General features: G+C 44.4%; 2 protein-coding genes across 2 annotated transcripts in view; both read left to right on the top strand.

Moving 5' to 3' along the window:
• Positions 1 to 14,868: 14,868 nt before the first annotated feature.
• On the top strand, positions 14,869 to 40,966 carry slc39a8 (solute carrier family 39 member 8). Its single transcript, XM_067985101.1, is given in 9 exon segments — positions 14,869 to 14,912; positions 19,341 to 19,509; positions 21,529 to 21,716; positions 28,877 to 28,999; positions 32,300 to 32,461; positions 34,088 to 34,292; positions 36,511 to 36,695; positions 39,477 to 39,571; positions 40,909 to 40,966. Coding segments are annotated over 9 exon segments (1,203 nt in total). The 5' UTR covers positions 14,869 to 14,894.
• A 21,774-nt stretch (positions 40,967 to 62,740) lies between these two features.
• Positions 62,741 to 72,089, top strand: part of LOC137331165 (NACHT, LRR and PYD domains-containing protein 3-like) — a 15,163-nt gene continuing 5,814 nt past the window's right edge. The window contains exons 1-4 of the mRNA XM_067994768.1: positions 62,741 to 62,909; positions 65,935 to 66,203; positions 67,707 to 69,399; positions 71,399 to 71,485. Coding sequence (XP_067850869.1) covers positions 62,833 to 62,909; positions 65,935 to 66,203; positions 67,707 to 69,399; positions 71,399 to 71,485 — 2,126 coding nt within the window. The 5' untranslated portion in view covers positions 62,741 to 62,832. The remainder of the gene's footprint in view (positions 62,910 to 65,934; positions 66,204 to 67,706; positions 69,400 to 71,398; positions 71,486 to 72,089) is intronic.

The following is a 72,089-nucleotide window of genomic DNA, read 5'->3' as shown; positions in this document are numbered from 1 at the left end:
AATCACTGAATCATAGAATCACTGAATCATAGAATCACTGAATCACTGAATCATAGAATCACTGAATCATAGAATCACTGAATCATAGAATCACTGAATCATAGAATCACTGAATCACTGAATCATAGAATCACTGAATCATAGAATCACTGAATCAGAGAATCACTGAATCATAGAATCATTAAATCATAGAATCATTGAATCACCGAATCATAGAATCATGGAATTATAGAATCACTGAATCATAGAATCACTGAATCATAGAATCATAGAATCACTGAATCATAGAATCATTAAATCATAGAATCATTGAATCACTGAATCATAGAATCATGGAATTAAAGAATCACTGCATCATAGAATCACTGAATCATAGACTCATAGAATCACTGAATCATTGAATCATTAAATCATAGAATCATTGAATCACTGAATCATAGAATCATGGAATTATAGAATCACTGAATCATAGAATCACTGAATCATAGAATCATTAAATCATAGAATCATTGAATCACTGAATCACAGAATCACTGAATCATAGAATCATTAAATCACTGAATCATAGAATCACTGAATCATAGAATCATTGAATCACTGAATCATAGAATCACTGAATCATAGAATCATTGAATCACTGAATCATAGAATCGTGGAATTATAGAATCACTGAATCATAGAATCACTGAATCATTGAATCACTGAATCATAGAATCATAGAATCACTGAATCATAGAATCATTAAATCATAGAATCACTGAATCATAGAATCACTGAATCATAGAATCATTAAATCATAGAATCACTGAATCATTGAATCACTGAATCATAGAATCACTGAATCATAGAATCATTAAATCATAGAATCACTGAATCATTGAATCACTGAATCATAGAATCACTGAATCATAGAATCATTAAATCATAGAATCACTGAATCATAGAATCATTGAATCACTGAATCATATAATCACTGAATCATAGAATCGTGGAATTATAGAATCACTGAATCATAGAATCATTAAATCATAGAATCATAGAATCACTGAATCACTGAATCATAGAATCACTGAATCATAGAATCATAGAATCACTGAATCATAGAATCATAGAATCACTGAATCATAGAATCACTGAATCATGGAATCACTGAATCATAGAATAATAGAATCACTGAATCATTGAATCATAGAATCACTGAATCATAGAATCATTGAATCACTGAATCATAGAATCATTGAATCATAGAATCACTGAATCATTAAATCATAGAATAATTGAATCACTGAATCATAGAATCACTGAATCATAGAATCACTGCATCATAGAATCATTAAATCATTGAATCACTGAATCATAATATCACTGAATCATCGAATCATAGAATCACTGAATCATAGAATCACTGAATCATAGAATCATAGAATCACTGAATCATAGAATCATAGAATCACTGAATCATAGAATCATAGAATCACTGAATCATAGAATCATAGAATCACTGAATCATTGAATCATTGAATCACTGAATCATAGAAACACTGAATCATAGAATCGTGGAATTATAGAATCACTGAATCATAGAATCATTAAATCACTGAATCATAGAATCACTGAATCATAGAATCACTGAATCAATGAATCACTGAATCATAGAATCATTGAATCATAGAATCACTGAATCAATGAATCATTGAATCATAGAATCACTGAATCATAGAATAATTGAATCACTGAATAATTGAATCATAGAATCACTGAATCATAGAATCATTAAATCATAGAATCATTGAATCACTGAATCACAGAATCACTGAATCATAGAATCATTAAATCACTGAATCATAGAATCACTGAATCATAGAATCATTGAATCACTGAATCATAGAATCACTGAATCATAGAATCATTGAATCACTGAATCATAGAATCGTGGAATTATAGAATCACTGAATCATAGAATCACTGAATCATTGAATCACTGAATCATAGAATCATAGAATCACTGAATCATAGAATCATTAAATCATAGAATCACTGAATCATAGAATCACTGAATCATAGAATCATAGAATCACTGAATCATTGAATCACTGAATCATAGAATCACTGAATCATAGAATCATTAAATCATAGAATCACTGAATCATTGAATCACTGAATCATAGAATCACTGAATAATAGAATCATTAAATCATAGAATTACTGAATCATAGAATCATTGAATCACTGAATCATATAATCACTGAATCATAGAATCGTGGAATTATAGAATCACTGAATCATAGAATCATTAAATCATAGAATCATAGAATCACTGAATCACTGAATCATAGAATCACTGAATCATAGAATCATAGAATCACTGAATCATAGAATCATAGAATCACTGAATCATAGAATCACTGAATCATGGAATCACTGAATCATAGAATAATAGAATCACTGAATCATTGAATCATAGAATCACTGAATCATAGAATCATTGAATCACTGAATCATAGAATCATTGAATCATAGAATCACTGAATCATTAAATCATAGAATAATTGAATCACTGAATCATAGAATCACTGAATCATAGAATCACTGCATCATAGAATCATTAAATCATTGAATCACTGAATCATAATATCACTGAATCATCGAATCATAGAATCACTGAATCATAGAATCACTGAATCATAGAATCATAGAATCACTGAATCATAGAATCATAGAATCACTGAATCATAGAATCATAGAATCACTGAATCATAGAATCATAGAATCACTGAATCATAGAATCATAGAATCACTGAATCATTGAATCATTGAATCACTGAATCATAGAAACACTGAATCATAGAATCGTGGAATTATAGAATCACTGAATCATAGAATCATTAAATCACTGAATCATAGAATCACTGAATCATAGAATCACTGAATCAATGAATCACTGAATCATAGAATCATTGAATTATAGAATCACTGAATCAATGAATCATTGAATCATAGAATCACTGAATCATAGAATAATTGAATCACTGAATAATTGAATCATAGAATCACTGAATCATAGAATCATTGAATCATAGAATCACTGAATCAATGAATCACTGAATCATAGAATAATTGAATCACTGAATAATTGAATCAATGAATCACTGAATCATAGAATCATTAAACCATAGAATCATTGAATCACTGAATCATTGAATCATAGAATCACTGAATCATAGAATCACTGAATCATAGAATCAGAATCATTAAATCATAGAATCATTGAATCACTGAATCATAGAATCATTGAATCACTGAATCATAGAATAATCACTGAATCATAGAATCACTGAATCATACAGCACAGAAGGAGGCCATTCGGCCCATCATGCCTGTGCCGGCTCTTTGAAAGAGCTATCGAATTAGTCCCACTCCCCCTGCTCTTTCCCCATTGCCCTGCAAATTTTCGCCACTTCAAGTATTTCTAGCCAATTCCCTTTTGAAAATTGCTTTTGAATCATTGTTTTGACAATTCATAATTTTATGCAGCAAGTATATGTTTGAGGTAATAACATAGCAATTCAAAACAACTTTTCGTTGCAATATTAATACGATTGATGAGTCAAATGGAAGAGATCCTCACACACAGTTGATAACTGAGGCTGCAATGCCACCTACTGCTCAAGGCTCTTAATAAACCTGTAGGTTTAGAGAGTAAAATCCACAGTGAAACAGGGTTGAAATGTTGCTATTCTCCTACCATTAATAATGGGGTGAATAATAAATTCAGCTGTCATTACTCAATGATAAAACACTGTTGTCACAATCTGAGACAGCACAGTGAGAAAGTTATGTCGCTCTGACTTTAATGCTTGAAAAGTATATTTTATGTGGCTTGCGAATTCTGATCAATATTCCAGTTCTGTATGAGGTTAATTGAGGATTGAATTAAAAGGCCTTAAAATTCCAACAACTAATAGCACTTATATTCCAAATGTGAAATAGTGGCTTCTGCACACTGTATTTGCTACAAATGTTTATTGCAAATACAACTTGAGTGCTTGAGAACTGGGCATCCTAACATTGTCATTCCATAAAAATAGCCGAGGCCCCTCCCTTTATCTGTCTCTATCTTTCTCAATCTGTCTCTCTATCACTCTCTCTCTTTATGCCTATTTCTCTCTGTCTTTCTCTCTCTTTCTCATTCTTTGTCTGTCTATCTGTTTGTCTGTCTTTCTCTTGCTGCTGTGTGACTCTTTCTCCCTCTCAATTGCTTTCCTACTTACACCTACAGAAGGGGGTGCTGTGATTTATTGATTTTGCACTCTTATTTTAATGTGTGGAATAGAAGTGAGAGAGTGAGAAAAATTATTTTGGTGAATCGTATTAAAACAATCATGCAAAATCAACAAATCGTTAATGAAATTGTGATTGTCCTTGCTCTGTAATCAACAAAAATGTGGCTATAATTATTCAAGAAAATAACTCCAAGCACAGAGAGACCTGGAATGTTCTGCTGTTAACACCACTGTCACTGACCAGCAGGAGCACACAGTGGGGCAAAAGAAAATAGGCAACGGGTCAGTAGTTGCCCTATCGCGCCCTCTTTTCAACCAACCACCCAACCGTACAAGTCCTAGCACTGACTCCATAACATTGAGCTCAAAAAACAGGGGGCAAGATAATAAGAACAACAACTTGTATTTATATAGCGTCGTTAACATAGCAAAACGTCCCAAGTCGCTTCACAGGAGCAATTATCAGACAAAAATTTGACACTGAGCCACATAAGGAGATATTAGGACAGGTGACCAAAATCTTGGTCAAAGACGTATGCTCCTATTTCTTATGTTTCTTATGTAGGTTTTAAGGAGCATCTTAAAGGAGGAGAGAGAGGTAGAGAGACGGAGAGGTTTAGCGATGTAATTCCAGAGCTTAGGGCCTAGGTAGCTGAAGGCACAGCCGCCAATGGTGGAGTGATGGGAGTGGGGGGTGCACAAGAGGCTCAAAGTCATGATGAACCTTTATAAAACATTGTTTCGACCACAACTGGAGTATTGTGTCCAGTTCTGGGCACCGCACTTTAATAAGGATGTGAAGGCCTTAGAGAGGGTGCAGAAGAGATTTACTAGAATGATTCCAGGGATGAGAGACTTTAGTTACGTGGATAGACTGGAGAAGCTGGGGTTGTTCTCCTTGGAACAGAGAAGGTTGCGAGGAGATTTGATAGAGGTATTCAAAATCATGAAGGGTCTAGACAGAGTAGATAGAAAGAAACTGTTCCCATTGGCGGAAGGGTCAAGAACCAGAGGACACAGATTTAAGGTGATTGGCAAAAGAACCAAAGGTGACATGAGGAAAAACTTTTTTACTCAGCGAGTGGTTAGGATCTGGAATGCACTGCCCGAGGGGGTGGTGGAGGCAGATTCAATCATGGCTTTCAAAAGGGAACTGGATAAGTACTCGAAAGGAAAAATTTGCAGAGCTATGGAGAAAGGGTGGGAGAGTGGGACTGGCTGGATTGATCTTGCATAGAGCCGACGCGGACTCGACGGACCAAATGGCCTCCTTCCGTGCTGTAACCTTTCTATGATTCTATAAGAATAGGAGGAGCGCAGAGATCTCGGAGGGTTGTAGGGTTGGTGGAGGTTACAGAGATAGGGAGGGGCGAGGCCTTGGAGGGATTTGAAAACAAGGATGAGAATTAAAAAATTTAAGTTTAATAACAGCCCATTTATCTCGTGCTTTTTGTGGGATCTTGTTATGCACAAATTGTCTGTTGTGTTTGACGAGCAACAATGGTTTTACTCCAGCAGTAATCCATCGGTTGTGAAGAGCTTTATGAAAGGTGCAATATAAATTCAAATTCTTTCTTGCTTTAGATTATATTTCACATGATTATAATTTGTGAGAATAAAATAAAACTGATGCACAATACCGTTACTGCGTGTTCACTTTTCCCGACTGTGCTCTCCAAACACGAGTTCTACTCTGTGGTTAGTTCTCATATAACCGCAAGGCACCTGTTATACATTCACTTCTAAATATTTCCGCAGTGAATGTTTGTAGTGAGTGTTGATAATATCAGTTTAGTGCCACTTGCTGTCACTAACAGCTGATGAATTTTGATAAAACAAAGGCAAATATTTTTATCAGGGTCTTGAACATGGAACAAAGATTTTCAATGTGAAGTGCAGCCAATTCCTTCTGAAATGGAAGTAAAATGTAACAAGAAAAAAATCTTGCTGTTAACCAAAACTGTGCTTATCAGGAATTAATTTCCGCACTGTCACCAACGGACTCATGATTTGGTAAATCACAGGAAGTAGCTGTTGAGGCAGTCACTTAAAGTTGAATGGTTTATGTAACATTCTACGGCTGAAATTTCTCGTGTTGCGAGTTTCTGCCTCCAGCAGACCTACTAGTTGTCAAACGCAAAGAATTTACGAACAGCCAGAAACCTTGTGTAGCTCTCCGGCTGTCAAATTTAGCAAATGGGTTTGAACCAATCGTGGCAGGGCAGTGATTATCGCAGTTCACCCACCTTGACAAGCAGGAAATGTGCCTCTTGACTCCTCGGAGAAAAGCACATTTTTATTGCCACCACAGACAGGCTGAGCATAAATTTTAAAGAGAAGATGGAAATGTTGACCAGAAAGCCATGTTATGGCATTGGTGTCATGGACTGGAGTACCTGATGTTTATATATCGGTCCTCATGTAAAAAATATATCGCAGAACACTTTGCAAAGAGAAATCATAAACCAGGAGTTGAAGGAATTTAGGTTTGGGGGGAGGGGGGTGAGGACATAGAGACCAAAGAAGAGACAGTGTTTTAGGAGACCTTTGAAGGCAGGGAGAGAAGTAGCAAAGCATCGAAGTGTTGGCAGCGAGTTCCAGTTGACAGGGTGTAATGGCTGAAAAATCGGCCTATAAGGATTGAGGGGAGGGGCACGGAACGAGTATTACTAACGTTATTGCAGTGTCAGAGCGACAGTATGTGTGGGCTGTGGTGTAGAGTGCAAAGAGGCTGTGGAGGGATTTTAAAATGAAGGACAGGACCTTGAAGGTGATTGACTGGGAAAGCTGGAGCCATTGGAGTTGGGCAATGAAAGGGGTGATGTGAAAGAAAGAAAGACCTGCATTTATATAATGCCTTTCATGACCTCAGGCTGTCTCAAAGCGCTTTACAGCCAATGAAATACTTTTGAAGTGTAGTCACTATTGTAATGTAGGATACACTGCAGCCAATTTGCGCACAGCAAGATCCCACAAACAGCAATGTGATAATGGCTAGATAATCTGTTTTTAATGATGTTGGTTGAGAAATAAATATTGGTCCAGGACACCAGGGGAGAACTCCCCTGCTCTTCTTCGAAATAGTGGCCGTGGGACCTTTTACATCCACCTGAGAGGGCAGACAGGGCCTCGGTTTGACATCTCATCCAAAAGACGGCACCTCTGACAGTGCAGAGCCTCAGTAGAGTGTCAGCCTGGATTTGTTTTTGTGCTCAAGTCTCTGGAGTTGGGGAAAACGGATTGGGGTCCTGGTGGAATCAGGGGGGCAGCGGAAGTCCTGTCCCAGCCCATCTCTGGGGGTGAACCTGCCCCGGAGGAAAATCAAGGCTGAAGAGTTGGGTGTCATATGTGGAAACTGCTCCCACATTTCTAGATAAAGTAATGTAGATGATGAGTAGGAGCAGTGGGAAAACAAAGATGGAGCCCTGGGACACACCGTGTGCAACGGAGGGGAAGCTGTTCAAAGAAATGAGATGATGCGTTGGGATAGGTAAGAGTGGAACCATGAGAGAGCAGTGTCGTTGATGTGGACTGCGGAAGTGAGATTGTGAGGGGAATGGAATTGTCAACAATGGCACACAGGTAAAGGAGGATGAGGAAGGATAGTAGCAGTGAATGGCGGTCACAGTCACACAGAATATCACTGGTGACGTCAACTAGGGAGGACTGGTTGGAAAATCGAGTGAAGAGACTTGAACAAGGAGTAGTGAGAGAGGTGAATGCATAATTGGGTGGCAATATAACCAACATCACTAAAAACAGATTATTTGGTCATTATCACATTGCTGTTTGTGGGATCTTGCTGTGCATAAATTGGTTGCCGCGTTTCCTACATTACAACAGTGACTACACTTCAAAAGTACTTCATTGGCTGTAAAGCGCTTTGGGATGTCCTGAGGTCGTGAAAGGCGCTGTAAAAATACATGTTCTTTCTCTTCTTTTATAGCACTCAGCTGGGGCACTAGGTGGCATTTATACACCAGTGCAGAAACTGATCTTTTCCTCTCAGTCCTATAAAATACGGGGATGTCCTAACTTTATTTCTTTGAGAGCTACTTAGTTGTGTTCAATGGGGTCAAGCAACATATAACAATAACAATGCAAAACGCCAAATTCCAGTTATACATATTCACGTAGAAGCCGACAGGTTTCCACAGACAAGAACGTTAGATGGGGGCTGATTTCCACCCGCCCCCTCCTCCCACTGAACGCTAATCAGGCAGAGAGCACCCGAAGACAACCCAGCATGACCCAAATTCACCTGTATTTCCGGCTTCAGATCATTTTTACGAAGCTCGATGTTCCCTCGGCGCAGGATCACCCCTAGAATCAGGAGACGGAAATCGGATTGTTGGTGCAGGCCCGAGAGGCCGGCGGCAGGGATATTGGTCAGTGGTTACGGGGCCTTTTTTGGCCGCTGTCCAAACACAGAAACCAGAAGGTCTCTGGCACTGAAGATTTTCGCAAGTTACCTGGAAAGAAGCAATATTTATTATTACAATACCAGAACTGAGAGGTTATAACTATCAGGAAAGATTGAACAGGCTGGGGCTCTTTTCTCTAGAAAAGAGAAGACTGAGGAGTGACCTGATAGAGGTCTTTAAGATAATGAAAGGGTTTGATAGGGTAGACGTAGAGAAAATGTTTCCACTTGTGGGGAGACCAGAACTAGGGGCCATTAATATAAGATAGTCACTAATAAATCCAATAGGAAATTCAGGAAAAACTTCTTTACCCAGAGAGTGGTGAGAATGTGGAACTCGCTCCCACAAGGAGTAGTTGAGGCGAATAGTGTAGATGGATTTAAGGGGAAGCTGGATAAACACTTGAGGGAGAAAGGAATAGAAGGATATGCTGATAGGGTGAGATGAAGAGGGGTGGGAGGAGGCTCGTGTGGAGCATAAACACTGGCATAGACCAGTTGGGCCGAATGGCCTGTTTCTGTGCTGTGAAGTTCTATGCAATTGTTTTTTTCGATCTCCACCTTCTCACTGCCTGACCCCTCCTCAGATTGTGGGTTGGGCACAAGACCTGAGGCGCAGTCCCTTTCACAGCTTCTCCAGATTGGAGTTCACTCAGTGGAGAGGGAGGAAAATCAGGCAGGAGGTGCTGTTACATTAATCCTGACTCATTTAACTGGGATTTGAATGATTGTGCCTGGGAATCCCAGACCAATGCAAAAGCAGCAGATATTGAGCGACACAGATAACAAATATAAACACAAGTAGAACGGAACTGCCTGGGCTGAGGAGCTGCATGTGGCCCAAGATGGATATAGGAACAGGAGGAGGCCATTCAGTCCCTCGAGCCTGTTCTGCCATTCAATTAGATCATGGCTGATCCGTATTTTAACTCCATCTACCCGCCTTGGTTCCGTAACCCTTAATCCCCTCACCCAACAAAAATCGATCAATCTCAGTTTTGAAATTTTCAATTGACCCCCAGCCTCAACAGCTTTTTGGGGGAGAGAGTTCCAGATTTCCACTCCCCTTTGTGTGAAGAAGTGCTTCCTGACATCACCCCTGAACGGCCTGGCTCTAATTTTAAGATTCTGCCCCCTTGTTCTGGACTCCCCCCACCAGAGGAAATAGTTTCTCTCTATCTACCCTATCAAATCCTTTAATCATCACTCAATTAGATCACCCCTTAATCTTTTATACTCGAGGACACCCTGCATCAGATGATTGCTTGTTCAGCAGTGAGAGCTCTTCACGTCCCTTGGGTGCACCTGTGTTTTGGATCCCCTAAATCCAAATCTAGGGTCTGAAATTAATTACATATTTATCCCCCCGATACGTACATGGTCCCAGCAAATGTAATCAGAGTCCACTAAAACTGTAATAAAGATAAAATAAAAAGCACATTGAAAATGAATTAAAGGAAAGGTGAACTCATTTAAGTTAGAATTTTGTAGGATTTGGTGCTCAGTGATTTTTTTGTTTCAGCCTCTATTGAAAGGATCCCTCATCGTGAAATTGTCCTGAGTGCTGAAAATGACGACCTGTCTGACAGGCGGGGGTGGGGATGAATAATTAATGAATAACTGATGACCCCAAGCTTATCATGAAATAACCAATAGTTGTACAATAGAAGAATCTGAGTGCAGTTTAATGGGTTGGAGAAGCTAGTCTATAATTAAACATTCAGCACCAAGTTTCACCAGGCGAAAGTGGTGAATATCCCAAGTACTGTTTTAAATGCCAAGGGCTCAATCCAAACTGGTTATTGATTGTATAAAGGGGCAAAATTTACACGGTTGTGTTTCCAGTGCAGAGATTAGTGCAATGGAATTCCAACGCAGAGGTACTGGAGGCAGTGCAGAAACGAACAAGCAAGTTGATACCTACAACAACGACTTGCATTTATATGGTGCATTTAATGTACTAAAATGTCCCAAGGCACTTCACAGGAGCGATATTAGCTATTAGGACAGGTGACCAAAAGCTTGGTCAAAGAGGTAGGTTTTAAGGATCGTCTTAAAAGGAGGAGAGAGAGGTAGAGAGGCGGAGAGGTTTAGGGAGGGAATTCCAGAGCTTGGGGCCGGGGCAGCTTAAGGCACGGCCGCCAATGGTGGTGCGAAGGAAGTGGGGGATGCACAAGTGGCCAGAATTGGAGGAGCGCAGAGATCTCTGAGGGTTGTAGGGCTGGAGAAGGTTACAGAGAGAGGGAGGGGTGTAGGGCTGGAGGAGGTTACAGAGAGAGGGAGGGGCAAGGCCATGGAGAGATTTGAAAACAAGGATGAGGATTTTAAAATCGAGGCGTTGTCGGAACGGGAGCCAATGAAGGTCAGCGAGTGCAGAAGCCCTAAGCAAGTGCCTAGCTTAAGGCAGTAAGTTATGAGCAGAGGTTGAGAGCCTGGAATTGTTCACTCAGAAGAGAACGATCAGTGGAAATATTATTTGAGTATTCGAGATACTTAAGGGAACAGATAAATTGAACCCTGATGATACGATTGAGATTGCCACAAACTCTAGAAGTATTGGACGTGGCCTCAAACTTCGAAGAGGGAAAGAGCAGAGATAGCTTAGACTTAACTGCTTTATTCAGAGGGTGGTGAATGCATAGAATGGGCCGTCTAGGAGGGCAGTGAAGGTAGATAGTGTGGGAAAATGTAAGGGAAAATTGGATGGATGTTTGAAGGGGAGTGGGCAATTGAGAGGTATTAGTTTTTGGGACTGACCAGATGGAGTACAGAGTCCGTTCCAGTCTTGTGCTTTCCTATGATGTCAATGTGAATGATTCACAGCCTGCAAGACCTTCTGCTAATTAATTTTATTGGATTTCCATGTCCTTATATGTGCTCCCGTCATGTGACACATTGCACCTGGAGTGCTAACTTATAAAGTCTATCTCGTTACACTTAGGGAACGAGAGATTAATGATGTTCGAATTACTCAACAAGTTTAGGCCACGCACAAAAAGAAACTTTTTTAAAAGCATTTTTCAATGCTTTTTTGTCCTCCCCGCAGTATGAGCCTTTATTTAAATGAGAGCAGACAGGTAACCTGGGTTACGGGCAGGTGCCTCTCCCATGGAGCCAAGGCCACTCTCCTGGGACTGTTCCTCAGTGCTCCCAGTGCTCTGTGAGAGAACAGAGTGCAGGAGTGAAGCCCGTTAACATTGGATCCCAGGGAACAGACGGCAGCCGTCCACCCTTCCATGGCAGCCGTGTTAACTACCCTGGAAGCTGTCACTAGAAACTCCATCATGGTGGCTTCCACTGTGGTGTTGATGGAGCTGACCGCTCGGTCAGCTAGATTGATTCCTGGGATGAGAGGGTTGTCCTGTGAGGAGAGATTGAGTAGAATGGGCCTGTACTCTCTGGAGTTTAGAAGGATGAGAGGTGATCTAATTGAAACATATAAGATTCTGAGGGGGCTTGACAGGGTAGATGCTGAGAGGTTGTTTCCCCTGGCTGGAGAGTCTAGAACTAGGGGACGTAATCTCAAGATAAGAGGTCGGACATTTAGGACTGAGATGAGGAGGAATTTCTTCAGTCAGAGGGTTGTGAATCTTTGGAATTCTCTACCCCAGAGGGCTGTGGACGTTGAGTCATTGAGTATATTCAAGACTGAGATCAATAGATTTTTGGACTCTAGGGGAATCAAGGGATATGGGGATCGGGCAGGAAAGTGGAGTTGAGGTCGAAGATCAGCCATGATCTGATTGAATGGTGGAGCAGGCTCGAGGGGCCGAATGGCCTATTCCCATTTCTTATGTTCTTATGTCCATGTTGGACAGAATGGTCTCCATGATCTGCATGAAGCCTTGATATATGTTGGAGCTGGACACCTCCATGCTCTGAGCCATTGTGCGCGAGCTCGCTAGCAGGCAGCCCAGTGATCCTAGCATTTCCTAGTAGATGCCCATCATCCTTCTTCAGTAGCCTGGGCCCTCGAAGTCAGAATCTGAGTCCTCTGCAGCAGGATTGGAATGCAATTTCACCCTCTAGTGAGCTGGTGTCCTATTCTCCTACCCTAGCTCCTGCACACTTGAGCCTAGTGGTTTACCAAATGAACACCCCTCCTGTAACCTTGCCTCTAAAATACGCGTGGTGCCAATCCCTGAACTGGTGCTTGTGAGGGTCAGATCGAGTAATGCTGCATCTTCAGGAAGACTGGGCTCCTCTTCCTCAAGTAGCAGAGGTATCTCCACATCTTCAGCACCTGAAATGAAAGAAAGGGACAAGAGTTATCTTTTATTGTGAAGGCAGCGTAGAGGAAAAAGTGGGCGTGAGACCAGCTGCAGCCTGTCATGCAGAGTGTGTCGGGTGTGATAGAAGTAAGAAGTGAAAAAGAGGATAAGGTGTGAAGAAACCCCGTGCGACGTCTCCTCCAGTGTTACCGGTCCCTGCGGCCGCGATTCTCCCCCTGCCCGTGATGGTCGGCGTGCTTTCTCCGAGGGGGGAGAGGGTGTACAGGCACTCGGCCTCCTCCGCTGGCAGCCTCCTGGGCCCAGGTTGTGCACGAGCTTCTCCTGCAAGAAGGGAATGTGTTAGTGAGAGTCTTGTGAGGTGTTTGGAGAATGTGCCTGTCATGCTAGAATAGTTGGCATGCAGCGTGTAAGGTGTGGGGAGTGTGAGTGTGAGGAGAATGAGGTGTAGTGAAGTGTGGAGCAGTGATTGCAGAAGAGGGCAGGGAAGTGGGGGAGGTGAGTATTGTGAGTAGTGAGGCTGGAGGTGTGAGCAGAGATTAGGAGAGCAGGATTGTTACCTTGACAACTCTGGTGAGGTCATTGAACTTTTTTTGGCATTGCAGCCATGTCCTGTGAGCTAAGCTCCCGGCATTGACCCCCTCAGCAATGGGTGTTATGGGGGTAAATAACTTGGACATAGCAAGGCTGTCATTTCCTCCCAAACCCTCCACCTCAAACTGGATTAGCTGGCCTTAAGTTGGGTGTGGGGAGTCTAGCGGTGTTTGGGGTTGTGAGCTTTGAGGGAGAGCTTGAGATACAGCCATGCATTCCCTGATTAGATTGGCAAATGTCACAATGCCGTTTGTCCAAAGGTTATGTTTCATTTAAATTAGATATCAAATTTATTCAATTTACGGCAAATGTTTCTCTGATCTTGTCAGACACCCCTGCAAATGTGATAAATTCCAAAGAAGTATAATTCACCCAAAAAATATCAGTGCTATTATTGCACAAAACTGTTTCTATTAATATTCTGAATAGAAATTATGTTCTACACATCAACTAATGCAGAAATAGGTTCACATATCCCCTCGGATTCTCCTCACGTATCCCCTCGGATTCTCCTCACGTATCCCCTCGGATTCTCCTCACGTATCCCCTCGGATTCTCCTCACGTATCCCCTCGGATTCTCCTCACATATCCCTGAGGTTTTGAGAGCCCAGTTTGAAAACTAAGTGACAAAATTGTATCAAATTTGATGCAGAAACGCAAGATCCTGCAGACTGTTAACAAAAAAAAAACAGTTTGTGAAGGGAACAGACTGACAAATGAATCCAAGAAAGCAGATAAGGAAATCTGTGAGTAAAATATTCCAGGAACTAACACAAGATCAGTCCAAAGTGATCTTTGCACCATTTTTATGGTGGGGCACAATTGTGTTATGATATGTTTCATTTTTGTCAAACCTAAGTGGGATGTGAGGGTATCACAGAAAGTAACAATTCAAATTGAGAGGAGATTTGAATGAAGTGACACTGAAAATATTTCCTTTTCTATTTAGAACAGCACCTCTTTGATCCTGCAAGTTAAAGTTAATTAAAAGTAGATCATTTCATATATCTTAAAACCCCGACAGGACTTTGCGTTGTGTATCAGTGAGTATTATGGTTCTGTTTTGAGGCAAGGTTCTGCAGTGTGAATGTGACATTATTGCTTTTCCTGGGGCTGAGCCAGTGTTTGAAGTGATTTGTACAATGTTGGCTTTATCCGCCTGCAGTTTGTTATTCATTAGCTCTCTGTTTACCGTATCAAGCAACTTGGTCAGTCAGAATATTACTCCGAAGATTTTTAATCAGGATATTCCGAATCGATACGGCAACAATGAAACTGTCGCCTCAATTCAACTCCAAGTCTTGCTGGATAAATTGGGAATTGGAAATGTGCATGGATCTACAAACGATTCCAGCAGAGAAAGGATGAATGTACCGACAAAGGTAAGGTGTGAAATAAAGTGTTGAAAAAACTAGTCAAAACTATAGTACAGAGTTGGTAACAGGTGATAGTTCATACATGTCTGGGATTGTGAGTTCAGTATATAACACTGTCCCAACTAGAAAGAAAGACTTGCATTTATATAGCACCTTTCACCTCCTCAGGATGACCCAAAGCACTTTACAGCCAATGAATTACTTTTTTGAAGTGTAGTCACTGTTGTAAAGTAGGAAACGCAGCAACCAATTTTCACACAGCAAGATCCCACAAACAGCAATGTGATAATCACCAGATCATCTGCTTTATTGGTGTTGGTTGAGGGATAAATATTGTCCAGGACAGTGGGGAGAACTCTGCTGCTTTTCTTCAAATATTGCCAAGGGATCACTTGAGAGGAAAGATATGGGCCTCAATTTAACATCTTATCTGAAAGACAATGTGGCACTCCCTCAGTACTGCACTGGGAGTGTCAGCCTAGATTTTGTGCTCCAGTCTCTAGAGTGGGACTTGAACCCACGACCGTCTGCCTCAGAGGTAAGAGTGCTGCTCACTGAACCATGGCTGACATATGATTCTAGGTAATTTGAGCAGAGGAAAGTGTCACAAACAGTGATTTTTTTTTTATTCGTTCATGGGATGTGGGCGTTGCTGGCGAGGCCGGCATTTATTGCCCATCCCTAATTGCCCTCGAGAAGGTGGTGGTGAGCCGCCTTCTTGAACCGCTGCAGTCCGTGTGGTGAAGGTTCTCCCACAGTGCTGTTAGGAAGGGAGTTCCAGGATTTTGACCCAGCGACGATGAAGGAACGGCGATATATTTCCAAGTCGGGATGGTGTGTGACTTGGAGGGGAACGTGCAGGTGGTGTTGTTCCCATGTGCCTGCTGCTCTTGTCCTTCGAGGTGGGAGAGGTCGCAGGATAAATGGCCAGTTAGAAGACTGAAGGATGATTTAATCAACATCTTTAAAATGATAAAGGGATTCAATAGGGTAGATAGAGAGCAACTATTTCCTCTGGTGGGAAGAAATTCAGGGGACACAATCTTAAAATTAGAGCTAGACCATTTAGGAGTGAAATCAGGAAGTACTTTTTCACACAAAGCATAGTGGAAATCTAGAACTCTCCCCCAAAAGGCTGTGGATGCTGGGGGACAATTGGAGCTTTCAAGACTGAGATCGATAGATTTTGGTTAGGAAAAGATATTAAGGAATATGGGCAAAGGCAGGTCAATGGAATTGAGGTATAGATCAGCCATGATCTAATTGAATGGTGGAACAGGCGCGAGGGGCTGAATGGCCTCCTCCTGTTCCTATGTTATTATGTTCCTATGTTCCTAATGTGTTCTTGGTTGAGGGCTGGATGTTGGCTAGGAGATTAGGGGAACGATTTTCATCCCTTTAATGCCCCTTTTACACTTAAAATAATGGCTGTTTGTACCACCCACTGTTACTGCTGGTCATATTTTCAAGGGGAATTGATGCTGGCCCCCGTGCTCCTGTCTGAAACAGGTGGGACCGTAATGAATAAATTCACATAGGGTCAAGTAACATCATTTAGATCACCTCTGCTCCAATAGGGAGTAAATTCCACAATGCCAGACTGTTAAGTTCAGTTTAAAACCAACAGCCAGATTTATTTATTTGTAAGAAGCAAAAAGACTAGAAGCAAAGATGATGCTGGAATTACAGAATAAATAAACTGTTTCAAAACAAGAAAATAGAGTCGGAATTTCCACCCCTCTCGCCTGTCCTTTAAAATCCTCATTCTCTACCACTGCCCCACCTCCCCACCCCAAGCCCCACCCCAAGCCCCACCCCATGCCCCACCCCATGCCCCATCCCAAGCCCCATCCCAAGCCCCATCCCAAGCCTCACCCCAAGCCCCACCCCATGCCCCATCCCAAGCCCCATCCCAAGCCTCACCCCAAGTCCCATCCCAAGCCTCACCCCAAGTCCCACCCCAAGCCTCACCCCAAGCCCCACCCCAAGCCTCACCCCAAGCCTCACCCCAAGCCTCACCCCAAGCCCCACCCCAAGCCCCACCCCATGCCCCACCCCAAGTCCCACCCCAAGCCCCACCCCAAGCCCCACCCCATGCCCCATCCCAAGCCCCATCCCAAGCCTCACCCCAAGCCCCACCCCAAGCCCCACCCCATGCCCCACCCCAAGCCCCACCCCAAGCCCCATCCCAAGCCCCATCCCAAGCCCCACCCCAAGTCCCATCCCAAGATATCCTCCCTTTTCTTCCCTCAGCCCCTGCACTGAACAACTCGGTGATTTCAACCTCCATCTCAACTCACCTTGCTCTCCCTCCTCTGAGTTCACTGCCCCCCTGTCCTCTCTTAATCTTTCCCTCAAATAAATTCTCCTACCCATATTCATGGGCACCCCCTCGATCTTGCCATCTTACGTGGCCTCTCTACTCCCATCGTCATGATCACGGATAAGGCCATCTCTGATCACTTCCTTGTCTCCCTCTACCCTCACATCCCCTTAATCTCTTCCAACCCCACTTCCTTCTGTGTCTACCCTTGGAATAAACACTCCCCCAAGTCATTTACAACTCTCAAATTCCCAACTGCCCAGTCTTTCACCCTCCACTTCTCACAATTCTTCTACAGCTGTCGATCTGCTCAATCACTCCCTCACTTCCGCCTTTGATGCCCTTGTCCCCAGTAAAATCCTCACTTTCTCCCACCCCCCTTGTACCGCCCCCATCTCTGCTCCCTCAAGTCCAGGAGATGCAGATTTGAACATATCTGGTGTACAACTGGTTTAGCCATTCATCGCCAGATCTGGCTGGACCACATAAAGCACTATCGGGTCCTGCTCTCCTCTGCCAAAACTGCTCACAACTCCAGGATCATCCTGGAATGCAAAGGTAACCCTCGGCTTCTGCTCCACTACAAAATGTCTTCTTAAACCCCTCTCCCCTGCCCGCTCAAACCCTCATCTCCAAAAACAAGTGCGAGGAGCTCATGGACTTCTTTGTCACTAAGATTGAGATCAAATGTTCAGCTGTCTCTGCCGCTCCCCCCTTCCCCTAGCCCACCAAACCAAACCTCACCCAAGGCTCCCCCCCTGCCCTAACCCTGAACCCTCATCTTTCTCTAGCTTCTCTCCTATCCCCCCTCATGCCCCCTCTGAGCTCCGAGGGAGTACTGTCCCCCTCACTTTCAAATCTACCATCACCAACCCCTCCTCAAAAAACCCAACATCAAACTGCCTCCCATCTCTAAACACAAATTCCTCTGAAGAGTCCTTGAATGTGCTGTCGCCCTCCAAATATGTGCCCACCTTTCCTGTAAATTCATGTTTGAAACTCTCCAATCGGGTTTCCGCCCCTGTCACTGCACTGAAACGGCCCTGTTACGCTCGCAAGTGACATCCTCTGGGACTGTGAGCATGTTGAACTGTCTCTCCTCAACCTTCCCGACCTTTCTGCAGCCTGTGACACGACTGACCATGCCATCCTCCTCCACCGCCTCTCTATTGTCCAGCTGAGTTCCCGGTACATTACACAGGATGGCGTGTAGATTTGTCTTGGCCGGCGGTGAACCAGCAGCCGGTTTTACACTCCGGACGATTCACTGGAAGGGTGGCCAATTCGCTCGTCCCCTTTTTGCTCTACAGCCCGAGACAAATTTAAACCCCACTATCTCCGTTTACCGCATTGGTTGGAGAGTAGCTCAGGACTACATTTGGCAAATGGGAGCAAAATGCTTTCAGGACAGGATATCAACAACAACAACTTGCTTTTATACAGGGCCGTTAACGTAGTAAAACGTCCCAAGGTGCTTCACAGGAGCGATTATCAAACAAAGTTTGACACCGAGACACATAAGGAGATATTAGGACAGGTGACCAAAAGCTTGGTCAAAGAGGTAGGTTTTAAGGAGCGTCTTAAAGAAGGAGAGAGAGGCGGAGAGGGGGAGAGGTTTAGGGAGGGAATTCCAGAGCTTAGGGCCTGGGCAGCTTAAAATTGGAGATTCGCAAGAGGCCAGAATTGGAGGAGCGGAGAGATCTGGCAGGATTGTAGGGTTGGAGGAGGTTGCAGAGAGAGGGAGGGGCGAGGCCGTGGAGGGATTTGAAAACAAGGATGAGAATTTTAAAATCTAGCGTTGCAGGACCGGGGGCCGATGTAGGTCAGTAGAAGATTGATGTGACAATAGATGAGGATTGAAACAGTGTTGCTGAGCAACGAGAACGAGCTCACCTGTGAGTTTCATCCATCAATTGAAAAGAATTAATAATGATATAGAAGCAAAAATAATTTGAGTTGGTTTGAAATCTAATTCGTTAAAATACAGGCAGTTAAAAAATAAATCATAGGTCTCAAAAGTCCAAAAGATTGCCCTATCCATAGCCTACTGCCCACTTCAGTCGTGTGTATGCTGTATAATTTATCGCAGTCTCTCTATCTTTGTGTTACAGTGCCTGTCCTCTGCAGAAATCGTTTCCCTGCATGAGTTGAAGGTCGCTGGTCGGTTGTCAGCCACGGAGTTGGGAAAGATTTGCCCCACCATCCTCCAGCAAGCAGAGATTCAGTCCTTGTGTGTCCTTGATGCAAGGCCTAGTCTCAAAAAGCCAACTACTGCAGAAGGTACCACGTTCCCTTAACCTAAGCGCGGTTTGTGTACCTCAAGACTGAAGTGCAAACTGTAGATTTTCTGGTTGGTGTTATTTAAATACGGGCAGTGATCGATTAATTTTAAGCAGGTAATATTGGTGTTAGGAACATAGGAACAGGAGGAGGCCATTCAGCCCCTCGAGCCTGTTCCGCCATTCAATTAGATCATGGCTGATCTGTATCTTAACTCAAAAATCTACCTGCCTTGGTTCCATGACCCTTAACACCCTTGCTTAATACCCTGCTTTTATCGGGAGAAGTTGCTGTAGTTTCGGTTATGAGTTCTGTTTGCTGTAATTCGTTGAAACTCTTTTTAAATAGACTCTGTAGACTGTTTGCTGTAGTGAGCTGTTTAAGTGGACTCTGTTTTCTGAGTAAATAGACTTTGTTTGCTGAAAAATAGACTGTTTGCTGCGAGTCCTGCTCCAACACCTACTCATTGGCTGACACAGTGGTGCCAACAGACACTCTGCTGATGGTAATATTTAAATGAAGACCTTGTACAGAATGCGAGAGTGCTGTAGACAGGCCTAGGAACGCCAGGATTGGCGATTCAGATCTGCGAGGATCCAGAAAGTGGCTCTCCACCCTGGGCATTGCTCGCCTGATCTGTGCTGTCACAGACTATCCTGCCAGGCAGGTGGTTTTTCCGTGTGTATTTATACCCGGAGAGGAAGAACTGTGAGTAATTTTCAATTCGGTGTCTTCACTCGCACATGGCGCAATGTGATAATAGGGTCGCCAATCTTCCAGGATTGCCCTGGTGTCTCCAGGAATTAAAGATTAATCTCCTGGGCACTGCTGTGAGCAAAATCCCAGGAGAAAAATCATAGGGGCATTAAAAAACACTGTGTGTTTTTTTTTCCATTTTCTTTGAACACTTTTGTTCATTGGTTATAAAAATATTGGAGGTTGGAGTAAAAGGGCTGCTTGACAGACAAGAATCATCCAATCGATTCATGAAGAGTCTGTTCGCGTTTCCAATTGGCTGTGGGAAGGCAGAGTGCCGCGACAATGGACGTGTTGGGCGACCAATGGCGGGAGCATGGAGGCGGGGCGGTTGTACGAGATAGGTCATGTGATGAAACCTCCAGGAGTGTGCCCAACCAGAGTTGGCAACTCTATGGGATAATGAGTTTCAATAGGATTTGCATCATCGTGTTGCAATGCTTGGTAAACAAAGGAAAAAAAAGCATACCAGAAAATTTTTACCAAAGGCAGTGCCCCCTTAAATTTACAGGTTAGAATAAGAACATAGGAACAGGAGGAGGCCATTCAGCCCCTTAAGCTTGTTCTGCCATTCAATTAGATCATGGCTGATCTGTATCTTAACTCCATTTAGCCAACTTGGTCCCACACCCCTTAATACCCTTACCCAACAAAAAAATCAATCTCAATTTTGAAATTTCCAATTGACCCCCAGCCCCAACAGCTTTTTGGGGAGAGAATTCCAGATTTCCACTCCCCTTTGTGTGACATCACCCCTGAATGTCCTAGCTCTAATTTTAAGGTTATGCCCCCTTGTTCTGGACTCCCTCACCAGAGGAAATAGTATCGACCCTATCAAATCCTTTAATCATCTTAAACACCTTGGTTAGCTCACCCCTTAATCTTCAATACTCGAGGGAATACAAGCCTAGTCTGTGCAAACTGTCCTCGTAATTTAACCCTTTTAGCCCCGGTATCATTCTGGTGAATCTGCGCTGCACCCCCTCCAAGGCCAATATATCCTTCCTGAGATGCGGTGCCCAGAACTGAATGCAGAGTCTTGCCAGAGTAATAATAGGGCAAACTCAGTGAGGCTGCACCCCTGACACGGAGCCATGCTGGTTGGAAGCATGGGTCAGAGAACTGGGGCAATAGTGTTCGAGCCCTATCTCTGACTCACGCTCCCATCTTGCAAGAGTACGCTCCTGGATTGTAGGGTTGCTGAATTTTTTCCCTAATGTTTATATTTTGAATCCTTTTTTCCCAACACAGTTTAATGTTATTATTCTGTTCTATTCACAGTGTGGGGCTTTGGAGTTGCGTCTGTCACCCTTATCAACCTTGCCTCCCTTATGGGTTTTGCACTTGTTCCTCTCACCAAGAAGTCATTTTACCCAAAGATCTTGATGGGATGTATGGGGCTGGCTGTTGGAACTCTCTTCTCCAACGCCATTTTGCAGCTCATCCCAGAGGTGAGGTTATTTCAATTTCGTCCTATACGTCAGACATACTGGTTGCTCCTTTTTAAAAAATATCGATTTGTTAAGATGCTGTCGTTCAGAATCCTTTGGCAAATCTTAAAAATCTTATATTTGTACGCTCTTCCTGTACACAAAATCTTACTTCCTGGCGTTTAAGTTTTAGTCACACTTTTGTATTATAGGAACACATGAGCAGGAGGAGGCCATTCAGCCCCTCGAGCCTGTTCTGCCATTCAATTAGATCATGGCTGATCAGAATCTTAACTCCATCTAGCGCCTTGGTTCCATAACTCTTGATACCCTTAGCTGATGGCAGTAGCTGGTTTCAAACTGCAGGGTTGCTATGGAAGTCATGCTGTGAATACTGTTAGCACTAGAGAAAAAGTACTCGGTAAACTAATGGGTCTAAAGGCTGACAAGTCCCCTGGACCTGATGGCTTGCATCCGAGGGTCTTAAAGGAAGTGGCTACAGAGATAGTGGATGCATTGGTTGTAATCTTCCAGAATTCACTAGATTCTGGAAAGGTCCCAGCGGATTGGAAAACCGCAAATATAACACCCCTATTCAAGAAGGGAGCGAGACAGAAAGCAGGTAACTATAGACCAGTTAGCCTAACATCTGTCATTGGGAAAATGCTAGAATCCATTATTAAGGAAGTAGTAGCAGGACATTTGGAGACTCATAATACAATCAAGGAGAGTCAACATGGTTTTATGAAGGGGAAATCGTGTCTGACAAATTTATTAGAGTTCTTTGAGGAAGTAACGGGCAGGGTGGATAAAGGGGAACCAATGGATGCAGTATATTTGGATTTCCAAAAGACATTCGATAAGGTGCCACATAAAAGATTACTGCACAAGATAAGAGCTCATGGTGTTGAGGGTAATATACTGGCATGGATAGAGGATTGGCTAACTAACAGAAAACAAAGAGTTGGGATAAAAGGGTCATTTTCAAAATGGCAGTCTGTAACTAGTGGGGTGCTGCAGGGATCAGTGCTGGGGCCTCAACTATTTACAATATATATCAATGACTTGGATGAAGGAACAGAGTGTCTTGTGGCCAAATTTGCTGATGATACAAAGATAGGTGGAAAAGCAAGTTGCGATGAGGACACAAAGTGTCTGCAAAGGGATATTGACAGGTTAAGCGAATGGGCAAAAATTTGGCAGATGGAATATAATGTGGGAAAATGTAAAGTCATCCACTTTGGGAGGAAAAATAAAAAAGCAAAATATTATTTGAATGGAGAAATTCTACAAAATGCTGCGGTACAGAGGGATCTGGATGTCCTCGTACATGAAACACAAAAAGTCAACATACAGGTGCAGCAGGTAATCCGGAAGGCAAACGGAATATTGGCCTTTATTTCTAGGGGGATGGAGTATAAAAGCAGGACAGTCATGCTACAACTGTACAGGGTGCTGGTGAGACCACACCTGGAGTACTGCGTACAGTTCTGGTGCCCTTATTTAAGGAAGGACATACTTGCATTGGAGGCAGTTCAGAGAAGGTTCACTAAGTTGATTCTGGGTATGGAAGGGTTGTCTTATGAAGAAAGATTGAACAGGTTGGGTCTATACTCATTGGAGTTTAGAAGAATGAGAGGAGATCTTATTGAAACATACAAGATCCTGAGGGGACTCGATAGGGTAGATGCTGAGAGGATTTTACCCCTCATGGGGGAATCTAAAATTAGGGGGCATAGTCTCAGAATAAGGGGTCACCCATTTAAGACGGAAATGAGGAGGAATTTCTTCTCCCAGAGGGTCGTGAATCTTTGGAATTCTTTATCCCAAAAAGCTGTGGAGGCCGAGTCATTGAATACATTCAAGGCTGAGTTAGACAAATTTTTGATCAGCAAGAGAGTCAAAGGATATGGGGAAAGGGCGGGAAAGTGGAGTTGAGGTAAAAATCAGATCAGCCATGATCTCATTGAATGGCGGAGCAGGCTCGAGGGGCCGAATGGCCTACTCCTGCTCCTATCTCTTATGGTCTTATGGTCTTATAGCACGGGGCCAGTACTGCAATACAAGGTATTGGGGACAACATGCCTCAGCTTAACGCTCCATGTGCAACAGTTTATTCGGGGTGTCAGGATGAGGAAAAAGGGGCAGAGACCCATAATACCAGTCCTCCCTTTGCTTTGCACACAGTGCTTGAAACAGGAAGGTGCTTTGTTAGAACGTTTATATGATTCAGAGCTCTGTTCTGAATCTTCTGCATCCCCTTTTGACACTTATCGCTGTGTCTACGGCACTGAAATCCAGAGTCCAATGTAACTGGGCATCAAGGGTTTCTGGGAACTGAGTTGCACAAGTAAATTTAACAGGCCAAAAAAACCTTTGTTTTTGCAGCTTGAGATCATTTCTGGACATGCACACGGAGGCGCACATGCACACATAATGCACATGCGACGCACACACACAATGCATGCACATGCACACACACAATGCACGCACACACATGCACGCACACACACATAATTATAGACCAGTTAGCCTAACATCTGTTGTGGGGAAAATGCTGGAGTCTATAATTAAGGATAGGGTGACTGAACACCTCGAGAATTTTCAGTTAATCAGAGAGAGCCAGCATGGATTTGTGAAAGGTAGGTCGTGCCTGACAAACCTGATTGAATGTTTTGAAGAGGTGACTAAAGTAGTGGACAGGGGAGTGTCAATGGATGTTATTTATATGGACTTCCAGAAGGCATTTGATAAAGTCCCACATATGAGACGGTTAGCTAAGATAGAAGCCCATGGAATCGAGGGAAAAGTACGGACTTGGTTAGGAAGTTGGCTGAGCGAAAGGTGACAGAGAGTAGGGATAATGGGTAAGTATTCACATTGGCAGGATGTGACTAGTGGAGTCCCTCAGGGATCTGTCTTGGGGCCTCAATTATTCACAATATTTATTAACGACTTAGATGAAGGCATAGAAAGTCTTATATCTAAGTTTGCCGATGGCACAAAGATTGGTGGCATTGTAAGCAGTGTAGATGAAAACATAAAATTACAAAGCGATATTGATAGATTAGGTGAGTGGGAAAAACTGTGGCAAATGGAATTCAATGTAGACAAATGTGAGGTCATCCACTTTGGATCAAAAAAGGATAGAACAGGGTACTTTCTAAATGGTGAAAAGTTAAAAACAGTGAATGTCCAAAGGGACTTAGGGGTTCAGGTACATAGATCATTGAAGTGTCATGAACAGGTGCAGAAAAAAATTAATAAGGCTAATGGAATGCTGGCCTTTATATCTAGAGGACTAGAGTACAAGGGGACTAGCTTAGTGGTATAAACTGGGCGACATGGACATGTTGGGCCGAAGGGCCTTTTTCCATGTTGTAACTTCTATGATTCTATGATTCTATTCTATACAAAACCCTGGTTAGACCGCACCTGGAGTACTGAGAGCAGTTCTGGGCACCGCACCTTCGGAAGGACATATTGGCCTTGGAGGGAGTGCAGCGTAGGATTACTAGAATGATACCCGGACTTCAAGGGTTAAGTTACAAGGAGAGATTACACAAATTGGGGTTGTATTCTCTAGAGTTTCGAAAATTAAGGGGTGATCTGATCGAAGTTTATAAGATATTAAGGGGAACAGATAGGGTGGATAGAGAGAAACTATTTCCGCTGGTTGGGGATTTTAGGAGTAGGGGGCACAGTCTAAAAATTAGAGCCAGACCTTTCAGGAGTGAGATTAGAAAACATTTCTACACACAAAGGGTGGTAGAAGTTTGGAACTCTCTTCCGCAAACGGCAATTGATACTAGCTCAATTGCTAAATTTAAATGTGAGATAGATAGCTTTTTGGCAACCAAAGATATTAAGGGATATGGGCCATAGGCAGGTATATGGAGTTAGATCACAGATCAGCCATGATCTTATCAAATGGTGGAGCAGGCTCGAGGGGCTGAATGGCCTACTCCTGTTCCTATGTTCCTATGATGGACACACACGCACACACACAATGCACGCACACACACACAATCACACACACAATGCACACACACACACACATCCCACCCACCCACACCCCACCCACACACCCCTCCCACACACACCCCACCCACACACCACTCCCACACACCCCACCCACACACCCCACCCACCCACACACACACCCCACCCACACACTCTCCAGGGGGAGCACTGAGTGATGCTCAGCAGCAGGGACACTTGCTGATTTTCCCCCCTCTAATTCAGAGGTTTTGAAGCCAGTTGTAGTCCTCTCACTGAGGCCCAGCTAACAACACAGACTGGAGACTGGAGACTGTCCCTGGACTGAAGGCCCAGTACTACTGTAGGCAGTGAGTCAATGGGTGCGTTCAAAAATTATTTGACCAGGTGGCATAATGATGAAACCTTTTGGATTTGTCTTGGCTTCTTCCATGGGTGGAGACCATCTATAGATCATCCCGAGCATCAGTGTCGAGTGACGACCTACTCTCACCTCTGCCATTTAAACAACATTTAAACTTTATCCCCATGGGAAGTGTGCAGTGTTCTGACCCACGTTTCACCTTCCAATGACTAGGCGTTCATGGACAAAGATCAAGTATTTTAACTACAAGGGTAAGCCATCACTGTAAGACGTGTAACATGTACATTGTACCATCCCTATAAACTCTGCTTTAAACTAGATAATCAATCAATTTAAACTGGATGACCTGCCAGTTTAGTTAATTCAGATGGTAAGTACATGGCCCTGTTTAATTGGGTGTCAGCCAATCAGTGAGCACCAGACAAAGACGCCCTGATTGGATGAAGAAGGGAGACTATGGGGGTGATTTTAAACCCCGAGAACGGGTGGGTTGGGGGCGGGTGGGAGTTGAAAATAGTTGGTTTTTGGGTCATGACCGCAACCCGGCTTTATTTCCGGGTTTAACGTCAGCGGGTAAAAGTACAGGCTTCCCACTGGGAATGCAAAGTCCAAAAATTTTGCGGTCACCACCCAAAAAACCAACTATTTTCAACTCCCACCCGCCCCCAACCCACCCATTCTTGGGGTTTAAAATCACCCCCAATGTTCAGAGTTGAGCTGATTGTGTCATTAAGGAAGCTTCATTCAGGAGAAGCTACTTTTATATACAACTCCATCTTCTACTCATTACTGGAAACCACAAGTGTCTTTATTAATGCCTTTATTATTACTAAATAATTATTAATGGGTCAGAATTTGCTGTAGCCGGTGAACAGACGGTGCCCCGCCGTTAGTTAGACTTGCCCCTTGCCCATTTAATCTCCGACCTTGTACTCGAAGTTACTGTCAGTGGGAGACGGAAACGGCCTGTGCAGGGCATCTGGGACCTGTGTGAACGGGCCAAGCAACTGGGTATCTCCTCAACCAATCAGAATCGTTAACAACAGTGCAGAGTCTGAACCAGGAAGTGTAAGTTCGAATAGTGAATTCAATGTCAAATCAGGTACTGAAAGAGAAATAAAGAGAGGGAAAGAAAGATTGGATTAAGAGAGAGAGAAAAAAAAAGAGATGGAAAGAAAAAGTAAACAAAAATTAAATTTAAATTTAAAAAATCTCCAACAACAATTAAAACCTGAAGGAATGAGACTTCACACCTGTAATGGTTAATTTTCAGTGCCAGAGAGGTTGTTTGGCAGTAATTAAGACTTACCACGCTGTTAGAAAGGGGTACTTGTCTGAAATGGACAATCCCTAACTTTCTGTGGTGAGTTTATTCTGTATCCAGCGCACAAACACAGCCAGTTCACACCGTTCAATGCATTTCACTGGTGAGTCAGGCAGCGAGATGCCGTTTTCATGAAGCTAATGGCGGACAGTAACTTTTGGCTTTCCGCGTCTAACCGTGCATCGGCCCCTCGCCTGAAGTTTCTGTACTATTTACCCATAAATAACGGCGAGCACCATTAGCATCACCATTATTTTCACAGCAAATTCTGGGCCAATGTCTCTAATCTGACTCTTAATGTTTATTATTGCTGTATAATTACCAATGTCTTTGTTGTTACAATCTTTTAATGTATCTATTGTTACTAACTAATTATTGATGTCTATTATTGCTATCTAATTATTCATATCTCTAATATTACTATCTAACTCTTAATGTTTATTATTGTTGTGTAACTACCAATGTTTTTGTTATTGCAATCTATTCATGTCTATTATTACTATCTAATTATTAATATCTCTATTATACTACCTATGTTGTTGGTCATTACATTTACTACTTATTAATGGTTTTACTGTTGGTGACTAATTATTAATATTTTACACAATTTATTTTAGTGATCTCACACTTCCAGCGGGAAGCTGTGTTGAAAGGGAGTGTGAGTCGGAGGATCAGGGCTCATTGTCCTGGCCCTCTCTGAGGCCTCCACTCCCTTTCCTGCACAGAGTGTGGGGTTGCTGAAATTATTCCTTTATCTTTTGTCTCTCTACTTCCCTGCTCAAGACAGTGGGCACATAACCTGCTTATGCTGCTCTGCTGCTGGGGGCAGAACGGCAGTACAGTGGGATCGACGCCAGGTACATAAATCTGTGCAGTGTTTGAAGTTTAAGCTCCTAAACTATAATTCTCACAGTAGTACAATGTTCATGTCCGTATCTAACACTGAAAAGTCACTTGGCTGTCATCGTCACTTCTCTTTATCACAGAATCATACAGCACAGAAGGAGGCCATTCGGCCCATCGTGCCTGTGCCGGCTCTTTGGAAGAGCTACCCAATATGTCCCACTCCCCTGTTCTTTCCCCATAGCCCTGCAAATGTTCCCCCTTCAAGTATTTATCTATTATCCTTTTTGAAAGTCACTATTGAATCTGCTTCCACCGCCCTTTCAGGCAGCGCATTCCAGATCATAACAACTCGCTGCATAAAATAAATTCTCCTCATGTCCCCCACGGCTCCCCCGACGACCACCTCAAATCTGTGTCCACTGGTCACTGACCCTCCCTCCCCCAGTGGAAACAGCCTCTCCCCACTCACTCCACCAAAACCCCTCACTTCCTTGAACATGACCGTCATTTTTCATAAATCCTTCAAATAAGATTTTGTCTTTCAGTTAAATGCTGGAAATGATGAAGAACTTTGGGCAACAAACTGGAAAATGTCAGCAGATTAACTTTCTCTTTCCTTCTCATGAACGATTACTTGTCTTTCAACAGGCATTTGGATTCACACCACAAGAAAACGATTATGTTTTTAAAGCGGTCGCTGTCTTTGGAGGATTCTACCTCCTGTTCTTTATAGAGAAGGTGCTTCAGATACTGCTGCTCCCTAAAAAACAGGTAAAACACAAAACAAGATGAAAAGAATCCCGTGGTTTACTAGTGCAGGCATAGTTACAGGTGTTATAAAGTGAATTAATGTTGGTTTTTCAGTCAAAAGTTTTTCTGAAGATTATTATATTTTCATGAAATTAAAATGAATTTCCAGAGGTGCACTGCTCTATTTAAACAGTTTATTAAACTAACTATTACATGATTGATAGAGGACCGTAGGAATTACTAGATAAATAAATACCAAGGTCCATCTGGTTTGCCTTCTACCTCAGATCAGCCATGATCTCATTGAATGGCGGAGCAGGCTTGAAGGGCCAAATGGCCTATTCCTGCTCCTCTCTCTTATGTTCTTATTATCTTCTTATGTACCACCCTGGTAGTCACATGATACAACGATAATGGAGTTATTGACTAATCATAGCGATCAATCTCTATCAATTAGTCTCCAACAGACCCTGACATGAGGTGAGGAAAACCCCCAGTGGTGGAGAGCTTTGGGAACCAGAGGTCCAAAGTCACCTGTTGCTCCCAAACCTGTCACACTCACCACACCTCATGTCTCAAATTACTCATATACTGGATCACAAAATATTATTTTCTGAAACAAATCAATCTAATTTGCATTTGAATGAATCAACACTTCCTGCTTCCACTGTCTCCCCAGGGAGCCTGTTCCATAGATTGACCACTCCCTCACTGAAATATTGTTTCCGCAGATTAGTTTTGAATTTATCCCCTTCGAGCGCAGGCCGTGTCCTCTGGTTCTACTGTTCTGGACAAGGTGGAACAGCTTGTCATGGTCAACACTATCTAGCTCCTTTAGAATCCTAAAAACAACAATCCTTTACTTCTCTTTTCCAGTGATAACATGCCCAATTTACGTAATCGCTCCTCATAATTCAATCCCTCCATCCCCTCAATCATTATAGTTACTCTCTTCTGTATCCTTTCAATAGATGCAATATCCTTTCTGTACTGTGACGACCAGAACTGTACCCAGTTTTCTAAGTGCAGTTGCACCAACGATTTATAAAATGGTAGGCTCACCTCACCATTCCTTCTCAATCTTGACATCCCAACATCTGATTTGTTTTACTCACTGTCACCGGGCATTGTTGCGATAGCTCCAATTTATTGTCAATCAGGACCCCCAGATCTCTTTCATTTTCTGTGCACATTATTTTCTTACCATTTAAGTAATCGTCCCTTCCTGAATTTATTGTCTCCACGTGAAGCACTTTGCATTTCTCTACATTGAATTCCATCTGCCACCTGTCTACCCAATTCCCAGGGATATTCCAATCCTCCTGTAGCTAATCCTGTTCAGCTTTGGAGTCTATCATTTGATGATATCACTAACAGAATCTTTCATAAAGAGCAGTAGTGTCATTGAGCAAATCATTTTTATTTTGCAAGGCAAGAAAGAAGATCTTACATTTTAAATATCTTATCACATCATCAGGATGAACCAAAGCTCTTCATATCCCATGAATTACTTTTTGAAGTACACCCACTGTTAGAAAGAACTTGCATTAATATAACTCCTTTCATGTCCTCGGGATCTCTGAAAGTGCTTCACAGCCAATGAAATACTGAAACGTAAGCTTTTACGTAGAGAGACACCAAGTATTGGATCTAAATCACCTTCCATTAACCTTACACAGATCAAAGATACACCCACCATAAAATGACTCGCTTCAGACTGAGACTTGGTTACCAAGGGGTTAAAAATTCCACGTCTGCATTCTCAACACATGCCAAGAGCGTTTATTGCAAAATTGTGTAATCACATGACCAGTTTCTCTATCCAATGAAACTGATGGATGGAAAATTCCCGGGTTGGAATTTGCAATCTTGCGATATGGTGCTAGTGGTGGCTGGGAGTGCGGTAGTGGAGTTTTTACCCTCAAGAGACTGCAGATTTCATACTAATCCACAAAGGAAGGAAGAACTTATATTTTAAGGCATCTTTTGGGTGTTCTAAAGCACGTCACAGTCAACGAATTACTTTTCTTGCCTCTGAATCAGAAGGTCGTGGGTTCGACCTCCACTCCAGAGACCTGAGTACAAAATCTGACACTCCCAGTGCAATACTGAGGGAGTGCTGCGTTGTCAGAGGTGCCGTCTTTCGGATGAGATGTTAAACCGAGGCCTCGTCTGCCCTCAGGTGGACATAAAAGATCCCACGACACTATTTTGAAGAAGAGGAGCAGGGGAGTTCTCCCTGGTGTCCTGGATAATATTTTTCCCTCGACCAACATCATTAAAACAGATTATCTGGGCATTAACACATTGCTGTTTGTGGGATCTTGCTGTGCGCAAATTGGCTGCCGCGTTTCCTACATTACAACAGTGACTACACTGTAGAAATACTTCATTGGCTGTGAAGCACTTTGGGACGTCCTGAGGTGGTGAAAAGCGCTGTAGAAATGCAAGTCTTTCTTTCTTTGAAATGCAGCCCATGTTGTTATTTGGCAAATGCAGCAGCCAATTCGCAGATATCATGGTCCTACAAATAGCAAACAAAACTGCTATTGGCTGAGGGAGGAATGTTGGCCAGGCACTTTTCTGCTCCTCTTCAAATAATGCCATTGGATCTTTCATATCTACATGAACAGGCAGACAGGGACTGGGTTTGACTTGTCATCCAAATAATAACACCTTGAATAATGCTGCATCCTTTCAGCACCATACTGAAGGGTCAACCTAGATTTTGGGGGTGAATTTTTTCGGGGTTGTCCCCCAAAGTACTCTCTTGCAGAAACCTTGTTTATCCCAGTAAATGGGTCTTCCACCCAACTTCCGCCAAAGTCTCGGCAGTGGAGCAGGAGAAGCTCCAGGAAAACTCCCAAAGTATGTGCTCAACTCCTAAAGCTGGACTTCTGACTCAAAGACAACAATACTGCCGGCTGAGCAGATGGTTATTTAGAAGACAAGCGATGATCAAATGGGAAGCAATCATTGGAAACGTTGTGTTGGTTTTTTAAAAATCAAATTGACCGATCTTTGGGACGGAAACTTTCTCTCTCTTTGCATTGTCTTTTTATATTTTTTAAAGGAAAGGCACCCAAAGACCAATGCTTTGGATCAGATTACAGATTTTCCAAATGATTGTGAGTTAACCTAATTCAGGTCTGTTTGGACTATTGGATTAGGGCCTTATCCCTGATAAATGAATGAATAAACTTTGACAAAGAACATCGACAACTTTATTTGTCATTCAACCATGATGTTACTTACGGCCGGTGCTGAGATTGATGTAAATGTTTTATTGTATATATACTTATCTCCCTTTTCTTTATACAGAATCACAGCCAATTTGGTCTTTCTGAGCAACAGCCTGTCCATGAGAAGGATGACCGCACCTCGATGGAAATCCAGAAAAATGTTACTTGTAACCCTAACAATGGCACCATAGAATGTCCAACTGGTGCTGACAGAAGCAATGTAAACATTATTGCTGTTCAGGTACAATTCAACAAAACTGAGACTGCTGATTGACTGGAAATTTATCACCTTTAGTTATTGGCTTGTATTTATTGACAGGAAATGTCTAGGTATTCACCTGGATCTAGCTTCACGCAACCATTTCCTGTCATAAATGTTGAGGATTTATGAGGAGTATTTTCACAAAGTACAGAATTATTACTGCATCATTTGTGGGATCTAAAAGTGTACATCTTCGACTCAACCCAATGTTTAGTAGTGAGATAATTATAAAACTGACTTTATTAGTGAACATCAGTGACAGTTTACCAGAAAGGCATTTAGACGACCTTTGTCTGGGGAGTGAAGGTGAAAACCTCAAGGTGATCAGGTCCCTTAATCTTGGGAGGTCTTTGACGATCGTTTCTTCCTCCTTCACCGACATCTTCTCCTTCTCAGTTTATCCTGAATTCTACCCGATCCTTATACTCTTTGTCTCCCCTTTAAATGTATTCCATGCCTCTTAGTCACAAGGGGACAGGCCAAAAGCCCTAGTTCAAAGGGCACAGGCCGAAACTTTCTGGTCAACTGTACCGTCCAATTCGCTGAACTGGAGCCATCCGCCTAATGTTTGTCCCACCACAATCATTAATCTACTTACTCAGTTCCTCCTCCTGTATGCAGCTAGTGTCTGATAACCTCCTTGCTGATTAAATCACTCCCACGTTGCTTCAGTTATTAAATCAGTCTCAGATTGATGCACATTTTTGAAGTGGTGAGAATGTGGAACTCACTCCCACAAGGAGTGGTTGAGGTGAATAGTGTAGATGGATTTAAGGGGAAGCTGGATAAACACATGAGGGAGAAAGGAATAGAAGGATATGCTGATAGGGTGAGATGAAGAGGGGAGGGAGGAGGCTCGTGTGGAGCATAAACACCGGCACAGAGCAGTTAGATTCTATGTAATTTCAGCATTAACCTTTTCTAATTGTCAACAAAAGCAGGTGGAGATAATCAGTTGGCTTCAATATTCAGCTATTGTTTCCTGTAAATTGACCTTGTTTGCAGCCCGCTGACCCCTGACCCTAACCCCTGCCAATCTGAAACTGTTGCTGATCTGCCACAATTTCCTCCCAGAACCTGCCTTAGGACGATTTGGAGTCCAGGAAATCACCTTTAATTGGCTTAGCGCTGCTGGAAGGGAAGGAAATACAGTTTTGGTGCAACATTTAAGGGGTGATTTAATTGAGGTGTTTAAGATGATTAAAGGATTTGATAGGGTAGATAGAGAGAAACTATTTCCTCTGGTGGGAGAGTCCAGAACAAGGGGGCATAACCTTAAAATTAGAGCCGGGCCGTTCAGGGGTGATGTCAGGAAGCACTTCTTCACACAAAGGGGAGTGGAAATCTGGAACTCTCTCCCCCAAAAAGCTGTTGAGGCTGGGGGTCAATTGGAAATTTCAAAACTGAGATTGATCGATTTTTGTTGGGTAAGGGTATTAAGGGTTATGGAACCAAGGCGAGTAAAAGGAGTTAAGATACAGATCAGCCATGATCTAATTGAATTGTAGAACAGGCTCGAGGGGCTGAATGGCCTCCTCCTGTTCCTGTGTTCCTTCCCGTGTGATTCTAATTAAATTGTCCACCTTTCCCTTACTGTTTTTTCAGGATGTACAGCCACAGCAGGCCTGCCCATGTTTCAACAGAACTAAGTTGTCACATGTTTGAACTGTAGCCTGGATGATAACATTAGGTGATGGAGTGCATAACTTCATTGATGGGCTTGTGATTGGTGCTTCCTTCACCGTGTCTGTACTCCAGGGAGTCAGCACATCCATAGCAATACTGTGTGAAGAGTTTCCTCATGAACTCAGTAAGAAAATGCAGAAAGTTACTTTGATTTATTGCCTTCCCTAAAGAGCAATTTTTATTCCTAATGGATTGGTCAACAGGTCTGATTTGTGGCCCTCATGGTTTTCTGGTCATTAAAATTAATAACTGGAGAATTGGGAGGGCTGTGAATCAGGCACAACAACTTCCTCATTTTCCATGTTATCAATTCATGACCAGAATGAGTCCAATTGTCCGATCTGCCCTCCTGTTAAGTGAATCTCTGCAGCCACATGTATGAGCAATTTTCTGCTTTATGATGATACTTATTTAGTTGCGATACAGGGCAGAAATCCTTCTCCCTCACTGTCTACCTGTATCTCACTCGCAGAAACTTAATTCAGCATTACGGCAACAACAACAACTTGCATTTATAAAGTGATTTTAACATAGCGAAACGTCCCAAGGTGCTTCACAGGAGTGTTATTAGACAAAATTTGACACCAAGCCACATAAGGAGATATTACGACAGATGGAGGTAGGTTTTAAGGAACATCTTAAAGGAGGAAGTGTAGTGAAAGTGAGGAGGACAGTGATAGACTTCAAGAGATGGAATGAGCCGACACGTGGCAGATAAAATTTAATGCAGAAAAGTGCGAAGTGATACATTTCAGTGGGAAGAACGAGGAGAGGCAATATAAACTAGAGGGCACAACTCTAAAAGGGATACAGGAATAGAGAGATCTGGGGGTTTATATGCACAAGTCTTTGAAGGTGTCAGGGCAGGTTGAGAAAGCGGTTAAAAAAGCATACAGGATCCTGGGCTTTATAAATAGAGGCATAGAGTACAAAAGCAAGGAAGTTATGATGAACCTTTTATAAAACACTGGTTTGACCACAACTGGAGTATTGTGTCCAGTTCTGGGCACTGCACTTTAGGAAAGATGTGAAGGCCTTAGAGAGGATGCAGAAAAGATTTACTAGAATGATTCCAGGGATGAGGGACTTTGGTTACGTGGATAGACTGGAGAAGCTGGAGTTGTTCTCCTTGGAACAGAGATGATTGAGAGGAGATTTGATAGAGGTATTCAAAATCATGAAGGGTCTAGTCAGAGTAGATAGAGAGAAACTGGTGGAAGGGTCAAGAACCAGAGGACACAGATTTAAGGTGATTGGCAAAAGAACCAAAGGTGACATGAGGAAAAACTATTTTTCCCCAGCGAGTGGTTAGGATCTGGAATGCACTGCCCGAGGGGGCGGTGGAGGCAGATTCAATCATGGCCTTCAAAAGGGAACTGGATAAATACTTGAAAGGAAAACATTTGCATGGCTACGGGGAAAGGGCGGGGGAGTGGGACTAACTGGATTGCTCTTGCATAGAGCCGGCATGGACTTGACGGGCCGACTGGCCTCCTTCTGTGCTGTAACCTTTCTATGATTCTAGGAGCGAGGTAGAGACTGAGGGATGACCAGATAGAAGTCTTTAAGATTATGGAAAGGTTTGATAGGGTAGATGTAGAGAAAATGTTTCTACTTGTGGGGAGACCAGAACTAGGGCCATAAATATAAGATAGTCACTAATAAATCCAATAGGGAATTCAGGAGAATTTCTTTACCCAGAGAGTGGTGAGAATGTGGAACTCGCTCCCACAAGGAGTAGTTGAGGTGAATAGTATAGATGGGTTTCAGGGGAAGCTGGATAAACACATGAGGGAGAAAGGAATAGAAGGATATGCTGATAGGGTGAGATGAAGAGGGGAGGGAGGAGGCTCGTGTGGAGCATAAACACCGGCATGGACCAGTTGGGCCGAATGGCCTGACTTTGGCAGCGTGAGAATCGGGAGATTTTAACTCCCGTGCCTCATCTGTATTCCCACGGCCAGCGTACTGCCCGAAACCGGGGGGGAAGCGGCAGCTGCCGATGGGCGGGCAGGAGTGAAATGTTTGGTATTAAGCCACCACCGGGGACCGAAGGAACATACCCTGGCACTAAATAAATTGATTGGGGGGGGTGGTGGGGTGGGTGAGCTGGGGGAGGGGAGACCTAAACTTTCCCCATGGGGCCCAGAGGAAATTTCCTGCACCGCCTGGCCCCACAAGGAAAGTCAAAAAAAGAAAACAGACTTTCCTTTTTGCGTCTCCGGCCCCCGACTCCCCGTCTCACTAGACGACGACAACAACAACAACTTGCATTTATATAGGGCCTTTATAAGGAACTCTTTTCTTATGTAATATTTTCATAATTTTCGTTTTAATCCTAGGAGACTTTGTAATCCTTTTGAACTCCGGAATGACTGTCCCACAGGTCTTGTGTTTCAACTTACTCTCAGCCTGTTCCTGTTACCTCGGTTTGATTTTTGGCATATTAATCGGCAGCAGTTTTGCTCCAAACTATATTTTTGGCCTTGCGGGAGGAATATTCCTGTACATCTCTCTGGCTGACATGGTAAAGGACTGATCGGTAAAATGTTGTATGTTAAACAGTGTGCGATATGATCTGGTGGCTCTATCGTGGTTTACACTTTGAAAATATTACTTAAAATCGCAGTGAGTGCATCAAATAGAATATTAAATGCATCAAATAGAATATTAAATGGACCCTTTTAAAATTCTTTCACAATGAAATTCTATTGATGAGACAAACTCACTGACAGCTTTACCCTTTGCAAATGATCCAGTCGCATCCAAGTGATGGAACCAGACAGAAAATCCATGCGGAACTGTCTTCTGTTCTCACCATTGTGTTCCAGAAATATATCAGGCAGAATTTCTTGTCCGTTGTGTCTGTGGAGCTCTAGAAGAGAGAGAGAGAAAAAGATAATGAGAAAAAGAGAGTGACAGAGAGAAACAGAAAGGCAGGGATAAAGGAAAGAGAGATAGAGAGAACATACATGCCAACTGTCAATGTTTTAGCCCATGTGTCAGCTTGCCTCAGTGCTTCAGAAGAAAAATCAGCCTTTATCACTGGGAGTGAAAGTCATCAATACGAACCATATTTAATATGCTGACAGGGTGAGATGAAGTAGGGAGGGAGGAGGCTCGTGTGGAGCATAAACACCGGCATAGACTAGATGGGCCAAACGGCCTGTTTCCGTGCTGTAAATTCTATGCAACTTATCAGGTAATTTGGAGGGAAGGACTGAAAGCTGTTGGAACTCAGATCATGGATCAAACCTTGGTTCCTCCAGGTCTTTGTGACTACTTTGCACATTGTGAGACACTGAGCAATTAAGGAACCGTATACTGTGGAAGGATTTGCCCTACTGTTTGTTCCCAGTAACCTGTTCCTAAAAGTTTAATATAATTTAAAATAAAAGAATTACCAGTGGTGTAAGCTAGACAACTTAGTTTATGCGAGATCACTCAATGCAGTCAAACATTATGTTCATAAGCAAAGTTAATTTATTCAGAGTATGATACTTTAAATAAAGTTAAATACTTACAGCCAAGCAAGATTAGCAGGGGAAATGATATCTTTTGAGTTTACAGTTCCTGAGCTCAATCTTCCTGGGTTGAATCCAAATCCCCTTTGCAATGTGCTGATTTATAGACCTCAGCAATTACAAGTTTCTTATCAAAAGCCCTATTATGGCACATTCAGCATGGCAGTGGGACCTGATCATGCCTGGTTCACATGCAACTTTACATTTCTGAGCTACAGTGTACATGACACAATGGTCCTTTGATATGTGAAGCCGACTCAGCCTTCAATCATTGAGTTATCCATCTTCCTACAAACTAAAGTAAGCAAGTTCCTCTTAGCATTCCATTCCCGAGGCCTCCAACAAAAACAACTTGCAATAAGATAGCGCATTTAATGTAATAAAACATCCCAAGATGCTTCACAGGAGCGATTATCAAACAAAATTTGACACCGTGTCACATAAAGAGATATTAGGACAGGTGTTTGGTCAAAGAGGTAGGTTTTAAGGAGCGTCTTAAAGGAGGAGAGTGAGGTAGAGAGGCAGAGAGAGAGAGGTAGAGAGGAGGAGAGAGAGAGAGGTAGAGAGGAGGAGAGAGAGAGAGGTAGAGAGGAGGAGAGAGAGAGAGGTAGAGAGGAGGAGAGAGAGAGGTAGAGAGGAGGGGAGAGAGAGAGGTAGAGAGGAGGAGAGAGAGAGAGGTAGAGAGGAGGAGAGAGAGGTAGAGAGGAGGAGAGAGAGAGGTAGAGAGGAGGGGAGAGAGAGAGGTAGAGAGGAGGAGAGAGAGAGAGGTAGAGAGGAGGAGAGAGAGGTAGAGAGGAGGGGAGAGAGAGAGGTAGAGAGGAGGAGAGAGAGAGAGGTAGAGAGGAGGAGAGAGAGGTAGAGAGGAGGAGAGAGAGAGGTAGAGAGGAGGAGAGAGGTAGAGAGAGAGGAGGAGAGAGAGGTAGAGAGGAGGGGAGAGAGAGAGGTAGAGAGGAGGAGAGAGAGAGGTAGAGAGGAGGAGAGAGAGAGAGGTAGAGAGGAGGAGAGAGAGGTAGAGAGGAGGAGAGAGAGGTAGAGAGGAGGAGAGAGAGGAGGAGAGAGAGAGGAGGAGAGAGAGAGGTAGAGAGGACGAGAGAGAGAGGTAGAGAGGAGGAGAGAGAGAGGAGGAGAGAGAGAGGTAGAGAGGACGAGAGAGAGAGGAGGAGAGAGAGAGGAGGAGAGAGAGAGGAGGAGAGAGAGAGGAGGAGAGAGAGAGGTAGAGAGGATGAGAGAGAGAGGTAGAGAGGAGGAGAGAGAGGTAGAGAGAGAGGAGGAGAGAGAGGTAGAGAGGAGGGGAGAGAGAGAGGTAGAGAGGAGGAGAGAGAGAGAGGTAGAGAGGAGGAGAGAGAGAGAGGTAGAGAGGAGGAGAGAGAGAGAGGTAGAGAGGAGGAGAGAGAGGTAGAGAGGAGGAGAGAGAGGTAGAGAGGAGGAGAGAGAGGTAGAGAGGAGGAGAGAGAGGAGGAGAGAGAGAGGAGGAGAGAGAGAGGTAGAGAGGACGAGAGAGAGAGGTAGAGAGGAGGAGAGAGAGAGGAGGAGAGAGAGAGGTAGAGAGGACGAGAGAGAGAGGTAGAGAGGAGGAGAGAGAGAGGAGGAGAGAGAGAGGTAGAGAGGATGAGAGAGAGAGGTAGAGAGGAGGAGAGGTTTAGGGAGGGAATTCCAGAGCCCTGCCCCACTCCCTGTTGTGGAAACGAGAATCAGGAGAGGAGTACACCGGGCGGCTGATCCGATATATAATTAAAACGACCTCTATAATCAGAGCAAGTCTTTAATTTCTTTCTTCTCTTTAGTTTCCAGCGATGAGCGAAGTTTGTAAAGAGGTGGAAATAAGAGGAAGAAAATCAGAAATGATTCTGTTTCTTATCCAGAATGCTGGCCTGATAACGGATTCAGTATTATACTCACACTGGCCTTGTTTTCTGGTCGTATTCAGCTCCATTAGGCATAAAAAGAATTGAATCAACGACACCTTCAGTTTTAAGCCACGCAAAATAATAAACAAAGATGTTGAAAAATTACCGATCACGCACTTTTTTTTCTCTTTTTTGATTTGTTACGTGATATAATTTTAAAATGTTGACTTGCAAAGACAGGCAAATTGCTGCCACAATCTTGAACTTCACTGCGCACTGAGGCCCATAGTTTGCTGGAGTGGGGCATCGCGCCCAGTTAGTTACACTTTTATCTACATCCTTCAGCTCAAAATCTTTTTGCGCCGTAACTTGCTGGGAGTTCGAGCTGATCACGGGCGGGGCGGGGGCAACGGGGCGTCTGGGACCTCAGTGAACGACGGGACCAACAGCCTGTCTCCTCAACCAGTGAGATTTAAGGATTGAGAAAGAAACAGAGGAACGATGGAGAAGGAAATCGGGTGAATTCGAGTCAAATCAGGTACAGAAAGAGAAATAAAGAGAGGGAAAGAAAGATTGGATTAAGAGAGAGAGAGAAAAGAGACAGAAAGGAAAAGTAACAACAAAATAAAAGAAATGTAAAGTTTAAAATTTAAAAAACCTTTAGGAACAATTTACTCCCTGTGGGAATGAGACTCCACAGTTTCAGTTGTTCCCTTTCTGGGCTGGAGAGGTTGAGGGTCATTAACAGGGTCCTTATGACATGAAATATTAGCCCTAATTTGCTGCGGCGAGTTTAATTAATGCACAAATGCAGCAATTTCATGAAACTCACGGGGAGGTTGAGGGTGAGATGGAGAGAGAGAGAGGTAGAGAGGAGGAGAGAGAGGTAGAGAGGAGGAGAGAGAGGTAGAGAGGAGGAGAGAGAGGTAGAGAGGAGGAGAGAGAGGAGGAGAGAGAGAGGAGGAGAGAGAGAGGTAGAGAGGACGAGAGAGAGAGGTAGAGAGGAGGAGAGAGAGAGGAGGAGAGAGAGAGGTAGAGAGGACGAGAGAGAGAGGTAGAGAGGAGGAGAGAGAGAGGAGGAGAGAGAGAGGTAGAGAGGATGAGAGAGAGAGGTAGAGAGGAGGAGAGGTTTAGGGAGGGAATTCCAGAGCCCTGCCCCACTCCCTGTTGTGGAAACGAGAATCAGGAGAGGAGTACACCGGGCGGCTGATCCGATATATAATTAAAACGACCTCTATAATCAGAGCAAGTCTTTAATTTCTTTCTTCTCTTTAGTTTCCAGCGATGAGCGAAGTTTGTAAAGAGGTGGAAATAAGAGGAAGAAAATCAGAAATGATTCTGTTTCTTATCCAGAATGCTGGCCTGATAACGGATTCAGTATTATACTCACACTGGCCTTGTTTTCTGGTCGTATTCAGCTCCATTAGGCATAAAAAGAATTGAATCAACGACACCTTCAGTTTTAAGCCACGCAAAATAATAAACAAAGATGTTGAAAAATTACCGATCACGCACTTTTTTTTCTCTTTTTTGATTTGTTACGTGATATAATTTTAAAATGTTGACTTGCAAAGACAGGCAAATTGCTGCCACAATCTTGAACTTCACTGCGCACTGAGGCCCATAGTTTGCTGGAGTGGGGCATCGCGCCCAGTTAGTTACACTTTTATCTACATCCTTCAGCTCAAAATCTTTTTGCGCCGTAACTTGCTGGGAGTTCGAGCTGATCACGGGCGGGGCGGGGGCAACGGGGCGTCTGGGACCTCAGTGAACGACGGGACCAACAGCCTGTCTCCTCAACCAGTGAGATTTAAGGATTGAGAAAGAAACAGAGGAACGATGGAGAAGGAAATCGGGTGAATTCGAGTCAAATCAGGTACAGAAAGAGAAATAAAGAGAGGGAAAGAAAGATTGGATTAAGAGAGAGAGAGAAAAGAGACAGAAAGGAAAAGTAACAACAAAATAAAAGAAATGTAAAGTTTAAAATTTAAAAAACCTTTAGGAACAATTTACTCCCTGTGGGAATGAGACTCCACAGTTTCAGTTGTTCCCTTTCTGGGCTGGAGAGGTTGAGGGTCATTAACAGGGTCCTTATGACATGAAATATTAGCCCTAATTTGCTGCGGCGAGTTTAATTAATGCACAAATGCAGCAATTTCATGAAACTCACGGGGAGGTTGAGGGTGAGATGCCGTTTCCGTGAGGTTAACGCAAAGCGGAGCAAATCATCCAGTGACTTGTGGCGATTCGCAACTCACGGGAAATCTCTTCCTCGCCACAAATTGCTGGACGATTTACACAATAATGGTGAGCGCCATTAAATACACTATTATTTTCCCAGCAAAGGAATAAGGGAGGGGGATGGGGGTGCGGGGCAGGAACAAGGGAGGGGGATGGGGATGGGGGCAGGAGTAAGGGAGGGGGATGGGGGCAGGAGTAAGGGAGAGGGTGGGGTGGGGAGCAGGAGTAAGGAAGGGGGATAGGGTGGGGGGCAGGAACAAGGGAGGGGGATGGGGTGGGGGGCAGGAGTAAGGGAGGGGGATGGGGTGGGGGGCAGGAGTAAGGGAGGGGGATGGGGTGGGGGGCAGGAGTAAGGGAGGGGGATGGGGGGCAGGAGTAAGGGAGGGGGATGGGGGGCAGGAGTAAGGGAGGGGGATGGGGGGCAGGAGTAAGGGAGGGGGATAGGGTGGGGGGCAGGAGTAAGGGAGGGGGATAGGGTGGGGGGCAGGAGTAAGGGAGGGAGATAGGGTGGGGGGCAGGAGTAAGGGAGGGGGATGGGGGGGCAGGAGTAAGGGAGGGGGATGGGGGTAGGAGTAAAGGAGGGGGATGGGGTGGGGGGCAGGAGTAAGGGAGGGGGATGGGGGGTAGAAATGGAAAAAAAACACACGCAATTTAAAATTTGCTGCCTCTCCCTGGGGGACGATCTGGACACCGAGAAGAATTCATGTTGCTGGAGGGAAGTTTATGAACGACATGTTCCAGCTGGCAGGGTGGGTGGGGAATGGAGCAGATTCTCACTGATCTCTGACTCAGGGAGTTGTTTTTAGAATGTTTATTATCATATCAATCAGTGTATTAAAATGCTGAACACACGTCATTTATGACAATATGATACGGATGCAAAAGAAAACACAAATGCAGATTACAGAGTTTATCCACTGTCTACTTTTATCAGCGTTGCACATCGATTTGTAAACAATCATCTGCTTCAAGGTCTCAGACCCAAGTCCATGCTCAGAAATTATATTTTTTATATAGAAAGAACTTGCATTTATATAGCGCCTTTCATGACCTCAGGATGTCTCAAAGCGCTTAATGGCCAATGAAGTACTTTTGAAGTGTAGTCACTGTTGTAATGTAGGAAACGCAGCAACCAATTTGCGCACAGCAAGATCCCACAAACAACAATGTGATAATGACAAGATAATCTGTTTTTGGTGATGTTGATTGAGGGATAAATATTGGCCCAGGACACTGGGGAGAACTCCCCTGCTCTTCTTTGAAATAGTGCCATGGGATCTTTTACATCTACCTGAGAGGACAGACAGAGCCTCAGTTTAACGTCTCATCTGAAGGATGGCACCTCCGACAGTGCAGCACTCCCTCAGTACTACACTGGGAGTGTCGGCCTGGATTTTGTGATCAAGTCCTTAGAGTGGGACTTGAACCCACGACCTTCTGACTCAGAGGCGAGAGTGTGACCCACTGAGCCAAAACTGACATTATCTATCTATACATAGCTTTGAAGAAACCTTCATTTTCATGCCTGAGGAACAGGATGACTATAAGGAGGAAGAAGTAGATGAAGAGGGGTTGGATGAGGCTCGCATGGAGCATAAACACTGGCACAGACCAGTTGGGCCGAATGGCCTGTTTCTGTGCTCTAAATCGTCTTCATTCCTGGGATGAGAGTGTGTAGAATGGGTCGATGTCCTCTGGAGTTTAGAAGAATGAGAGGTGATCTCATTGAAATGTATGTAATTCTTAGAGGGCTTAACAGCATAGATGCTGAGAGGCTGTTTCCCCTGGCTGGAGAGTCTAGAACTAGGGGGCATAGTCTCAGGATAAGGGGTCAGCCATTTTAAGACTGAGATATGGAGAATTTCTTCACACAGAGGGTTGTGATTCTTTGGAATTCTCTACCCCAGAGGGCTGTGGATGCTGAGTCGTTGAATATATTCAAGGCTGAGATCGATAGATTTTTGGACTCTCGGGGAATCAAGGGATATGGGGATCGGGCGAGAAAGTTGAGTTGAGGTCGAAGATCAGCCATGATCTGATTGAATGGTGGAGCAGGCTCGAGGGGCCGAATGGCCTACTCCTGCTCCTATTTCTTATGTTCTTACGTTCTTAAATTCTATGTAAGTAGAGAGTCAGGTGGTGCTGTGGAATGTCACCTGACAGCTGATGGATATAACTGGCAGTGGGGTTTGGATGGTGGGTGAGGGTGTGCCTTGTGTGGATGGGGATTGGTTGGCTGTGGAAAATCCACCTTCTCCACATGTTCACTGTGACCAATCCAAAGCTTTGCAGCTCCCAGTACTCTGGATCTAAACTTGGAGTCAGCCTGAAGCTTCTGAGCCGAGGTTTGATGGGGAGAGATTTTCAATTGGTGATTTCCTTTTCCTTTGCTTTATATTTTTCAGCCAAACTCAATGAAAATAAGACTTTAATTTATTAGTTATAAAAATATTGGAGATTGGGGAAAAGCTGTTTCACCAACAGTCAGGATTAATCCAATTGGGTAACAAAGAGTCTGTTCCCTTCCCAATTGGTCGTGGGAAGGCCGCGAGCCTGGAGGATGGACCAATGGCGGGGGTGTGGGGGCGGGGCAGTTTGAGGCAGGAAGTCATGTGATGAAACCTCCAGGAATATGTCCATCCAGAGTTGGCAACCCCCAGTCAAGCGATTCACCAGCTGTTTCTTTCCCCCTAGGTTTGTTCTTTGATTTTCCGTGTGCTCCATTCCCTCACCTAAATAGATAAACAACTGTCCCTAGTCACAATCATTCTGGAGTCCTGATTTCAAACGGAATACTTGTCATCTCAATTACAACGGGAACCTTTCTACTCTGCCGAGAGTTGCTGGGGGGATTGGTGCACAGAAATGAAACTGCTGCGGGACCTCCCTCAAGTGGCTGATTTGAGACGAGTTTATCCAACTCTTCACCCTGTCCACTAGATGGTCAAACCTCATAAACCAAACTCCCCGGCCATAAGTAATGCTAACACCTGGCGGGGCGGGGCGGGGCGGGGACAGAAAGGAAAAACGTGGTCAGTTTCACAAAAATGAATGGGACATTCCTCCCCAACTCCCTGAGCAATCAAGCAATTCCAGGAGACCGTCACTGCCTAAGGTCCACCACTAGACATACTTAAACCAACCCACCGCCTGCAATATGCTCCATTTTCCTTAGGACTGGAAGTGACCACCTTCAGCCCGTCTCCCTGGTGAGTATTGCATCTACTGTAGGAACATAGGAACAGGAGGAGGCCATTCAGCCCCTCGAGCCTGTTCTGCCATTCAATGAGATCATGGCTGCTCTGTATCCTGACTCCATCCACCCACCTTGGCTCCATATCCCTTAATACCCTGGGCTAACAAAAATCTATCGAGCTCAGTTGTGAAATTTTCCATAGATTGACCACTCGCTCACTGGAATATTGTTTCTACAGATTAGTTTTGAATTTTCCCCCTTCAAGTGCAGGCCGTGTTCTCTGGTTCCATGGACAAGGTGAAACAACTTGTTGTGATCTTAAATGAGTCTTCACTTTCCTATTGATCTGTTTTGCCAGTTTATTGGCTCTTTCCTGTTCAGATGTGGCCCACCCTTGCAGAATAGCTCCCGCAGCTGATGCCAATGCCCCATTGAACAGAAACCCTCTGCCTGACACCACCCTTTTAGCCATGTGTGGATCATCCTAATCTCCCTATCCTTCCCTCTTTAAACATGTGGCTGGGGGAGTAATTGAGAAATTACCATCCTTTTGTAGACCTGCTCCTAAACCTGCTTCCTAATCTCGAAAACTCCTTTTGCAGGGACTTCAGGTCTTCCCTTTCCCATATTGATGGCTCTCACATGGACTGTGATGACTGATTCCTCTCCCTGCCCTTCCGTAATCTTTTCCAGTCTTTTTGAAATGTTACTTACCCTGGGAGGCAGCAAAGCTTCCAAGGTTCTGCATTTATATAGCGCCTTTAACGTAAGTTGTTCCAAGGGGCTTCACAGAGCGTTATCAGACAAAATTTGACACCAAAAGTTTGATCAAAGAGGTAGATTTTAAGGAGCATCTTAAAGGAGGAGAGAGAGGTAGAGAGTCGGAGAGGTTTAGGGACGGAATTCCAGAACTTAGGGCTTAGGCGGCTGAAGGCACGTCTGCCAATGGTGGGGCCGAAGGAAATTGGGGATGGACAAGAGGCCAGAATTGGAGGAGTGCAGAGACCTCGGACGGTTTTAGCAAGGCTTTTGACAAGGTCCCACATGGCAGACTGGTTGGAAAAGTAAAAGCCCATGGGATCCAAGGGAAAGTGGCAAGTTGGATCCAAAATTGGCTCAGTGGCAGGAAGCAGAGGGTAATGGTCATCGGGTGTTTTTGTGACTGGAAGGCTGTTTCCAGTGGGGTTCTGAAGGTCTCAGTACTCGGTCCCTTGCTTTTTGTGATATATATCAATGATTTAGACTTAAATGTAGGGGGCATGATTAAGAAGTTTGCAGATGATACAAAAATTGGCCGTGTGGTTGATAGTGAGGAGGAAAGCTGTAGACTGCAGGAAGATATCAATGGACTGGTCAGGTGGGCAGAAAAGTGGCAAATGGAATTCCATCCGGAGAAGTGTGAGGTAATGCATTTGGGGAGGGCAAACAAGGCAAGGGAATGCACAATAAATGGGAGGATACTGAGAGGTGTAGAGGAAATGAGGGACCTTGGAGTGCATGTCCACAGATCCCTGAAGGTAGCAGGACAGGTAGATAAGGTGGTTAAAAAGGCATACGGGATACTTTCCTTTATTAGCCGAGGCATAGAATATAAGAGCAGGGAGGTTATGCTGGAACAGTATAAAATACTAGTTAGGCCACAGCTTGAGTACTGTGTACAATTCTGGTCACCACATTACAGGAAGGATGTGATTGCACTAGAGAGGGTACAGAGGAGATTTACGAGGATGTTGCCAGAGCTGGAGAATTTTAGCTATGAGGAAAGATTGGATAGGCTGGGGTTGTTTTCCTGAGGGGAGATTTAATTGAGGTGTATAAAATTATGAGGGGCTGAGATAGAGTGGATAGGGAGGACCTATTTCCCTTAGCAGAGAGGTCAGTGAGCAGGGGGCATAGATTTAAAGTGATTGGTAGAAGGATTAGAGAGGAGTTGAGGAGAATTTTTTTCACCCAGAGGGTGGTGGGGGTCTGGAACTCACTGCCTGAAAGGGTGGTAGAGGCAGAAACCCTCAACTCATTTTAAAAAGTACCTGGATGTGCCCTTGAAGTGCCGTAACCTACAGGGCTACGGACCAAGAGCTGGAAAGTGGGATTAAGCTGGATAGCTCTTTTTCGGACACAATGGGCCGAATGGCCTTCTTCTGTGCCGTAACTTTCTATGATTCTATGGTTCTCTTCCCCCCACCGCCCCCCCCCCCGACCTCCCAAGCTATCTCATGTTTTTTTCGAGCTATTCTAATCCATTTGATGGTCCTGCCCAGAGTCCTGATCCTCCCAGCGGGAAGCTATTGATTGAAACTTGGTGGAGGAAATAATTTGCTCTGGGTGTTCCTGCTGTGGCCTGTCCCTCCTCGCTCTCTCTGACCCCTGGATAGTGATTCTGTCCTCTACCACTGCCAGCTCCCTACCTCTCAATGGGGTGTCCACCCTCTGGAACTCTTGCTGCAAAAGCCTCTCACCTTTCTTGATGTGTCAGATAGTCTCCAACTCTGCCTCAAGCTTTGAGATATTGAACTCAAGTATTTTCAGTTGGAGACACTTCCTGCAGATGTGTTTGTCCGAGTCAACATCTGTTACTCACATCCTGCAAAAACCACACATCACCCTTCCTTCCTGTGCTGCCATTCTTACTATAAATGCTAATTATGTTATAGTTTGTTTTATATTCTATATCTACTTCAGTTTCAATTAAACTATTCTGCTTCTGCTCTGCTCCCTGCCCCTAATTCCCACTTGAGCCAAATTCCTGTTTTCGGAAGCACATTTTTCACTCTGTTCCCACCTCACTTCATTAACAGCTCATTGCATAGTGTGTCCTCCATTTAATCTTCTCTACCCTCCTATCCTCACTCAGTTTCACTCTTCACGTTAACTCACGTTCCACCGCCAGCTCCCCAGACCCCAGACCCCAGACCCCAGGTCACCTCCTCCACTTTACCTGTCTGCACCTGAGGTTGTAATCACCATTGAGGCTCTCTGACTACTTTCTCATCATCCATCCTTACCACCCCCACCCCCCCTTCCTTCTCCCAAAGTCCCACTATTCTCACCATCCACCGGTGAGGAACAAACTCTCCTCTAGATCCCTTACAGATTCATTCTCAAAATCCTAACTCCCCTCCTCTGCCCTTTCACCTGTCACGATGCCTGTGCAGTAGTCGACTTGCTAAACTGTCCCTTCACCTCTGCCTGCATCCACTTTGGACCTAAGAAAGATCGATCAGAGTATTTTCTAAATAGCGAGAAGCAGGAACTGTGGAGGAGCCGAGAGATTTAGGGGCCCAAGTACAGAAATCACTAAAAGCCAGTGGATAGGTACAAAAAATAATTAAAAAGCCTAATGGAATGTTGGCCTTTATTTCAAGGGGCTGGAATAAAAGGGGTGGAGGTTATGTCTGAGTTATATAAAGCTCTGGTTATATAGGCTCGTGTGGAGCATAAATACCAGCATGGACGAGTTGGGCCGAATGGCCAGTTTCTGTGCTGTACATTCTATGTAATTCTATGGTTAGACCCCATTTAGAGTTCAGTTCTGAATACAGAACTGTGTTCCGTTCTGGGCATCACAGCTCAGGAAGGATATATTGGCCTTGGAGGGGGTGCAGTGCAGATTCACCAGAATGGTTCCTTTTCCTCAGGCACTGTCCCCCCCCACTCCTCCCCCCCCCCACCACTTTGAAAACTTGCATCCTTAATCCGTTCTCAAAAAAAACACACTCTTGATCAATTTGTTGTGGCTATTATCACATCTCTAACCTCCTTTTCCCGTCCAAGGCTCCTGAACACGTTGTCATCTCTCAGCTTTGTGACTATCTGTCTCAAAACTTCCTGTTCAAATTGCACCAGTTTGGCCAGAATCATGAACGATATCCTCTGTGACCAAGAATCTGGTCCATTATCTTTCCTTGTGCTCCTAGACGTGTTTGATTCAGTTGACCACACTATCCTCCATCACCCGCCCATCAACCAGCTTCGTGGGGACTGAACGAGCGTGGTCATCGATCGGAATCTTCCAAATGTTCTCCCGGAAGTAATTTGCAGTGATCGGGATTAATTGTTAGACCTGGGCCACACTATCACAGTGCAGCAGCAAGTGCAGGAAACAATTCTAGTTGGCACATGATATAATCTGCTTATAGTAACTTGTCAAAGGGTTTACACAAGGACAAGGTGTTAGAAACACCCGAACCACTGCATTTCCCTGTTTGAACATATTGTCACATCTCAGGGCACAGTTGACTAAAAGGAAGAAGAAATTAAAAATTCTACCGGTATTAGACAGAGGTAACCATAAATTGGTGGTGGGCCACACTTCTCCAAACTAATAACTGGGGAGAAAGTGACCAAACAAGAGCGGGTTCAGGGTGTTCACATCTGGCTAGGCAGACACAATAATCAGACCCGTTACACAATGGTTAGGCCACATTTGGAGCGTTGTGTGCAGTTCTGGGCACACCGTGATAGGAAGGGTATTAGAGCCATGAAGAGATCATGTCATGTACCAATTAGATGAGGAGATCTACTCATGGAGGCAGAGGGCAGGGCCAAGGTACTAAATGAGTACTTTGCATCTGTCTTTACCAAGGAAGAAGATGCTGCCAGAGTCTCAGTAAAGGAAGGTGTAGTTGAGATACTGGATGGGCTAAAAATTGATAAAGAGGAGGTACTAGAAAGGCCAGCTGTACTTAAAGTAGATAAATCGCCCGGTCCGGATGGGATGCATCCTAGGTTGCAGAGGGAAGTAAGGGTGGAAATTGCGGAGATACTGGCCATAATCTTCCAAACATCCTTAGATACTGGGGTGGTGCCAGAGGACTGGAGAATTGCAAATGTTACACCCTTGTTCAAAAAAGGGTGTAAGGATAAACCCAGCAACTACAGGCCAGTCAGTTTAACCTCAGTGGTGGAGAAACTTTTAGAAACGATAATCCGGGTCAGAATTAACAGTCACTTGGACGAGTGTAGATTTATTAGGGAAAGCCAGCACGGATTTATTAAAGGGAAATTGTGTTTAACTAACCTGATGGAGTTTTTTGATGAGGTAACAGAGAGGGTAGATGAGGGCAATGCAATTGATGTGGTGTATATGGACTTTCAAAAGCCGTTTGATAAAATGCCGCATAATAGGCTTGTCTTCAAGATTGCGGCCCATGGAATAAAGGGGGCAGTAGCAACATGGATACAGAATTGGCTAAGTGACAGGAAACAGAGAGTAGTGGTGAACGGTTGTTTTTCGGACTGGAGGGAGGTGTACAGTGGTGTTCCCCAGGGGTCAGTGCTGGGACCACTGCTTTTCTTGATATATATTAATGACTTGGACTTGGGTGTACAGGGCACAATTTCCAAATTTGCAGATGACACAAAACTTGGAAGTATAGTGAACAGTGAGGAGGATAGTGATAGACTTCAAGAGGAAATAGACAGGCTGGTGGCATGGGTGTACTCATGGCAGATGAAATTTAATGCAGAAAAATACGAAGTGATACATTTTGATAGGAAGAACGAGGAGAAGCAATATAAACTAGAGGGCAAATTCTAAAAGAGGTACAGGAATAGAGAGATCTGGGGGCATATGTGCACAAATCGTTGAAGGTGTTAGGGCAGGTTGAGAAAGCAGTTAAAAAAGCAATTGGGATCCTGGGCTTTATAAATAGAGGCATAGAGTACAAAAGCAAGGAAGTTATGATGAACCTTTATAAAACACTGGTTCGACCACAACTGGAGTATTGTGTCCAGTTCTGGGCACCGCACTTTAGGAAGGATGTGAAGGCCTTAGAGAGGGTGCAGAAAAGATTTACTAGAATGGGTTCCAGGGATGAGAGACTTTAGTTACGTGGATAGACTGGAGAAGCTGGGGTTGTTCTCCTTGGAACAGAGAAGGTTGAAAGGAGATTTGATAGAGGCATTTAAAATCATGAAGGGTTTAGACAGAGTAGATAGAGAGAAACTGTTCCCATTAGTGGAAGGGTCAAGAACCAAAGGACATAGATTTAAGGTGATTGGCAAAAGAACCAAAGGTGTTATGAGGAAAAACTTTTTTACACAGCGAGTGGTTAGGATCTGGAATGCACTGCCCGAGGGGGTGGTGGAGGCAGATTCAATCATGGCCTTCAAAAGGGAACTGGATAAATACTTGAAGGGAAAGAATTTTACAGGACTATGGGGAAAGAGCAGGGGAGTGGGACTAATTGGATAGCTCTTTCAAAGAGCCGGCACAGGCATGATGGGCCAAATGGCCTCCTTCTATGCTGCATGATAAAGATACAGTAGAATGATACCAGGAATGAGAGATTCTTGTTATGAAGAAAGGCTTGAAAAATTGGGACTTTTTTTGCTGAAGCAGAAAAGGTAAAGGAAAAATCTCAGAGGTTTTCAAAATTATGAAAGTTTTTTAAAGGCTAGTGAAAAATTGATTCCACTCGTTGGCAAATGAGTAACAAGGGGGAATAAACAAACGAAAAAAGGGAAAAGTTAAAATATTGTTCACACTGAAGGTCAGTGGAACATTGTGGATTGCTTTAGCACAAGTGATTATTGAGGCAAAGATTATAACATCTTTTAAAAGGGGACCTGAACAAATATTTGAAAAGGAAGAAAATAAAAGATATGCAGAAAGGGCAGGGAAATGGGTTTAAAGTGGACGGGTCCTGTGGAAGAGCCCGCACAAGCAGAAACCTGATGGGCAGAATGGCCTCCTACTATGCTGTAATATCTATGGTTCTATGACCTACTTCTCTACTTCTGCACTTTTCTTTCTCTGTGGCCGAACGAAAGCTATTTAGGAATGGATGAAACTGCTAAACGTCCCCCAATAGCCCCGGCACTGCAAGACAAGTGGTTTCAGTTCCCTCTGCGGCGGATCACATGAACCATGTGTGGCGTCCCGCACAATCACAGAGCTCCATTTAATGGGAGGGAGCATCACCAAACCTCGAGGCGGAGCTCAGAGCACCCGATTTATGGTGATTCCGATTTTCCAGTGATTTATTGGCCCAGATTTTGCTGCCAAAATAACGGTGAGTTTAATGGTGCTCGCCGTTACTAATGTGTAAATCGTCCAGCAACTTCCGGCGAGGAAGAGATTCCCCGTGAATTGCGAATCGCCACAAGTCGCTGGACGATTTGCTCCGCTCTGCGTTAACCTCACAGAAACGGCGTCTCACCCTCAACCTCCCCGTGAGTTTCATGAAATTGCTGCATTTGCTCATTAACTACCGATTAAATTCACCATAGAAAGTTAGGGCTGGTACTTAACAGTGGAAGGACCGTTTTAATGATGAGATTTATGTTCCTGCAATGTTCACTCAACCTCCCCAGCCCAGAAAGGGAACAACTGAAACTGTGGAGTCTCATTCCTGCAGGTTGGAGATTTTTAAAATTTAAAATTTAATATTTTTTTCTTATCTTTCCTTTCTGTCTCTTTTTTTTTCTCTCTCTCTTAATCCAATCTTTCTTTCCCTCTCTTTATTTCTGTTTCTGTACCTGATTTGATTCTAATTCACCCGATTTCCTTCGCAATCATTCCTCTGTTTCTTTCTCAATCCTTAAATCTCGTTGGTTAGGGAGAGAGACTGTTGGTCCCGTCATTCACTGAGGTCCTGGACACCCCGTTATCAGCTCACACTTCCAGCGCAAAAAGTTTCTGAGCTGAAATGTTTAACTAACACTGCACATCGTGCCAGCAAATTCTGGGCCAATATATAACGGAGAGAAGCTGAGTTATGTACAATTAAATATAAGGATGCCTTTATACTGCAGAATATTAGTGCAGCCGTGTTACATCGTGCTGAACTCAACAACAGAGGAAGGCAGGCATCAGCTTTGTGTACGTGGGATCATCCTTTACCCAGGGCACAGCTTTCGACTTACGTTAGAAATATTGAGGAATAAGATTAGGATGTGCCCAGGTGATTTTTTGGATTACCGGAGGCACCTTTTTAAACATGGCTGAGCATTGGGTTGGAGTTTTCTCCACCCAATTTGAAGCCCGGGTGGTGGAGATTACCTGCAAGAGATGATCTTACACCAGATTTACTGGGGAATCAGATTGCCTCCTGAGTTATACCAATGATGTGCATCAGAAACCATTTTTCACCGACACACAAGAGGCAAAATAATGGCACTGAGTGACAGGCTATGAACGCAAAGATTTCTTTAAAAGAATGCATTGTATCATTTGGTATCCCTGTACATGTAGCACCGTCCCTGTACATGTAGCATGTCCCTGTACATGTAGCACCGTCCCTGTACATGTAGCACCGTCCTTGTACATGTAGCACCGTCCCTGTACATGTAGCATGTCCCTGTACATGTAGCACTGTCCCTGTACATGTAGCACCGTCCCTGTACATGTAGCACCGTCCTTGTACATGTAGCATGTCCCTGTACATGTAGCACTGTCCCTGTACATGTAGCACCGTCCCTGTAGCACCGTCCTTGTACATGTAGCACTGTCCCTGTACATGTAGCACTGTCCCTGTACATGTAGCACCGTCCCTGTACATGTAGCACCGTCCCTGTACATGTAGCACCGTCCCTGTAGCACTGTCCCTGTACATGTAGCACTGTCCCTGTACATGTAGCATGTCCCTGTACATGTAGCACGGTCCCTGTACATGTAGCATGTCCTTGTACATGTAGCATGTCCTTGTACATGTAGCACCGTCCCTGTACATGTAGCACCGTCCTTGTACATGTAGCACTGTCCTTGTACATGTAGCACGGTCCCTGTACATGTAGCATGGTCCCTGTACATGTAGCACTGTCCTTATCTGCATGTAACATGGTCCCTGTACATGTAACACGGTCCCTGTACATGTAGCATCTTCCCTTTGCATTTGGTTTCACATATTGCCGTCTAAATATTCAGAGACTGTTACCTACTTAAAAACAATATCTAATGCCTTTCCAGTCGCACATTTCATTCTGTCAGTGGGTCTCAGGAGATTAATAGACGGAATAGTTACTAGTGAATTATTCAGTCTCTGGGTCTTTGAGTAAACCGAGCTGGTGAAACATTCTGAACGACAGCTTAGAACCTCTGCCGAAGGTGAGGCTAAACATCTAAACAGCTGCTCGGATCTGCGAGTCGGGACAGTCACGTGATGTGAGGTTGACCGGAGGTCACAGTCGTCATTAATGCAACAGAGAATGATGTCCACTGGCGTTTTTCCGAGAATGCTAAATAAATCATAGGCGGAACACAACCTGAACCGGGCTTGAAATCTTCATTGAAAGTGCTGGACGGATGAGAGACTCTTGTGAACCACTTACAGTAATGATGATTCGACACATGTTTCCAGCTTTCTTGAAGCGCAAGAGACCCATCAAAGTACACGAGGAAATCGATATTGTGCAGGAGGCAAAACGTTATTGAAACTAGACGCATCATTAGCAGAGAGAGGGCGCCTCACACCAGCTTACAGGGCCCGTGCCATGGACACCAGACCTCGGCTACACTCGGACCATCACTGAAGGACACAGGTCAACTTCTTACTTGAATTCCTACCAGGAAAGAAGGAAGGTGCAGGCTCCTTAATGAGTAGAGACTGTAATAATTGGCTTTGACTGCCAGACATTGTCTTGCACAGAACAACCATGACATGGAGTCTCCATTAGGGGGTGCAATCAACAACAACAACAACCACCACCACCACCACCAACAACAATTTGCATTTATATAGCGCCTTTAACATAGTGAAACGTCCCAAGGCGCTTCACAGGAACGATTATCAGGCAAAATTTGACAGCGAGCCACTTAAGGAGATATTAGGACAGGGGACCAAAAGCTTGGTCAAAGAGGTGGGTTTCAAGGAAGATCTTAAAGGAGGAGAGAGAGGTCGCGAGACGGAGAGGTTTAGGGAGGGAATTCCAGAACTTAGGGCCTAGGCAGCTGAAGGCACGGCCGCCAATGGTGGAATGGTGGAGGGATTAAAATTGGGGATGCTCAAGAGGCCAGAATTGGAGGAGCACAGAGATCTCAGAGTGTTGTAGGGGCTGGAGGAGGTTACAGAGATAGGGAGGGGCGAGGCCATGGAGGGATTTGAAAAAAAAAATGAGAATTTTAAAATCGAGGCGTTCTCGGACTGGGAGCCAATGTAGGTCAGCGAGCACAGGGGGTGATGGGTGAAGGGGACTTGGTGCGAGTTAGGATACGGGCAACAGTCTTGGATGAGCTCAAAGTTTATGGAAAGTGAGAGGCCGGCCAGGAGAACATTGGAATAGTAGAAACAATCAAGGTATAAAAAGTGAAGGTGGGACTTCTGGACTAGTTCCACTGTAGGGAATGGGTGGAAATAAATATTTAAAGGATAAGACTCTGCTCACGGTAGAGCTGATTCCACCATCAAGAGGTCCTGATGCTTTGGTTGCAAAATGAGTAGCCTGTGATTTCCCATCCATTAATTGTAATGGGTTGCACACCTGATATTTCCTGTGATATGTTCCCAGCTAGGGGTTTCCCAACCCTCCAGGATTACCCGGAGTCTCCTGGACACTGCTGCAAGCAAAATCCAGGGAGAAAAATCCTAGGACCGTTAAAAAAATCCTGTGTTCTTTTTTAATTTTCTTTGAACACTTTCATTTATTAGTTATAAAAATATAGACGATGGGACAAAAAGGCTGTTTGACGAGTCAAGAATCATCCAATCGGGCAATGAAGAGCCTTTTCGTTGTCCAGTTGGCCGTGGGAATATATTCAAGAAGGAGATAGATATATTTCTTAATGCTAAAGGGGTCAAGGGATATGGGGAGAAAGCGGGAACAGGGAACTGAGTTAGACGATCAGCCATGATAATTTTGAATGGCGGAGCAGGCCCGAAGGGCTGAATGGCCTACTCTTGCTCCTGTTATCTATGATTCGATGATTTATGATTGTGAGGATGAGCATGTTGTGTGACCAATGGTGGGAGAAGGGCAGAGCAGTTGGAGGCGGGAGGTCATGTGATAAACCTCCAGGAATATGTCCAACCAGAGTTGGCAACCCTTTCAGATGAGATGTTAAACCGAGGTCCCGTCTGCCCCCTCAGGTGGATGTAAAAGATCCCATGGCCACTATTTCGAGAAAGAGCAGGAGAGTTCTCCCTGGGCCGATATTTATCCCTCAACCAACATCACTAAAAAAACAGATGATCTGGTCATTATCACATTGCTGTTTGTGGGATCTTACTGAGCACAAATTGGCTGCTGCGTTTACAACAGTGACTCCACTTCAAAAATACTTCATTGGCTGTAAAGCGCTTTGGGGCGTCCTGAGGTCATGAAAGGTGTTATATAAATGCAAGTCTGTCTTTCTTACTCCCAGTGGATATTGGTCCCCACTGGGATTGTGGGATTGTTCCTTTTGTCTGTCTGTCTGTCTGTCTGTTGTTGTTGTTGTTGTTGTTGTTGTTGTTGCAGCACAAGACCTCCAACCAACACTATACACCAGATACATCGACGACATTTTCTTTCTATGGACCCACGGCAAGGAATCACTAAAGAGACTACACGATAACATCAACAAGTTCCATCCCACCATCAAGCTCACCATGGACTACTCCTCAGAATCAGTTTCTTTCTTGGACACACGAATCTCCATCAAAGACGGGCACCTCAGCACCTCACTCTACCGCAAGCCCACGGACAACCTCACGATGCTCCACTTTTCCAGCTTCCACCCTAACCACGTCAAAGAGGCCATCCCCTATGGACAGGCCCTGCGAATACACAGGGTCTGCTCAGACGAGGAGGAACGCGATGGACACCTACAGACGCTGAAAGACGCCCTAGTAAGAACGGGATATGATGCTCGACTCATCGATCGACAGTTCCGACGGGCCACAGCAAAAAATCGCATAGACCTCCTCAGGAGACTAACACGGGACGCAACCAACAGAGTACCCTTTGTCGTCCAGTACTTCCCTGGAGCGGAGAAACTACGCCATGTTCTCCGCAGCCTTCAACATGTCATCAATGAGGACAAACACCTCGCTATGGCCATCCCCACACCTCCACTACTCGCCTTTAAACAGCCACCCAACCTCAAACAGACCATCGTTCGCAGCAAATTACCCAGCTTTCAAGAGAACAGCGTCCACGACACCACACAACCCTGCCACGGTAACCTCTGCAAGACATGCCAGATCATCGACACAGATACCACCATCACACGAGAGGACACCACCCACCAGGTGCATGGTTCATACTCCTGTGACTCGGCCAACGTTGTCTACCTCATACGTTGCAGGAAAGGATGCCCCAGAGCATGGTACATTGGCGAGACCATGCAGACGCTGCGACAACGGATGAACGGACACCGCGCAACAATCGCCAAACAGGAGGGTTCCCTCCCAGTCGGGGAACACTTCAGCAGTCATGGACATTCATCCACCGACCTTCGGGTAAGCGTTCTCCAAGGCGGCCTTCGAGACACACGACAACGCAAAATCGTCGAGCAGAAATTGATAGCCAAGTTCCGCACCCATGAGGACGGCCTCAACCGGGATCTTGGGTTCATGTCACGCTACACGTAACCCCACCAGCGAACAAATGTTATCTGTTTTTAATATAACGGGTCAGTTGCTGTCTTTTCTATGTTTCTACCTCTCCATCTCTGTTTTTTTTTGTTTGTTGTTTTTTTTTTGGTGATTTGTATATTCTGTGAGACCTTGCAGGTAACACCTGTCTGTCTGCACACTGATTGCCTTGGCAACGGGCAGTTGAAAAAACTGTCTGTACTCACCAAGCATTGTTCTGTGAATTATAAATGCGATTTCATTTCGAGGATTTCATTTCACATCGTTCACCTGACGAAGGGAGAAGCCTCCGAAAGCTTGTGAATTTAAAATAAAATTGCTGGACTATAACTTGGTGTTGTAAAATTGTTTACAATTGTCAACCCCAGTCCATCACCGGCATCTCCACATCATGTGTATTAGTAGTGTGTGAGTGTGTGTGTATTAGTAGTGTGTGTGTGAGTGTGCATTAGTAGTGTGTGAGTGTGTGTGTGTGTGTGTGTATTAGTGGAGTGTGTGTGTGTATTAGTAGTGTGTGTGTTTGTGTGTATTAGTAGTGTGTGTATTAGTAGTGTGTGTGTGAGTGTGCATTAGTAGTGTGTGAGTGTGTGTGTGTGTGTGTATTAGTGGAGTGTGACCTTATTTCCCAATGCTGTCAGTGTGGAATGAGTAGGTTTTGTTTTGTAGTGAGGAAGTTTAATGATCTGGGCCTGAAATATCTGTTGTGTAATTGGGAGCTTTTGTGGTTGGAAGATTTAATAAAAGAGAAACCTGGTTTAGAAAGGTCTGATTTCTACTATTTGAAGTTTGTTGCGGGAGTTTGAATTTTCTTTGCTGGAGTTACTGTGGGAATCCTGACTCGGATTAGGTGATGTGGATTGAGATTGAAATTTCTACCCCTGCACCGCAATCAGGGATTTCAGGCCTTGTGAAACTGAACCCAAATAGCTTCAGGCGTCACGTGCCCTTCCATTGATACTATGGGTGACCATGGTCATAAATACACAGAGGAAACGGCTGATAAACATTTGAAAAGCAGTGACATTCTAAAACTAGAGATTTTAAAAATATTTACATTAAAAGAATGTTAACTCACGCATACATGACGATGCTGCATTAGATTTGGTAATCATTCACCGTCACAAAATAAAATAGTGTGAATATAAAATTATCAAACATTTAGGAAAAGCTAATTTATTTGTCCAGGCAATCAAGGCACTTCACTTACTCATCAATATAAACTATTGGGCACAACTCTAAAAGGGGTGCAGGAACAGAGAGATCTGGGGGTATTTGTGCACAAATCGTTGAAGGTGGCAGGGCAGGTTGAGAAAGCGGTTAAAAAAGCATACAGGATCCTGGGCTTTATAAATAGAGGCATAGAGTACAAAAGTATGGAAGTCATGATGAACCTTTATAAAACACTGGTTTGGCCACAACTGGAGTATTGTGTCCAGTTCTGGGCAGGGCACTTTAGGGAGGATGTGAAGGCCTTAGAGAGGGTGCAGAAGAGATTTACTACAATGATTCCAGGAATGAGGGACTTCAGTTACGTGGATAGACTGGAGAAGCTGGGGTTGTTCTCCTTGGAACAGAGACGGTTGCGAGGAGATTTGATAGAGGTATTCAAAATCATGAAGGGTCTAGACAGAGTAGATAGAGAGAAACTGTTCCCATTGGCGGAAGGGTCAAGAACCAGAGGACACAGATTTAAGGTGATTGGCAAAAGAACCAAAGGTGACATGAGAAAAAACTTTTTTACCCAGCGAGTGGTTAGGATCTGGAATGCACTGCCCGAGGGGGTGGTGGAGGCAGATTCAATCATGGCTTTCAAAAGGGAACTGGATAAGTACTTGAAAGGAAAAATTTGGATGGCTACACACACTCACACACACACTACTAATACACACTCACTCACACTCACACACACACACACACTACTAATACACACACTACTAATACACACAAACAAAGGGCGTGGAGTGGGACTATCTGGATTGATCTTGCATAGAGCCAGCATGGACTCAATGGGCCGAATGGCCTCCTTCCTTTCTATGATTCTATGATCTTTGCTTTTGTAAGGACTGATGCTGTTTAATTCTGCTGTTCATACAGTAGAGACAATAAAACTGAAAATAGTGAGAGCTATAAAATACATAGGATCATTCTCTAAGTGTATTAGCAATTTTTTTTTAAGTCTCTCAACTACACAGAATTACTTAGAATTTACAGCACAGAAACAGGCCATTCGGCCCAACTGGTCCATGCTGGTGTTTATGCTCCACACGCGCCTCCTCCCTCCCTACTTCATCTCACCCTATCAGCATATCCTTCTATTCCTTTCTCCCTCATGTGTTTATCCAGCTTCCCCTTAAATCCATCTATACTATTTGCCTCAACCACTCCTTGTGGTAGTGAGTTCCACATTCTAAAGAAGTTTCTTCTGAATTCCTTATTGGATTTATTAGTGATTATTTTAGAAACTCTGGTTATCTTAGTTCTAGTTTCAATATTTCTCATTGCATAATTGTAAAAGTGAAACATTGCCTTGCAGAGCCGCCTTCAGCCATCCCCTGAAGAAAGAGCTTCCTGAAGAAAGAGCGTCCAATGATATTTGCACCTTATCATGTCCTCAGGATCTCCCAAAGCACTTTAGAATGAATTGATCAGTTTAGAATGAATTGATCATGTGAATTGATTACTTTAGAGTGAATTGATCATGTGAATTGATCATTCTAGAGTGAATTGATCATGTGAGTTGATTAGTTTAGAGTGAATTGATCATGTGAATTGATCACTCTAGAGTGAATTGATCATGTGAATTGATTACTTTAGAGTGAATTGATCATGTGAATTGATCACTCTAGAGTGAATTGATCATGTGAATTGATTACTTTAGAGTGAATTGATCATGTGAGTTGATTACTTTAGAGTGAATTGATCATGTGAGTTGATTACTCTAGAGTGAATTGATCATGTGAATTGATTACTTTAGAGTGAATTGATCATGTGAATTGATCACTCTAGAGTGAATTGATCATGTGAATTGATTACTTTAGAGTGAATTGATCATGTGAATTGATTACTTTAGAGTGAATTGATCATGTGAGTTGATTACTCTAGAGTGAATTGATCATGTGAATTGATCACTCTAGAGTGAATTGATCACTTTTGAACTGCATTCACTGTTGTTGTGTAGGCAAATGGGGCAGCCAATGTGTGCGCAGCAAGATCCCACAGACAGCAAATGAATAATCTGTTTTTGTGGTATTGGTTGAGGGAGAAATGTTGGCCAGGACACTGGTTATGTGAGGATTGTGTCCTCTAGTGCAGACTCAGTCAGTCAGGGAATCTCACTCCTCTTCATTCTTGTGTCAGCTCAGGCCTTGACTCCAGATTGGGCTTTGTTTACACGGAAACTGCAGCGTCCGGGCAATTCAAAATGGTTTTGCACCAAGAGTTGCAGTGTGAATGTAGAACAAACCGAGAACTTTGTCCAAAACAATGTTCTGACATAATGCCCTGCTGTCTCAGGGATGTTATTAATCACCAGCCTGTAGAAACTTCCCCAAAATTACTTGTTAAAGGGGAACGATGAGGTCTGCGGACATTCTGTCAAAAAAAAATGCTTCCCTCTTTTGTGCTTGCACAATAGAATTAATGGAAAGTCAGTGGGGAGAGCTTTCTCCCCAGCAGTGAGTCAGATCGACATTGAGAGACCTATCGTTAACGGTGTAGAGTGTGTTAATGCTGAGATAGCTGTTTAGTATTTGTTTTGTTGTTGGGTGTCGGTCGAAACCAACTCAGCCAAAATCCTGCAGATGCTGGAATCTGAAACAAAAACAAAAAATGCTGGAAACACTCGGCAGGTCAGGCAACGTCGGTGGGGAGAGAAACAGAGTTAACGTTTCAGGCCGATGATCTTCCATCAGAACTGGATGAAGTTTGAGATTTAACAGTTTATAAACAAGTACAGAGGGAGGGGGAAAAGAACAAAAGGGGAAGATCTGTGAGAGGGTGGAGGGCAGGAGTGATTAAATGACAAAAGGGATGATGGTGCAAGGCAAGGAGGGTGGTAATGGGACAGGTAAAGAGACAAAAGATGGATCCAGAGGAGGTGTAAATGGCAGCAGCAGAAGAGGAGGGAAGCCTGGAAAATCTGGTAAAGAGAAGGTTCTCGTGGCCCGGGAATGTGGTGGGAGAAAAGGGGCGGGTACAGACCCCCCCACCGGCCGTGTACCAATGGGGGATCTCCACCCCAAGCAGCAGCCCACTCCTCCCTCACTCCCTGTGTCTCTGGAGCAGCCGTCCTCCATTACCAGCACCTGCTGTCGGAGAGAAAATGGAAGCAGTGATTAAGATCCAGTTATTAAACTCGATGTTAAGGTCGGAAGGCTGTAAAATGCCTGGTAGAAAGATGAAGCAGCAAAACTTGTTTTCAGATTAGAATTACATCATTTGCCAAAACACCTTGGCACAGACACACCCAAGGTCACAAACACAGGATAAGGGAGGTGCAAATAGAGGACTAGAAAGAAAGACTTGCATTTATATAGCGCCTTTCACCACCTCAGGACGTCCCAAAGCTCTTTACAGCCAATTAAGTATTTTTGAAATGTGGTCACTGTTGTAATGTAGGAAACGCAGCAGCCAATTTGCGCACAGCAAGATCCCATGACTAGCAATGTGATAATGACCAGATCATCTGTTTTTGGTGATGTTGGTCGAGGGATAAATATTGGCCCCAGGGCACTGGGGAGAACTCCCCTGCTCTTCTTCAAAATAATGCCATGGAATCTTTTCGATCCACCTGAGAGGGCAGACGGGGCCTCGGTTTAACATCTCTGAAAGACAGTGCCGCACTCCCTGAGTCCTGCACTGGGAGTGTGAGCCTAGTTTCTGGAGTGGGACTATGAACCCGCGCCCTGCTGACTCAGAGATGCTGCCCACTGAGCCAGGGCTGACACCCAGAGATCAAACTGGACAAGAGTCAGGAATTGAAAATAAAAACCCCAAAGGCAGTAATAAGAAGTGAGTGAAGTGTGAGTGCCCCGGGCAGTTCCAGGACACACACACCCTCCCCAGAGACAATCTCTGATCTCCTCTCTCCTCCCACCGCCCACTCCTGGATCTCCACCACTTTTTTAGGAGATGAGTTAAAGTCGCTCGAAGTTAAAATGCGGGGAGTTTGAGGTGCGGAGTGAAGCCGCTTTAACCCGGGAGTAGCCCGGAGAAGGCGGGGGGGGGGGGACAGGGGGTGTGGAGATGGTCCAGGTGAGGACCGGGGACCAGGGTTGGTAGCTCCGGAGAAACAGACCTCGGCTCCCCGTGTGTGAGGAGCCGGAGCCGGGCAGGAGCCGGCATGTGGAGCCCGGGGAAGGAGCAGGAGGAGCGGCGAGGCGGAGCCGGACTGGAAGCTCATGGTCCGGGAGTGGAGCGGTGAGTGCGATGGGAAGGAGAGAGAACCGAGTCCCGGCACCGGGTCCTAGACCGCTTTACAGCTCGGGGAGGGGGGCAGGGGGAGTGGGAGTGGGTGTGGGGCTCAGGGGCTGTGGGTGTGGGGGAGTGGGAATGGGGGAGTGGGGCACTGGGAATGGGGGAGTGGGGCACTGGGAGTGAGGCTCAGGGGCAGTGGGAGTGGGGCTGTGGGCTCTGGGAGTGGGGCAGTGGGGCACTGGGAGTGGGGCACTGGGAATGGGGGAGTGGGATAGTGGGGCAGTGGGAGTGGGGCACTGGGAGTCGGGGAGTGGGGCACTGGGAATGGGGCACTGGGAATGGGGGACTGGGAGTGGGGCTGTGGGAATGGGGCACTGGGAATGGGGCAGTGGGGCACTGGGAATGGGGGAGTGGGAGTGGGGCAGTGGGAGAGGGGCACTAGGAGTGGGGCTGTGGAAGTGGGGCACTGAGAGTGAGGCTCAGGGGCTGTGGGAGTGGGGCACTGGGCTCTGGGAGTCGGGGAGTGGGTGTGGGGCAGGTTGTTGTTTGGTGGATGGGGAGAGGGTTTCTTGTAGTTTGGAGATTGAAGTTGACTGGGAGGTTTGGAAGTTTATGGGGTGCACCCTGGGGATTGGTCCTATCTGGTTTAGATTTGGGTGTATGTTGTACTGAACAAACCATGGCCAGACACAGCTCTAATTTCAGGAGGCAAATAAATAACGTTTTAAGAAGTTTTAAAATCTAAGATATAAATTAATTTGTTTGAAAAAGTTGTGAAAGTTCATTCATACTTAAGCAGTTTTTTTAAGGGTACTGTTTTTTAGTTTAAAAATTGTTTTCTGACTATCCTGTAGTCCGCTCACAGAGAAACTCCTGTCTCTGGTTTTGCCTCACACTGTAATGCTGAAATAAGTACTAATTTTGCTTCTTATAACTTTTGCGACTAATTGGTGACATTATTCTGGGGGATGTGCTCTACGCCTTTCACTTTTTTAAGATGTCAGCCCTGGCTCAGTGGGCAGCACTCTGGCCGCTGAGTCAGAACGTTGTGAGTTCAAGGCCCACTCCAGAGACTGGAGCACAAAATCCAGGCTGACACTCCCAGTGCAGTACTGAGGGAGTGCTGCACTGTCAGAGGTGCCGTCTGTCAGATAAGACGTTAAACCGAGGCCCTGTTTGCCCTCTCAGGTGGCAGTAAAAGATCCCATGGTGCTATTCAAAGAAGATCAGGGGAGTTCTACCCAATGTCCTCGTCAATACTTATCCCTCAACCAATGGCACTTCAACGGATTATCTGGTCATTTATCTCATTGCTGTTTGTGGGATCTTGCTGTGTGCAAATTGGCTGCTGCGTTTCCTATATTTCAAAAGTACTTAATTGGCTGTAAATGGCTTTGGAATGTCAGGAGAATGCAAGTATTTCTTTCTTTTATGTCCTTTCTATAATGGGGTGCCCAAGACTGCACACAGTACTCTAACTGTGGGTTAACTATTGCCTTGTACAAATTTAACATAACCATTTTATTTTTGTACTCTGCCTTTTATTTATAGAATCCAATTTGTAAGGGTTTAGAATTTGAAGGGAACAATCCCTGTTGTTAAAACACTTAAATTAATGCCAGACAGGTTGAAGAAGTGCAGCTTTGCAAATCAGGTTTAACCCGCACTGGATTTACATTCCATCAGGTGTGAGTCTGTCTCCTCCAGGGCACCGCACTCCACTTTGGTGTCGAGTGACACAGGATTTAAATGTCAAGTTAGTGGAAGCCACTTAGCAACAAGACTAAAGCTACAGTCTGAATGCAGTCTGGGAGGGTAATTGTAACTTTCAGTGATGAAATAGAATGATACAGCAGGGAAGGAGGCCATTCGGCCCTTCGTGCCTGTGCTGGCTCTTTGAAAGAGCTATCCAATTAGTCCCACTCCCCTGCTCTTCCCCCATAGTCCTGCAATTTTTTAAAAAAGTTTTAGCCCCTTAAAAAGGGTGGGGGTGGGGGGTTAGGTATTAATATGCCCCCCACCGATGACACTGGGCGCGCCCATGTCATCTTGACTGATCAAATACTAAAAACAATTCAATAATAATTTTATTCTCAGTGTTGAGGATACACTCCAGTCCTTCCGGTGCCCATTGGTCGCGGAGAGGCTGCAATTTTTTCCCCTTATTAAAATAAATGGAAAGGGAAGTCGGGTGAGGCATATGATGGACAGCCAATCGCACGTTGCCTACGTTACACTATCGGTGAAAGTTAAAATCACCCTGTAGAGTTTTCTGAGCCAAATAAGGAAATATTAGAGGGGCAAATGCAACTCCTTGCTGGGATCGCAGAATCGCCCTTCGAATCTCTGAACTAGTCGGCCGCCCATGGGGGTTTTTGTTGCGAAAACAGGCACAAAAAGAAGTCGTTTAGGATATCGGCCAGCTCTTGGTCATTGGCTATCAGAGTGGATTTTCTGAGTTCTCGTCACATGTCACAGCTACAGATTGATGCATTGCCTGCGATTTTACATCCATTGAAATGTAGGAACCTGAGAGGGTTCTTTCGATATCGTAGCTCAAGGCGCATATTGACAAACCATATCTGTTTCCCTTTAATTGATTGGATCAGCCATGATCTGATTGAATGGCGGAACAGGCTCGAGGGGCTGAATGGCCTCCTGTTCCAGCACAAGTCGGCAGGAGTAATTGTGGCCTCAATGTACCTTGAGATCATAACTCGTCAAACTCACCCGACAAAACCTTCATCCTACTCTCTCCTATGTCATTGGTTCCTTTGTGAAACACATGTTTCACCCTGGCAGCTGGGAGGTGGTACGTAATTTGAAACTTTGGGACACCCTGAGGATGTGATAAGGTGCTATATAAATGCAAATCCTTCCTCTTCCTTTAAAACACGAGCTAACATTAACGGTGCTGAACAAAGTTTTATACTTTTTACGTGTTTTCTGTTCACGACGGCAGTGAAAGGCCCAGAATAAAATTCAGTGCCATTTAGTTGCTCAGAGACGTTTTATTCTGTGTTTGCAGAGTCTCTTCACTTCAACTGCTCAGAAGAAACCGCGTGAAACTCGTCGATGAACTTGGGGACAGAATAGACTGGATTCTGGACCAAGCTTTGCAAATTCAGTTAATTTCAAAGGATGATTATGAGGATGTGAAATACGTTCCTGGGCCCCGGAAGAAGGTTCGAGTTCTGCTGGACATCATCGACTGCCGTGGGGAAACAGTGGCCGAGCTATTCTGCTCACTCTTTGACAAAACAAAAGATGTGCTGGAAAAGGACACTGCTTCTAACGGTAAGAAGATTGTCCATTGATACAACGCCAAAACAGTGCCCAACACCTTTTATAATAAACAACTTGCATTTATATAGCGCCTTTAATGTAGTAAAAACATCCCAAGGTGCTTCACAGGAGCGATTATCAGACAAAATTTGACACCGAGCCACATGAGGAGATATTAGGACAGGTGACCAAAAGCTTGGTCAAAGAGGTAGGTTTTAAGGAGCGTCTTAAAGGAGGAGAGAGAGGCGGAGAGGTTAAGGGAGGGAATTCCAGATTTTAGGGCCCAGGCAGCTGAAGGCACGGCCGCCAATGGTGGAGTGATGAAAATCGGGGATGCACGAGAGGCCAGAATTGGAGGAGTGCAGAGATTTCGGAGGGCTGTAGGGCTGGAGGATTTTAATTTTAAATTAGAGGTTGATCTAGAGGTAGGAAGGAGTTGATGTGAGCTTAGTTTGGGTTGTTTTGTTCCAGCAGAGAATCCTGTTCCACAACATTTTGGGTGCAATAAATGTTACAAGTTTAATGTGCATGTGAAGCAGTTTTAGCCTTACACTGATTCTAAACTTGTGAAGTGTAAATTGGTATCAATAGAAGAAAGAACAAACTTGCATTTCTATAGCTCCTTTCACAACCTCAGGACGTCCCAAAGCGTTTTACAGCCAATGAAGTACTTTTAAAGGGTGGTCACTGTTGTAATGTAGGAAACGCAGCAGCCAATTTGTGCACAGCAAGATCCCATAAACAGGAAAGTAATAATGACCAAGTAATCTGTTTTAGTGATGTTGGTTGAGGGATAAATATTGTCCAGGACAATCCCCCAAGATGACTATTAAGTTGGGGATTGTGCAGTTTTAATCAGCTGTTTAAAGTTAAAGTGCGGGTCAGCAAGTAACTGGGATTGATTTTATGCTCAGAATTTGTATTATGTAACTATCCTCCACTCACTGCGTTTTGCTGGACAAATCACCCCGCTTTTATCAGGAGAAGTTGCTGTAGTTTCGGTCATGAGTTCTGTTTGCTGTAGTTCGTAGAGACTCTTTTTAAATAGACTCTGTTGACTGTCTGCTGCAGTGCACTGTTTAAATAGACTCTGCTGTAAAATAGACTGTTTGCTGTGGGACCTGCAGTAAGTCCCGCCCCGCCTCCAACTCGTTGGCTGACGCAGTGGTGTCAATAGACACTGTGTAAAAGGAGCTGGTCAGTGCTAAGCAGTGGTGCACAGGGGGAATGACCTGCCAATCAGTCCGTTATACCGAATGGCCAAATTAATCACCGTGACCTGATTCTACCGCGATTATTACATAGAATCTGCAGCACAGAAACAGGCCGTTCGACCCAATCGGTGTTTATGCTCCACACGAGCCTCCTCTCACCTTACTTCATCTCACCCTATCAGCATATCCTTCTATTCCTTTCTCCCCCGTGTGTTTATCCAGCTTCCCCTTAAATGCATTTATAATTTTAAATGTTAAAATTTTGTTTGTCGTCTTTTTTTCTTGTCCTGCGTCTCTCCAGAATACTGGACTTTGGTAAAGAAACACAAGCAAGTTCTTAGTCGGAGAAATGAGGCGATGATGTATTACAACACGAGGCCTGGGGAAAAAGTTCACCTTTCTGATCAGTTCATCAACTTGCTGCTGGTGAAGGGACACTACAGCATCGAGTTAAAAAGGCACGAGTTGCTGACTTTCGGGCAGCAACGCGTTCACTTGCAAGAGAAGAGCACCCAGCAGATGGAGATCAGACCAGGCCAGTTATTTATGCAGGTCAATGATAAGAGAGCTCCCAGCAAAATCCTGGTCACTGGAGTGGCCGGCATAGGGAAAACTGTCCTCTTACAGAAGATTGTTTATGATTGGGCAAATAATCGTTGCTTTGATAACTTTGAGTTTGTCCTGCAATTCACCTTCAGGGACCTTAATTTGATCGATAAACCGATGAGCTTCAGGAATCTGATTTTGAAGAAGAACGGGCACTTGGCAAAGTCGCTGAATTCCATTTTCGAAGGTCCAGAGAAACTGCTGGTAATTCTGGACGGTTTTGATGAGTTTAAGTTTTACGGTAGTTTTGACGGGGATTCCTACATCACTGACCCTGATGAAGAGGGTGATCTGCCAGACATCATCCACAGTCTCCTGCGAGGGGAGCTCCTTTGCGGAGCCTCGGTCCTTCTCACCAGCCGGCCGACTGCCATTAATTACATCCCGGTGGAGACCATCGACCGTTTCGTGGTCGTCACTGGGTTTTCCGAAAAGGAAATCAAAAACTTCTTCCTGAAATATTACCAAGATGAAGAACTGGGCAGCAGAATGTTTCAGCTCGTGAAAGAAAACCATTTCCTCCTCACCTTGTGTTTCATACCGGCCTTTTGTTCCATTGTGTGCAGCGTTTTGAAAGAGAAGGAAGGGATGGATCAGAAGCAGACGAAAACAATGACGGACATTTATAGCCGCTACCTCACTGCGCTGCTGAAACACCACGCTCGTCCCCGGCCCACGGGAGGGGAGCACGTGGCGCAGATGCTCCGAAATTTGGGGAGATTAGCGTACAGCAAACTGCTTCAGCACGAAACGCTCTTCTATCAACACGATTTAGAGGCTCACCACATCGAACTAAATACCTTCGTCAACAGTTTTCTGGACAACACCTGTGTTCAGGAGCCAGAATGTGTGGAGAGTGTCTTCTCCTTCACACACTTCACCATCCAGGAGTTTTTTGCTGCTTTGCACTATGTGCTGGAACCCGCGCCCTCCCCGGACATGATGGATGTGGACACGGTAAACAAGCACAAAATGGGCTCAGGATACCTAGATATTTTCCACCGATTTCTGTCGGGCCTATTGTCTGAGCGGAACCAGACCCTGCTCTCCAAGCACATCAAGTTGGACAAAGCAACAAAGTCCGAGTCCTACGTTATGTGGCTGTCAGGAGAGATCACCGAGTGTTGTGAAAACGGATCAAACGCCTTGAATCTTCTCCACTGCCTGTTTGAACATCAAAACCACTCGTTAGCAGAGAGAATAACAACCAAAAGTTTACATGTTAACATCGGGGACAATGCACTTTGTCCAGTGGATTTCAGTGTGTTGAAGTACTTTCTGGACATGAGGATTGGAGATCTGATGGAATTAGATCTTACCGCCACGAACATAAATAGTGCAATACTGAGGAATCTGAAACCGTATCTGCACCAATGTGAGCGCTTGTGGTAAGCGCTTTTTTATATTTATTCTCGGGATATGGGCCACACGGACAAGATCACATTTATTGCCCATCGGTAATTACCCTGAGGGTACGAAGCCTCACCTAGTGTGGTCAACTCCTGAAGGACATTAGTGGTCCAGTTGGGTTCATGCAACAAGACAACAGTTTTCATGGTCATATTTCTGGTGCGAGCCTACAGATTGAATTGAATTGGTGAGATTTAAACTCCTGGGGTGGAAATTGACTTTGGGCCTATTAGACCCTCCACCCAATATCCAGTGCCATTAACTTCAGCTAACCTGCATCACTTCCCACTTGCCCATTATCTGTACCCAACACCTCCGCCATCACCCCCTTCCTCAAAAATCCAACCCTGGCCCCTCTGTCCTTGCAAATTACCACCCTATCTCCAACCTCCGTTTCCACTCAAGTCCTTGAACATATTGTCACCACCCAGATCCAGATCACTTCTTCCATAATTCCCGGTTTAAATCCATCCTCTGCACCTCTCTCTCCTCCTTAAAACCCACCTCTTTGACCAAGCTTTGGCCCACCATCCTGATATCTTCCTCTTTGGTTCTACACCCATTTTTTATCCTTAAATTTTTCTACGTTAAAGGCAGAATATTAAATGCAAGTTGTAATTGTTCTTCTTTACCATGTCACTGTGTGAGTTCTTACTCGCTATTACTGTTAGGTTTTTACTATATCATGTTTACCCCGTCACTGCTCCAAGTTTCTCTTACTGTTGTCCTACTATCCCTATTTGAACAAACAATCATTTTCTATTTTTCTCTCTCACATTTTCCCCGGTTTATATTTCTCTCTCACACTTTTTCTCTTCCATTCCCCTCCGGGATCATTTCTGAGTTTTATTAATTATTATCACCCCTAGCGTTTTATATTATTTCCCCACCATTTGCTCTCTCTCCATTATGAGTCATCCCTTTGTGCCCTGTCTCACCTGTGCGTGACCCTCCTCCCAAGGAGTCTCACTAGTTCCCTTCTCCCAGCTGCCACCCCCACCCCCCCCTCCTGACACAAATTCCCTCCCCTGTTTGCCCAATTGGACCAGCAGAGAGACAGTACCCACACAACAGGACCATGTCCTGGGTGAGAAGGAAGCTCCCTCGGAGCAGCTGCAGATTTGCAAATGCCCCCCTTTTCCACTCATGTTGTCACTGCATCCGACGAGGCCTGAAAAATATCGGGAGAGAAGGCCCGAGGAACAAAGCAAACTTTATGTAAAGGGTAGGGTTGCCAACCCTCCAGGATTGTCCTTACGTCTCCAGGAATCGAAGATTAATCTCTGCCAGCTAAGCCGGGAGAAAAATAAAAGGGGCATTCAAAAAATTGTGTTTTTTTTTTCATTTTATTTGAAAACTTTAGTTTATTAGTTATAGAAGTATTGGAAATGGGGGGAGAAAGGCTGTTTGACTCTGCAGGTGTGAGGTCATGTTATGAAACCTCCAGGAATACGTCCAACCAGAGTTGGCAACCCCTGGTAAAGAGCTAACTCACGCTCCAAGCCCCCTCAAGTGTAGGCCTCTGAGGGTGAACCTATTGGATGGATTTCTACCATGGACAGTTTTCTGGGTAAACATTTTTTATGAATTATGTATATTATTTTTTAGGTGTTCTACAGTTGGCTGGCCAAGGAAACATGACTGCTTGAATAAATCAGAACCAATTGAACGATTTAGTTTAGTTTAGTGGCAGTTGCTGGGTCCAGACATTGAAGAACGTACGAGTAATTTGTCTGGTTGCTCCTGGTTCCTAGATGTTAATTGTAGCTCCACCAATTGGTGTTTCATTCTGGCTAACACTAGAGATTGTGGTTCAGCCAATCAGAGTGACAGGACATGGAGAGTTAAAGAGTGATGGACATGACACTGACGGACACAAGACTTTCACTGATATGGATAGATTGCAGGTTTAATGTAAAACCAGACAAACACAGTAAGGCTTCAAAAAATGTCTCACTTCTATTTTTAACTTACTAGGTGTGGAGAAAATAAATTGGATTTAGAAGCAATTAAAGTCCTGTGTGATCTACTGAAATCTCCAGACTACAAACTGAAGCTGCTGGGGTAAAGCAACCAAATTCTTCATCGAGCGCACTGGAAACTGTCTGTACTACGTGCACGTCGTCAGTGGGCCTGAAATTCTGATCAGGCCTTGCGTGTATCTGCCGCTCTGCCTTTAAAGGGTGGGTCGGGGTGGGAGGAGCTGAAGGATCCTTGACTGCAGCCCATCCGACTGCGCTAATGGCCCCCTTGCCGCAATTCGGGACATGGTTAGAATCTTCAGGCATGGGGGTCCTGCTCTGCCTCACTTCCACTGGAGGAGTGGGACCCTCGAAATTCCAGCCTCACTGGGGATGAGTTTCCTTATTCAGAGGGTGTAATTGGAAGGTTCTTTTTAATATTTGGAATATTGACTGCTGGTTATGGATGGTTGGTCTGGGTGTCTGTACGACATACTTTTTCCAGTTCTGTTCCAAGGTAATCACTTTGCAATGCCGTGGGGCGATCTTTTGTACGATTGCAGTGAGACCCCATGCCACAACTGAGGCCTTGGGTGTAGTGACTGGTCCAACCCAGGTGCCCAGCTCTGACCTTCGGCCCTCTCCCACTCCCAAAAACCACCTCGTGGCTTCTTTCCCCGTGCTGGCTCTTCGCAGCTCCATTCCTG

The sequence above is a fragment of the Heptranchias perlo genome, chromosome 1, assembly GCF_035084215.1.
Source record: "Heptranchias perlo isolate sHepPer1 chromosome 1, sHepPer1.hap1, whole genome shotgun sequence".
NCBI lineage: Eukaryota > Metazoa > Chordata > Chondrichthyes > Hexanchiformes > Hexanchidae > Heptranchias > Heptranchias perlo.
The sequence above is the reverse complement of the archived record's forward strand: the minus strand, read 5'-3'. Positions and strand labels throughout refer to the sequence as shown.